Source organism: Marmota monax, unplaced genomic scaffold (assembly GCF_021218885.2).
Source record: "Marmota monax isolate L192 unplaced genomic scaffold, Marmota_monax_Labrador192_F-V1.1 WCK01_AAM20220418_F8-fsc00045, whole genome shotgun sequence".
Taxonomy (NCBI): domain Eukaryota; kingdom Metazoa; phylum Chordata; class Mammalia; order Rodentia; family Sciuridae; genus Marmota; species Marmota monax.
The window spans coordinates 281838-342785 of record NW_026692132.1 but is presented as its reverse complement, the minus strand read 5'-3'; the positions used below and the strand labels follow the sequence as shown (position 1 = coordinate 342785).

Sequence of the window (60948 nt, the reverse complement as noted above, 5' to 3'; positions counted from 1 at the left end):
AAAGTTCAGAGGAGGAAGGATTATCAGGAAAAAAGTTGCAGCAAAAGGCTATTACTGAATACTTTTCGTTACCGGAGGGAGGGTGTGTGAATCCACGCGGCGGCTGCCACGTGCGCAAACCCGTCATGGCGCAGCAAGGACTTTCCAAGCGGCAGCAGCCGGCTCTTCCCCGCCCCTGGCCCGGGGAGCGCGGGACGCACTGCAAGAGCCAAAATCCAAACCTGACCTGGAGGCACAGTCTCGCAGGCTCTTGCTCCCTGTGCCCGGTGGCAGTTTAAGTCTGGGACACTCCCCAGGGCCATCTGGGGCTGCCCGGACTCTGCAGGCCACAGAAGACGCTACCGGGGTCCCTGATGTTTGGTCATTTTCAATGCCAATAACTAAGCTACAATGGTTCTCCCACACCTGGAAGCTAATGAGTAATGAGCACTATTAAGGCTTATTTCAAATGTAAAAAAACCTTGAGATAATGTACTAAATTGTTCAAAAGGTTGTTTTCTTAGTGGAATGCTACAGGATTTTCTTTAGCATCATTGTCGGAGTTCCTGCCTTCATCCCAGTGCCGGTAAAGATGAGGATGGAAGAATTTCCAGTGTTACTGAAAACCAGACGAAACTTCGGCTGAGAAACGGACGAGACTTCGGATCAAGCTAGCTGCCTGCAGAACTTACCTGGACTGTGATTTAAGCTAGCTGCCTGTGAACTTACCTGGACTGTGATTTACCTGGACTGTGAGTTAATCTATTGAGACACCGCTTTACCTGGACTGAGACAACAAACTCTAATCTACAACAAATTGTAACTCGGTATCTTTGCAAACGGTGTCATTGCTGGTATAATTTTTCCAAGGGCTTCTTGCATGGAGCCATCAATTGGCTTGGTATTGTGGCATTTTGTATCCTCCCCTTCTGCTTGTAGCAGATTATTTATGGTGTTTGTGTAAAAACCACTATGGCCGTTATTTAAATTAAACAAAAGGGGGAAATGTTAGAGTCTGTAAACAAGTCAGGATGGCGCCTGGCATTTTGCCAGAGGGAGTGGTTTGTGAGGTGGCGCCAGTGAGCCATTAAGTGTGGAGATTCCTTATTGGTTGACTGCTGTATCTAGTTTATGTTAATTAATATAAGCTGTGTGGAATGTATATATATATATACGCCTCCTGTCCTACAATAAACGGCTCCCACTTCTGCTGAATCAATCTACACAAGTTGTTCGTCACCCCCCGGTTATTTTGCTGCAGCCGGACTGCGGCATCCAACTACAGCCAAGACAAGCAAGTCTACGTGGTTAGAGGGAGCGAGGTCTTTTAGGGAGTGTGAGCCTCAGAGCCCTGCTTTGGTCCTGGTGGTTTAAAACATTTCTGTTTTTAAAGCAATGGGACTGAAAGCTCTGTTGCTGGTCAACACCAATTCTGGGCCAACCATCCTTCATTGGTCAGCTTCTCTACCTATAAGGCTATCCTGGCAAGATCTGCTGGGAATGCAGCTGAAGAAGATTCTGGGGCATTTGGTCTCCAGTGAAGAAGTGTATGAGAATTTGAAGGGAACAAAGAAGAGCTATGGGTTGCATCTCCAGTATACTGAAGTCTCACCTAGCTCTCTTGAGCCAAGGAGTTTCCATTGGGCTCATATAGAAATGTCCAGGAAAATGGAGACTAAGACACAAGGTGGGGGAGAAAATGGAACAAGAAGAAGAAAGAGGAATGAGTGAGCTGGAAATCCTGTACAGACCAAAGGAGGGACAGAAATAGAAGGTTCAAAACACACCTAGAGTCAAAAAACTGTCCCCAGTGTCACGGTCAAGGCCCAAGCAGATGTGGAGCAGGCAGGTTGACAGCCAGTTGTTGTTTCTGGCACTCATGACCATTCTGAGGGGTCGGTGTCCCTGTTGTTCCAATGGCAATCTTCACGCTTTTCACTTCAAAACACGTGGAATCTCTGTGGGTCTCATGAGTGATGTTTCACTCCTGGGAGCTGCAAAACACACAGCAGGCCATTGCTGGGTTGGAGTTGTGGGATGGAATTACATTAGGTCAGTAAACCCTACTCCACCATCTTACACTCAGGTGCAATAGGATTTACTGACCTCATGTAATTTCAGAGCACCAGGAAAATCCACCATGGTGCCTCTGCTCCCCATACATCACCCTCCTAGTTAGATAAGATTGTTAGAATTTTACATGAGATCCTAACTCTTTTTGCTAAGACTTTGACTTTTTAAACATACAGAAGTGGAAAGAGTAATCTCTTTAAGTGCTGGTTTTAATTTATTCTCAGTGTGAATTAGCCTCAAATCCTGAGAACAGGTAGAGGGAAGACAGAACGTGCATGACAACATGGCGGCTGACTAGAGTGTGTGGTCAGGGGACACTGGGAGGGAAAGGTATGGAGAGATTGGAGGACCTCAGGGAAGTCAATGGAGCTCTTTTGTAGTTTTGCTCCACTGATTCCAGCCAGACTTTCTATTTCTCTTTACATTTGCCTGAGTTATTTTTAAGCCATGGGCCAGGCAGGAGTCTTGGAGTCTCTATATTGTTAGGTCCCTAGACATTAGTGACTTCCAATAAAAAGAAACTTAAGGCTGGGGTTGTGGCTCAGTGGTAGAATGCTCATCTGGCATGTGCAAGGCCCTGTGTTCGATCCTCAGCACTATATAAAAACAAATAAATAAAGGGGACTGGGGTTGTGGCTCAGTGGTAGAGCACTTGCCTAGCATGTGTGAGGCACTGGGTTCGATTCTCAGCACCACATATAAATAAGTGAATACAATAAAAGTCCATCAATGTCTAAAAATAAATAAATAAATAAATAAATGAAGGTATTGTGTCCAACTACAACTAAAAAATAAATATTAAAAAAGAAAGAAATTTAAGATACTCTGTTCCCATAACTCCCCCTCCAATTTTCCTAAATACAAAAATCTGTTGTTACCCAACCACCTGCACCCAAGGTCATTTCCAGCTTGCTCTTGTTCCTTGTTAAAAAGACATAAAAACCTAGATTCGATGACTCTGGCTGCTGCACCTTGCAGGAGGGCAGCCTGGCAGATATTCTCTGTCAATAAACCTTTGCTTAATCTCAGGAATGTGTCTCTCATGGGCATTTGCACTAGCTACCCTAATGAATATGAGAGGCAGAATATGGACAGGAGTGACATGTTGCATGAGGTGAACATGTACCAGCCCATCACCCTCTGTTTTCCTCCATTCCAGAATTAAGTGAGCTGAAAAGGAAGAATGATGGCCAGGTGCTCAAATGTAACATTCAGAAAGAAGGGACTCCAGAACCTGCAGTCCTGCTTCCAATGACTGCCTCATTTCTTCTCTGTCCTTGAGGCTTCCCTTGGGGGCCTCCAAAATACCCAGTGTCACCTCAGGACTTCAGGGGCTGTATGGTGCCAGGACGGGGCTTTGAGGCCAGTTTCTACATGGTGGAATACAAGAGGTTCTCCACATTGTCCCTGGAAGAGAAACCCATATGGAGGCCCTGCAGGAGACACCTTTCAAAACCGAGAAGCTGGAGAATCTCAGCAGATAGCTGAGCTCCACTTCAGACTGTGCAGGACCCTTCTTTCTCATGACTGTGGCTGAGGCTGGGCGAAGGATCAGAGGCAGCAGACTAGGAGCTGGGGGCCCACCAGGACAGGATTTCCCACCGCCACTCTACCACCTCATTTGCTTTCCTCTCCATTTAGCCAGTTTTATTTAGAACCCTCACAGCAAATGCTTTCAGAGTCTTATTATACATGATTGCCAGGTAAATAGGGATGTTTATCTCAAACAGGGAGGTTTATAATATACTCCACTAATGGCCCAGGATGGGGGAGGGGAGAATCAGACCAGAGAAATAAAGCTGTGCCTTCTCTAGTTTCCAGGGCTCTGCAGGATTGCATGGAGTGAAGAGGGTAGAGCCCCCACCCACCCAACAATCTCCTATTTTAGGCAATTTGGCACCACACAACTTCTGAGCTCATCCACCCCCTCCACCCTCACCCCTGCTGATGATATATTCTCACTCCCCGAAAGGACAGGCTTCAACTCACAACACATGGATTTTGATTTGACCTCTGACTTGCTTGCTTTGTGTGTTTCGATAGGTCATTCAGATCTCAGAGTCTGTTTCCTCACCTCTAAAATGGAAGTAATAATCCTCCTCCCTAGAGTTATTGTGAAATCCCAAAGGCATGATATCAATGCACCTGGTAAAAATTATGTGTGCAATGTTGCATTAAAGACCTTGGTTTATCTAAGTATATGTGTGAGTCAAGCAGTTCTAAGGAGAACTAGGGAAGCTGTCTTCCTTCTTGGTCTAATGTGCCCCACTTAACCCAATTTGGAAACTTAGGAAGGACTTTTAAAGGAAGTAACAGCATATCAGTGGGGCATAAGAGATAGGTAAGAGTAAGCTAGGTAGGGACATGGGGGACAAAGAGTAGTAAGTGCTGAGACCAGAGGGAAAATAGCATTCTGTGATGGGTGAAGTTCAGAAAATGTTGAAGACAGCTAGGGGCAAAGATGGGGCACCAATAGTTTGGCTGTTGAATGACCCCCCAAAGGCCCTACTGTAAAAGGCTTAATCCCCAAGCTGGTACTACTGGGAGGTGGTACTATTGGAACCTTTAAGACATGGGACCTGGTAAGATGTCTTTGAGTCATTGGAAGCATGCCCTTGGAGGGGACTATGGGGCCCCAGCCCTTTCTTTTTCTTTGCTTCCTGGCTGATGATATGAGAAGTTTTTCTCCTCCACACCTGCCCCATCATTGCTGTCTGACACCTCCAACTGAGGTCCAAAGCAAAGGCTCATCCAATCTTTTACTGGAATCTCCAAAACTGTGAACTAAAGAACACCTTTCTCTTTATAAGCTAATTAGCTCTGGTAATTTTTTATAATAATAATATATATATATATATAGGACTGATACAGGGACAGTAGAAGTCACTAGCTAACACACTAGGCATCTAGTGTGGTTGAACAGGTTGAATAGTGTAGAGGTGACTATTGTCAGGGGTCGTAAGTGGGAAAGCAAAGAATTGAGTCATTCAGCAAATATTTGTTGAGTGCCTACGTAAAGGTACCAGACCTTTGTCCAGGGATGGTCCTCATGCAAAACACAGTTGCAAAATGGAAGCCCTTGACCATTTCTACCCCATGTGCCTACACAGCCTTTCCTGATCTATTAGTGCAGCTATCAGTGGCTATTATCACTGTTATTATCAATCTTTTCCCATCACTGCAAGGAAAAATGTTGCCACATCAAGAGCTCTCTCTCTGCCTAACCCTCGTGTGTACGTGTGTGCCTATAAGTATGATGCCTCTATAAACATTCAAGTGCATGTGTATGTGTGCTGATTCAGGTGTGGAGGGGGTAGATCCGTCAGTGGTGCCTCCACGTGGGTGATGGGAGAGGGTGAGTTCAGGGCCTGGGTCAGATCAGGAGTTAGCTGCCAGGAGATGCTTGCAGCGGTTGGAGGCAGAAGCTGACTGCTAACACCCCATCCAAAGACTGTCCCAAATGTACACTGATGTGAGTGATCAGAAATCTGTGATGAAATAAATTATTTTTTAAAAAAAGAAAGAAATCTGTGATGGATGGAAAAGCATAAGGTAAAAACCGAGGCAGATAGGGAGGGTTTCTAGGACAGGATTGGAGGCCCACTGCCCCACCTCAGTTCATGAAGTGTGGATGGGCCAGGAGGGCCATCCAGAATTATAGGATGTGTCCTATGGTAGGTCCTCCTAAGGCCCTGGTGTTAGTTGTGTGGGTGTGCACTTGGGAGGCTGTTGGCTCCTTTGAAGTCCAAGTCGCCCTGTACAACTCGTGGGCCCACTGTGAGTAGGCGTTGGGATTGGCCTCGGGGGACAGAGTGTAATTCTGACTTATATAAGACATGACAAGTTCACAATTCACTGAAACAATGCTTTAATGAAGCATCCTTTGAGTTTGCACAGATCTACTACAGGGCAAGGCAATGAAAAACAGGAAAGGGAGGGATTGGTTCTGGTTGGGGAGCCAGGAAAGCTTTCTGGGGGAAGTGGCAGTCAAGATGAATCTTAAAGGATGTGAGAGTTGGAAAGGCATTTCTACTGGAGGAAAGGGTGCCTTGGGAAGGTCCTCGGTGAATGAGGTGCAGTTTCATTTGGCTAGGGAATGGGGTCCCTGTTTGAGATCAGATGAAGAAAGTTAGAAAGGCATCTTGGGGCACTGGGCTCTGAGAACCCTTTCCAAGGATAATCAGAGTTCATGAATAAACATTTCTTCACCTTCTGCCATCTACCAGGCACCAAGAATATGAGAAAAAAAGAGGACATAATCCATGTCCTCACTGGGCTTGCAGGTAATAATGGCAGGAAGTGAGGGTGCACAGAAAGAAAAGCCAAGCTTTTGGGAGACAAGAGAGACGTCAGAGAGAGAGAGAGAGGCTGTGCATCTAAATTGAATCTTGAACTCACATGGTTTCCAGGTAGACAGGGAGGTGGAGATGGAGGTGGGCTGGGGTGTGGACGGCATCGCAGGTGGAAATGTGGCTAAGACAGGGGCGATGGATGGGAGCAGGCATGTTCTGGGAACCAGAAGAGGAATTTGTACTGTGTGCTTGCTATGTGCTGGCCCCTGCTTTGTGTTCTGAGCATACAGTGGAAAGGTCAGACGAGGCCCCCACCCTCATTCTGATTGGGAAGGAAAGGGATGGCTTACAGTAAAAGAATAGACAAAGACAGGGAGGCTTTTCAACTGTGAGAGGCCCTAAGAGGAGAATAAACAGTGTGATGTCATGGACAGTAAGGAGGCAGAGGGCTGGGGAAGGGCTAGGCTTGGACTTGCTCAGCCAGACAGGGCGTGAAGGCAGGCAGCACCTGGAGGAGGGTGCCAAGCCCACTAGTCCCCCTCACTCTCCAAAAGTGAATCAGGGAGCGCCTCTGGAAGCAGAATCTATAGGCAGATGGAAGCTGCTCCCTGGCCTGGTCCACACCTGTTCTGAGGGCCTCCCATGAAATAGTCTTCAAACTTTTCAAGCTCTTCCCTTTACCTTTTTACAGGCACTCAGACCTCCAGGGAAAATAACAGGCAGTGAATAAGATAGGTGACCCACTCTGGGTGACAAGGCAAGTGTCTGTTGAATATGAGCCTTTAACGTGGGAGGAGGCCCAAAGACCGCTGAAGGACTCCTGGGCAGTCAGATGGGGTTTGGGTTGAGTTTCCCCTTGTTCTTCCCTCTCTGGGCACAGGAGGGCAGCAGAGCCTTGGACTTGGCAGGCTGCAGGGCCAGTTGGGACTGAGGCCTCTTCCCTCCTTCCTCACTCATCCACTGCTTGCTTATTTGCCTGTGGCCTCTTCTCTTTTGTCCGGGATCCTCACCTCTGAACCAGGAATTAGGAAGAAGAGGACTGCAGCCTGCACAGAGCACCCTGGCCTTCGTTCAACCATGTATCAAATGCTCTGTCTCCACAGCAGAAACTAAGGCCTGGGAAAGCTGACCCGGCTCTGTCAGCTCCAGCTCCACTAGGAATGTAGCCTGAATGACTTTAAGTAGCCTGGACAGCAGACCAAGGAGAGGCACACCAGCTGATATTTGTAGGGGAAATCTTCTGGGCCCTCTCTGCTGCAAAAAAGAGAAACAAAACAAAACAAAACAAAAACTGCCCTACGGCCCATGCAACCGGGCCAGGAGGGCCAAGTGCAGTGGATGGACAGAGCTGCTCATTAGATCCATTCAACAGCCATTGAGGCATGAGTTAGATCCCATGCAAGAGGTAGGAATACAAAGATGGGTCAGGTACAAGTTATTCCAGAAAGTTCACCATCTGGTAGGTAGATGTCCATGGCTATATAGTGTGGTAAGTTCAATGAGAAAGGAAGATGTTCAGGGCATCAGGGAAGCCCAGAAGAGGCCTGTTAACGTAGCCCTGGGTAGGGCAGAGGAAGGTCAGAGAAGGCATCCTGGAAATAAGGCTAACTGTGAAGGATGCAGGATTGGCCACGCCAAAAGAGAGAGGTCTTTACAGGTAAGGAAGCTGACAGTGTAAGCAAGAGATCAAAGTCAAGAACAACATGGGCGGGATTAGGTGTTCTAGTGTGTTGAGAAAGTTCCAGCTCCAATGTTGCAACCACTTCATGGACGTGTGTTCTGTGAGCTGCCTCTGGCTCCTCTTCAGGGCTAGAAAGGGCTTCCTCCACACTCTGACCTTTTCCAGAGGAGCTTTGAAGAGTTGAGTTTTTAGGCTAGGGGCTCCAGAATCAGGGGAAGTCAGATGCTGGAAAGAATTGGAGGCTGGGAAATTCACTTTGGGGTGGTCCTTTCCCTCTGGGAACCTTCTATTACCCCGTGCCTAAAGAAGTGACTCATCTGCAAATTGACAAAGGAGGTCAAAATGACTGTGTCACATACAAGAGGAATCCAGAGGTTAAGACTATGAACAAATGGCAAACACAATGTCAAAAGCAAAAAAAAAAAAAAAAAAAAGATTAAAAATAGATTAAGTTACACAAGAATCAAGAACATCATCCTCCTCCTCCTCCTCCTCCTCCTCCTCCTCCTCTTCCTCCTCCTCCTCTTCCTCTTTCTCTTCCTCTTCCTCTTCCTCCTGGCACACAGCTAAACTATGTCTCAGCTCTCTTGCCGTACATAGACCATGTAACATTCTGATCCAAGGAATGCGGATGGACCAATGGACTGTTGTACTTAGTTCAGACTCTCCTGATCTATTCCCCACTGAGGGTACTCTTCCCTCCTTTGCTGGCTAGATGCAGAGAATTGAGTGGAGGACTCTGGGACCCTAGCTAATGGCAGAGCCACACAACAGAAGAAGTCCTACTGCCCAAATGACCACCCTCCATATCCTTCTGTGTTATGAAGAAAAATAAGCATTTATTTTGTGAAGCCACCACAATGTGTGGGTTGTTGCATCATTTTGCTTACCTCACTGACACACAAGTTGGGATGGGCTCAAACTTATCAGAGAAAGGCAAAATTAAGAAGCGTACAATGTCACTTACTCTCATTAAACTGAGCAAAAATGAATAAAGTAGATAATTCCAAAAACTGGTGGTGGCAGTGGTGCCGTGGTGGCAGGGTGGTGATGGTGCTTTAGGAACTGCCTGCATTGATGGTGGGGCTGTAGATTGCTGTAGCCTTGCTGGGGGCAATCTGGTGGTTCTTACTCAATTAAATATGTGGCTATTTTATGACTCAGTAGTTTTATTCCTGGGAATATACCTCAGAGAAATTCTTACACAGGTGTTTATACAGGAGACGTGGACGTCTGTGGAATCATTGGGTTGGGTGGTTGGAAGCAATTTGGGAATATATCATTGGGAGAGGGGATAAGTAAACAAGAGGTCACATGCTACCATACTCCGGAATAAGGAGTAATGGGCCATGTCCACACATAGCAGTGTGAATGGGTCTTGAAAGCATAGTGAAAATGACAAAAATAAAATAATACAGGTATACACAACATCAGTACACATTTCACACACATGCACACACACACACAAACACATTTTAAGAAGATTATACACTGATCATCTTAGAATGGCTGCCTGTGGGAAAATGAAAGTAGAAATTAGGAGGGAAAAAAGAAAACAGAATTGAATAGATGAATTCACTTTTGCTACACAGCTTCTTACTTCATTTCAAAAGCTTTCTGACAAGACTGAAGTCTGATCATCACAGGTTTTTACCTCTGAGGCTTGGTTTCCTTTACAGAATCTGATTTTCATGAGGTTATTACATCTATGCTCAATTTTTGAAAAAGACTATGTGCAGCCTTTACTGCTCTTTGTTCAGCTTAATAAGCAGCTTATTTTAATCACCTGACCCTAGGCTTTTTCAAAAATGAAACCCAATCAAACAATGAAGGAGGAAGCACAGGACAAGATACAATCTTAGTTGGAACATCTTATACTCGGAACATAAGGACATTTGCTTTTCTCACAGATGGTAAACAGAGGGAGAAGACACTGAAGTACGTTGTCCTTACATTTGTATAGATTTAGTTGTAACAGGACCAATGACGTAAGTAGGTATTCTATCATTACAGTAATTATCAGGAAGCAAGAAAAAAAAAATCAATGGAACAGAGAAGAGAGTCCTAAATCAGATCCAGTAAGTTTTATAAGTAAACATGTGACAAAGGAGCATCACACTGAGGAGGAAAGAGTCAAAGTGAAATAATCCAAATGGTACAGGAGCCACGCAAGTTCCCGGATGTTGCCAGCGGGGTGCTGTGGCAGCTCCACCCTGATTCTCAGCTGCACTCGGCTTTAGCATTGAGTCTGCCAGGCACATGTGATCTCCAGCCAGCTGGCCACCTGCCACAGCACAGCTGCTGGCACCTGGCTCTGCCAGAGGTTCCCTGCAGGGCATAAACCATGCAATAAGGGTGGGTTGGGGCCGGACACCCCGTGGATGGAATTGTGGAAACTGGTCCTGGCTGAGGCTCAGGAATCTCTTTCTTCCAAGGAGCCCTCGCAGCCCCCACCCTGGTATTTCTGAACCCAAGCAATAGATTCAGGAGCCAGTTTAACATTTTGAGATGCGTGAGTATTGATTACCAGATAAGTATATAACTAAGTTCCCGGCTGAATCAATATCTTTGTGGCTGTGGCTTTTTAACCCTGAGCTCTGTGAGTGCACGTACTGTCAGAACCACATGGAATTCTTTAACAGAGGCAGCCCTCTGTGTGCACTCAATGCCTTCCTCGTGGTCTTGGGGGAGATCTTTATGTGGACTCCAAGAGGGATTCCCCATCATCTCCTTGAAATTAAGGGTCAGATAGGTCATCGCTGTACTCACCAAATGTATTCATTAAAATCCAAGTTAGGCCCTGTGGAACCACATCAAATGTGATGAGTCATCATTCTGGTCATAATTTTGTTTATTTATTATTAATTACCAAGTGCATGAAAAGATCCCAAATTGCTGGCACTTCTGATTCCACGAGGTGCCTAATTTGGCTCTGGTGTGGAACTCTGTGTCTGAGGGCTCATGGCTTGAGGTATGAACTGAACAGAGAGCCAGGAAGAGGCTCAGTAGACACTTCCTTGCAACATAAGTGAAGCCTCATCACTGTGGAGAAGGTTCATAATTGCTGTCAAATACCTGGAGGTGCCTTTTGTTCTTGGAGATGAGAAGGAGCCTTAAAATGTGAAAGAGAGATCATTCATCCTGGGGCTGTATCTTCTATGTAGCATCTGGGGCCTCTGATCTGAAGCAGGCCTTGATGCTTCTTCCAGAATTGGGAAGAAAAGCATGGAGGAGAAACTTGAGCTGCAGTTTCTTTACTCTGTCCTTGCCACATTTTTGTTGAGATGGTAGTTTATTGTTTAGTGCTGTGGAGTGGTTAGGCCCCTTTGGGTGCTGCCCACTAAGAGGGAACTGGGAAGACCTATATTATTATTAAGTATCTTTGTCTCCAAGCCTGGTCTTGCTTCAGGTGACTCTGCATTTGGACATGTAGGATGTTTTTAAAAATGCGAGATATGTCATTTTTATAAAATATCTACATAATTAATTATAAATCATGTAATCATCTATGCTAATCATATAATGATTATAAAATGAACACCGGTTGACACTGGAGGATCTTACAAATGCCTTTGTCCCCTGGGTTCTCTGGCTGGAGCATAAGCTCTCCTTCTTCCTTCAGACCCCCACCTGAGTCCACCACTACCCTGACATTCGAAGTGATTATTTCATTGTTTTTCTTTATACTTTCTCCATCCATTTAAGCATTATTAAATAATAGTTTATTTTCATCTGTTTTGAACTTTATATGAAGGGAATCAAAACAAAGTTCTTTGTGTCTTGCTTCTTTCACCTGTATCATTTGGAGAATCATCCACATTGATGCCGATAGCTGTAATTTGTTTTCACTGTTGTACTCTTCAGCTTATTTATTTGTCCTACCGTTGCTGGGTTCTTCGGTTGTTTGCGGTTGGGGGCTATTCTGCACAATGCTGCTAAGAACATTTATACACGTGTGCCAGATTTTCTCTGGGTGCATCCTCATGAGTGCAGATTGCTGGGCAACGCTCAATGCTTCTGGTTAATGCCTGGCTGTTTTCCAGAACAGTTTGCCCATTTACATGCCTTCTAGAAACACAAGAGAAAGTGGGTCAAAGCACTTGGTGCCAGGCAGATGTCTCTTTCACCAGCCTGATGGCTGTGTTACAATATCTCAGGGTGCTTTCATTTACACTTCCCTGATGAGATTAAGTATCTAATCAGAGGATGGTTGGCCATTTGGATTTCCTTTTTTCTGAAGGGCTGTTCAAGTTTTCTCTTTTCTTCTTTATTTTTATTTTCATTCACAGAAGTTCTTTATAAATTCTGAGTCTCAGGCCTTTGTCAGTTTTATGTGTTGTAATATCTTTTCTCATCCTGTTAGATTGTCTCTTCAGTCTCTTAAACTGTCTTTGGACAGGACATGTTAAATCTTCATGTACTCCAATATATTAATCTTTCATTTGTGATGAGTAGGTTTTGTGTCTGGTTGAAGAAATCCTTCCCTACATCCAAGGTTATGAAGATACTCTTCTGTATTACCTTCTAAAGCTTTAGAGCTTTGCCCTTCATGTAGTTTGTTAATAAGCCTTAATTGACTTTTGTGTGTAGTGTGAAGTGGGGTTCTAATTCCATGTTCCTCCCTATGGATATTCAATTTTCTCTGCACTGTTTATTGAGTCTTTTTTCCCACTGATCTGAGCTGTCCCCTCTGTCATGTATCCAATGTGCATATAGGCATGGGTCTGTTCCTGGCCCCTCTACTCTGCTCCACGGGCCTATTTGTCAATCCTAGTGTCAATCCCTCACTGTCTTCATTACTATAGCCTTATAATAAGTATTTATATCTGGCAGAGCAAGTCCTCCTCACTTATTTTTCTTCTTCAACAATAGCTACTCTTGGCCCTTGGCACTGTCATATAAATTTCAGAGCCAGCTTGTCAAGTTCTACAAAAAACCTATTGGGATTTTAATTGGGATTTTACTGAGTCTATAAATCAATTTGGAGAGAAATGACATCTTTACAATGTTGGGTCCTGCAATCCATGGAGTGGTATATTTCTCCACTTATTTAGGTCTTCTTTAATGCCTTTCAATAAAATTTTATAATTTTCTCCATTAATGTCTTGTACATATTTTGTTGGATTTATTCCTAAGCACTTCATATTTTTTAATGTCTTTGTGGACAAAGTCTGTTTTAAACCTCATTTTAAAACCGTTGCTAATTATAAGTGAATTTTATTTTTTCTATTGATTTTATATCCAGAAAATTTGCTAAATTGTTGTATTAATTCTGGTAATTTGTGATTATTTTCCATTTCTCACGTTATTATATGTTAATAACAATAAATTTGTCTTTTTTCTTTCCAATCCTTATATTTTTATTTATTTTCCACATTGTAGAATTGGTGGCCATTAGCATTTTTGTCTCTTTCCTCAAGTGAAAGAGAAAGGCTTTCAATGTGCTATTATTAAGTATGGTATGAATGAGGGTTTTGTAGATAATCTATCAGGTTAAGGAAGTTTTCTTATATTCCCAGTTTGGCAAGAGTTGTTTTTATTGCAATGGGTATTGAATTTGAGCTTTCTCTGCCTTCTTTGTTCTCATTTAATATATAAACGTGATTGTCAGCATTGATTGATTTCTAATGTTAGATCATCTTATGTTCCTGGGATAAAACACCTTTATTGTAGTGTAGCTGCTAAAAGAATAGGCTCTGAATAGGTCTAAAACAGGACTAAACTGTGCAGCTGTCTAGGAGGTGCCCTGTGCAAGTTATTTAACTATCTCTGTTTCCTCATAGACTGAAATGGAGATCATAATCCCTAACCAGTAGAACTATTGTAAAGTTGAGTCCCAAATGCTTAAGCCAGTGCCTGGAATACAGTAAGCACCCTAAAAATTTTCAGTTTTATTGACTAGAGAATAATTTGCTTGGAATTTTTATATGAGTGATTTTGGAGTGAAATTTTGTTGTTCTTGTTGTTGTTGTCAATGAGCCTTTATTTTTTTATTTATATGTGGTACTGAGAATTGAATGCGCTGGTTAAAGAATATGTCATTTCATTCCTTTGAAATTTGTTGAGGCTTGTTTCATGGGCAAGCATGAATTGATTAATTAATGACCTACGAACTCTTGGGATAGATGCGTAGGTGTCTTTTTTAGTCTGTTATGGGCCTCAATAATAATAACAAAGTACCATAAACTGGGTAGCTTATAAACAAGAGAAATTTCCCAAAGTTCTGAGGCTGGTGAGTTCAAGATCAAGGAAGGCACTGGTGTGTTCAGTGTCTGGTGAGGGCTTGTTCTCTGGTTCACAGATATTTCTGTATCCTCACATTGTGGAGGGCTCAAATAAGCTCCATTGGGTCTATTTGATAAGGATGTTGATTCCATCATGGGGCCTCTGCCCTTGTGATCTAATCACTCTACAAAGAGTCCTCACCTCCTAATACTATCACATTGGAGGTTAGGACTTCAACATATGGATTTTAAGGGGATTTAAACCCTCAGACCACAGCCATAGTTGTAAAGGTCAAGTTGATTAATCCTGTTTTTAGGTGCTACATACTGTTACTAATCTTTTTGTCTATTTTTAAAAAACTCTCCTTCATTACCTTCCTATTTTATGTTTTGTGGTTATCCTGACAGATCTGTTTCTTTTTCCTTCCCTCTTGCTGTCTTCTGAATTGGTATTATTGTGTGATTGCATTTCTCTTTTACTCATTTGGAAGTGAATACTGTTCAGCTAGATTACTTTTGTGCTGTATAAAACTGGAGCATAAATATGTTACTTTGGATCTCACAAATCACCAACAAGAGAATGGGGAAGCAGGACAGATGGAAGGTTTGTGATGCAAGAAGGAATAATATGTTCTTTTAACAGTTCTTACAACAGTTCTACAAAGAGCTACATTTACAAGTCCAGAGAATCTTAAGCTAGATAGGCAAAAATGCAATCCCCCTTCTAGACATTTTCCTGGTAAAACACAATACCAAAGATCATGAAAAGATGTCTAAAATATCCAGAGAAAAAAGACAGATCACCTTCCGCAGTGGCAGTTGCACTGAGAGTCCAATATGTCGGTGATTCTAACAGACATAAAACATAATGTCATATGTGGTTAAAAATAAGCAAGACAGAGTTAAATTACATAATAACAATAGCTTATAAGTTTGGGGGAGGTGTCTTTGACATAGAGTTAAAGTGTTTAGATCCCTGTATTGTACAGGGAGTGCCAAGGTATTATCTTTAGACTTGGGTAAGTTAAGTATATATGCTGTACTTCTAAGCCAACGATGTTGTATAACCCATGTTCCTTGGCACTCCTGCTTGTGCACATCAATGTTTTTCTACCGTAAGCACCTGAGATACATTGCGTCCGTCTGAAAGATGTCATTTAGAATTTTCCTTTAGAGAACCTATAAGAGTTTAGCTTTTGATTTTTATCATAATACCTTTATTTTGCCCCAACTATTGAAAGACGTTCTGGTTATAGAATTCTGAGCTGTTACTTTGTTTTAGCCCCGTGGTCATATTCTTCTCTTATCTTGTCCAGTAAAGTCTGCTCTCAGTGCAACTGCTACTGCTGAAAGTAATCTGTCTTTTTTCTCTGGATATTTTAGACTTCTTCTCATGATCTTTGGTATTGTGGTTTTACCAGTAAAATGTTTAGAAAGGGGATTGAATTTTTGCCTATCTAGCTTAAGATTCACTGGACTTCTAAATGTAGCCCTTTGTAGAACTGTTATAAGAACTGAATAGTTTCATGCATAAAGTACATAGAATGGTGCCTACACAAAATGAGTTCAGAATATTGCTTCTTATTGATTTTATGTATTTCTAGCTCCACCAGTTATTAATTCATTGCTTCATGGCTCTAGTGCACCCTTCTGTATTTTTTTTTTTTTGTGATGGGAGGCCTGGGATCTGAAAATACAATTCACTTGTGCCTGTTACCTCTGTGTTAGGACCACCAATGGCAGCTTCTGAAGGGACACATAGGCTAAGAAGAGGAAGAAACTTGCTATTTCCTGGTCCCCCTTCCCCAAGTCTGGTTTTGGGCTTCCGATTTAGAGGATAGTCTCTAGTAATGGTTGTCTGTACCAAGCTAATGTTTGGTCCCTGCAGTGGCATTTCCTGAGTTCTTCAGGTGACCAGGGTTCCTGCAGCACCCATATTTTCTCCCCAGAGCTCTGACTTTCAGGTTTGTGAAGCCATCTTCTCAGTTGTCTTCTGGTTCTCTAGTTTTGCTGGCCCCAGTGACTTTCTACATTTGTCCTGTCACACTTAGAGTTCTCCTTTGCTCTCTTAGAAGTTAACCACTTCTTAATTAATAATTCTTTGTGTTAAATTTTAAACTAATACTTTCCAGCTCAAATTAGTGATATGGTTTCTCTCTTCTGACCAGGCTGTACCTAACACAATATTGTTTATCAGATCTGGAAAATTCTTTGTCTTTATCTTTTCAAATATTACTCTGATCTGTTCTCTCTCTCGTTTCCTTCAGGAAACGAGAGGTATGTTGGGCAGGATCAGTGATTGATGTTAAGTTCAGGTGCAGATGCCTCCATGTAGACTGGCCAGAATGGAGTCAAGTGCAGTGGATGAGCAAAAGAAGGAGCCAGTTTGCAGATAATTGAGGCTCCTAATCCTCCAAAGAGAGGGAAAAAAATAGAAAGATAAACTGCGTAAGGATGTTTTGATTTACAAGGCCAAATTAGGTACCCTACAATTAGTTTCCATTATATTCTACTATTAATAATTCTCTTTTTAAAATATTCTTTTAAATATTTATTTTATTTGTTCTTTTTAGATATACTTGATAGTAGAGTATATTTTGACATATTATACATAATTCTCTTTTTACTTGAGATTCTTTGAGTGTCTGTGCCTTGTAACCAAAGGGCTCTTGCTAAATCATCACCCAGGGAATCCCGGACACTCTCTGCAATTGTATTGGGTGCAATGTGACAACCACCAGTGTTTTGAACATCTACTAGGTGGCCCATGATTTAGAGTAGTGGGTATAAAGAGAACTGAGCCAGAGTCCTTGATCTAAGGGAGCTGGTGATTGAGTTTATCATATAAGTAAAACTTAATTTGGGAGGAAAAATTGACAGATAAAATCTGGAGCAAATGTGATAGCATAAAACCAAGTGCTTGACTGAAAGGAATGAATTCTAAGGGCAGCATGAGTTCAGAAATGGGTATGTGAGAAATTCTTAAAGGAAGTAGAGGCTTAAAGTTCACTTTGAAAGAACTGTCAGGATTTGGATTACCTGAAAGGAATAGAGAGGCTGAGCCATGACTGGGGAAGGGGTAGGGGGTGAAATTGCAGATGGCGCAGGGCAGGGGTGGAGGACCGGGAGCCACAGGATGGCCTGGACTTTACAGAAAGCTTTGTCCAGGATTTTTTTTTTATTTTTCTTTCTTTCTTTTCTTTTCTTTTTTTTTTTTTGTGTGTGTGTGTGTGTGTGTGTGTTCTGGGGATTGAACCCAGCGCCTTGTGCATGTGAGGCAAGCACTCTACCAATTGAGCTATATCCCCAGCCCCTTGTTCGAGTTTTTCAGATTTCATCTGAGATTCCTCCTTAGCCAACATTCTTTAGCCCTGAACACATTTTCTATTCTCATTTCCCTCTTTTCCTTCTTTCACATGCTTAAATTTAAACCATCCTTTGTGTCTCTCTTTCCTGGGGGATCACCACAAGAATGAAGATGATGGAGTTGCACGTCTCTCTGAATGTTGGGGTTCTTCCGTGAGTTAAATGACTTCCCCGGTGAGCCGGTGAGCCGGGTCATTCCGGGTCTGCAGTCTTTGGTGACTGACCTTCACCCCTGGCAGAGCATTGCATACAGCTCAGGCCCTCCCTCTGCCACTCCCTCTTTCTCCTAGACTCCCTTCTCCAGGAATTTCATCACTTCCCAGAACAGCCAGAACATTTGTGGTCTATTTCTCTGTTAGTGTTTAACCAAACATCTGTCTTTATGGGGTGGGCTGAACTGGTGGAAGGAAGACCAAGAGCCCAGCCTCAGAAAGACAACTCCTGCAGGGTGACTCCCTGGCTTCTGCAGGACAGGGAGGGGGCACTGGGCTGGTGGCACAGAGTGAGACACAATGGAATCTGGCTTCACCTCCAAGGATGAGTATCTAAGGCATTTTAACCCTCGGGATTATTTAGAAAAATACTACAATTTTGGGTCCAGGCCTTCTGCAGAAAATCAGATTCTTAAGCATCTTCTGAAAAATCTTTTCAAGATATTCTGCCTAGGTAAGTTTCTCTGTTGTCTCTGTATCTTCTGTCTAAACATGAGTGATATGGTCAGGGCATGACTGGATTTGTGTCTAGCTGTTATTATTTTGACAACCTTTTTGGCATCACACATTTATTTAACTAGGATAAAAGCTAATGTTGACTTAGACATTTTGCAGTTTACAAAGTGCTTTTATATCCATTATCTCATTCGGTCATGCAAAAGGGAAATGCAAAAGGGGCCTGAGTGCTGTCCTTGAGTCCACACTGATTTGCTAGGTGACTAGAGGGAGCCATTTAAACTCAATGGGCCACTTAAGAAATTGAGACTATATAAGTTCAAGGCCACTCTGGGCAACACGTTAAGATCCTGTCTAAAAAAAGAAAGAAAGAAGGAGTCCAATACTTATTTGGTTCTTCACTGAAAGGAATGTTCCAATATGCATGAAGTAAAGACCTTTCAACATATTAACATAACATGTTAATACGTTAACAAGTTTTCAACATATTCAGAACTAGGTAGTTTTCAGGGGCAGGGGACATTATATACACTTAATTTTTAAACAAAAAATAAACTTTCTTCAAAAGCATTCCTTAATAGCTTCTACGTTCTCTACGTCTTTCAGGATCAGGGATCTGTACACCAGATGTATATCTTTTTTTCTTTCTTATAGACCTTAAAATAGTCCAATAAAACATGTCTCTACCCTGAATTGAGGAATGGAAAATGAAAAGATGCTTTACAAAAGAACTTTGAGGGAAGTATGAATAGTCTGGTGGTCTGTCTTTGAGGATAGGCGGCATAATCCCACTAAAGATACTACAAATACGGCTGACTGCTATAGTATGATTCCTGACCCCCCTTCCTCATTCAAACCAGGTGGTGTGAAGGGAGACCTCCTGATAGACATTGGCTCTGGGCCCACCATCTACCAGCTCCTCTCTGCCTGTGAGTCCTTCAAGGAGATCATTGCCACTGACTACACAGACCAGAACCTGCAGGAGCTGGAGAAGTGGCTAAGGAGGGAGCCAGGGGCCTTCGACTGGTCTCCTGTGGTGACCTACGTGTGTGACCTCGAAGGCAACAGGTAGAGCAACTGGTGTCTGCTTCTCAACTTTCTGAGGGTATCTTAGTGACACTTGGATGTGAACTAAGGATTGTCCTTAGAATTCAAGAATTCAAGTCAAAAAAGCCAGGGAAACAGAGAGATGAGAGAGAGAGAGAGATGGGGGGAGGGGTGTATCTGAATGGAGAATGATAGCTAATGAGAGAAAAAGTTGAAATGTAGTTATGTGTGAGTGTGTGTGTATGTATTTGTGGGTTTGTGTGTGTGTGTGTGTACCAGAAAAGCAGAAGACACAGGGAAAGAGCTGAACAGATGAATACTGAGCCAAGAAGAAGTGACACACAAGCTTTCCAGACCTGTGGGGGCCAGGGGCAGTGTGTAGTTCAGTTACCATGGACCCAAGTTTTAGGACAGTATCAAGTAAGGGCAAACCAGCTCCTCACCAGCAGCCTTCAGGGGCCAGGGCTTGCCCCGCCCCCTCAAAAGTGCCATTTTGTTGCTAGGCATCCAAACAAAGGTCTTGGTTGTGAGTGTGCCTAAAGCTGGCACCACCGAAACAGCCAAAAGCTGACTAGGTCTTCTTTTTTAAAAAAAAAAAAAAACTCATATAAGCAACATAACAGGAATTATGGGAAGAGAATTCATTATTCATCATTCATAAAGTTAGGGTTTATATACTCACAGATAATGAGTTAAAATCTTCACTACCACATCTACAAGTAAATTTATGCAAATGAATCTTGTTTAATTCACTAATTTCTCCCCACAAGGAAAAATAGAACCACTGGAAAATGTTACCTGGTCTGCATTTCACTTATTTTTTTTCTTGCCTTGATGTGCCTCCATCTCTTCCTAGTTGTACTACAGAGTCTGTTCTTCTGCCCAGCTGACCATTAGCTCCTGGGCCATCCTGTCATTGCTGTAGGTTTATGGCCAAGACTCCTCAGGCTCCTGTAAAAACTGTAAATAAAGAAGAGGCAAAGTTGCCAGGTAAAAAAGAAAAGGGAGAAAAAAAAAGAAAAAAGGGAGATTAAAAAAAAAGGGAGATAAAAAAGAAAAGGGAGAAAAGGAAAGTATTTCCCCTCCTTGGATCCAGCTAACCCTATCTGCTACTTCTATGTGCTCAATTATATTTTCCTTCTTCTTTTCTTTTAATGCTCCTGTAGTTTTTTTAATTTTGTTTTTTCATATCTTCTCCTCCCTGATGTCTATAATTTAATTTTAACATGACTTTCCCCGTCTCTTCCACAGACCCAAAGTTCACTTTTTCCTGTATTTTTCCTCTTCTTTACATGCTACACATATTGTGTAGTCTTTCCTCTTCTTTTTCACTTACAATGAGAAAATGTATATATTTTATTATTAAATTTATTTTTAACTAATACATAAAAACTCTATGTATTAATGGGGTAGCTTATAATGTTTTGATCGTTGTGTAATGTTCCAATCAGATTAAGCATATCTATCTCCTAAGATATTCACTACTTCTTTATGATGAAAGCATAAAAATCCTTTCTTTTGGCTTCTGAAAGATATAAAACAGTTGTTATCTCTAGTCATGCTACCCAGGAATGAGATTATAAACCCAGCCGTGGAATTGCTGGAATATATGGTAGTTCTATGTTTAATTTTCTGAGGAACCTTCACATCACTTCCCATGCTGACTGTCCTAATTTACAGTCCCACAAACAGTGTGCCAGTGTCCCCTTTTTCTTTGCCAGCACTGTTGTCTTCTGTGTTTCTGGTAAGAGCATTCTTACTGGAGTGAGCATTCTTACTCATTGATTTATAGTTCCCTGATGACTATTGATATTGAGCATTTTTCACACATCTGCAGGCCATTCCTACATGTTCTTTTCACAAAAATCTGTTGCCCATTTTTTTTAATTGGTTTATTTGTGTCTTTTGTTGTCATTGTTTTTCTTTTGAGTTTTTGAGCTCCTTGTATATTCTGGATGTTAACCTCTTATCAGTTATATAGTTTGTAACTATTTCCTCTTCTTCTGTGGGTTGTCTCTTTACTCTGATGATTGTTTTCTTTGATGTATAGATAGGTTTTAGTTTGAGGTCATCCCATGTGTATATTTTTGCTTTTGCTTCCTGTGTTTGGGGGATCTTGTCCAAGAAATCCTTTCCCATTCCAATGTCCTAAAGCATTTCCCTTATGTTTTCTTCTAGTAGTTTCGTAGTTTTTGTGTTAAATGTAACCGGAGAGAGATAGGGGTCTAGTTTCACACTTCTGCCTGTGACTACCCAACTTTCACAGCACCATTTATTAAAAAGATGGTCCTGGGGCCACCATTTGACCCAGCTATTCCCCTTCTCGGTCTATTCCCTAAAGACCTAAAAAGAGCATGCTACAGGGACACTGCTACATCGATGTTCATAGCAGCACAATTCACAATAGCAAGACTGTGGAACCAACCTAGATGCCCTTCAATAGATGAATGGATAAAAAAAAAATGTAGCGTTTATACACAATGGAGTATTACTCTGCATTAAAAAATGACAAAATCATAGAATTTGCAGGGAAATGGATGGCATTAGAGCAGATTATGCTAAGTGAAGCTAGCCAATCCCTAAAAAACAAATGCCAAATGTCTTCTTTGATATAAGGAGAGTAACTAAGAACAGAGTAGGGTCGAAGAGCATGAGAAGAAGATTAACATTTAACAGGTATGAGAGGTGGGAGGGAAAGGGAGAGAGAAGGGAAATTGCATGGAAATGGAAGGAGACCCTCAGAGTTATACAAAAGTACATACAAGAGGAAGTGAGGGGAAAGGGAAAAATAATACAAGGGGGACAAATGAATGTCAGTAGAGGGAGCAGAGAGAGAAGAGGGGAGGGGAGGGGAGGGGAGGGGGGATAGTAGAGGATAGGAAAGGCAGCAGAACACAACAGACACTAGTATGGCAATATGTAAATCAATGGATGTGTAACTGATGTGATTCTGCAATCTGTATATGGGGTAAAAATGGGAGCTCATAACCCACTTGAATCAAAGTGTGAAATATGATATATCAAGAACTATGTAATGTTTTGAACAGCCAACAATAAAAAAAAAAAAAAAGATGGTCCTGGGGCTGGGATTGTGGCTCAGCGGTAGAGCACTCACCTAGCATGGGCGGGACCCAGGTTCGATCCTCAGCACCACATAAAAATAAAGGCATTGTGTTGTGTCCATCTACACCTAAAAAATAAATATTAAAAAAGATGGTCCTTTCTCTAGTGTATATTATTAGTAGTAGCTTTGTTGAAAGTCAATTAACTATAGATACAAGGGTTTTGTTTGGGGCTCGACATTCTATTCCATTGGTCTATGTGTCCATTTTTGAGGCAACACTATGATTTTTTGATGACCCAAACTTTATAGTATATTTTGAAGTGAGATATAATGCTTCTGGTTTTGGTCTTTTTTGCTTACAATTACTTTGAGTTGGGGATGTAGCTTCATAGTAGAGAGCGTGTCTAACATGAATGAGGTCCTGGGTTCAGTCCCCAGTAACACCAAAACAAACAAACAAACAAGATTACTTTTGGCTATTAGGGTAGAGAGTGCTTTTTTGTTGGTTTGTAGTTTCATATAAATTTGAGGATTGCTTTTTCTAGTTCTTTGAAGAATGTCATTTATATTTTGATAGGAACCTCATTGAAACTATAGATTGATTTGGGCACTATGGGCATTTTAACAATTTGATTCTTCCTGTCTATGAATAATAATCTCTTTCCAATTTTTTTTGTCCTCTTTAATTCCTTTCATCAGTGTTTTATAGTTTCCATTATGAGATCTTTCACCTCTTTGGTTCAGTTTATTCCTAAGCATTTTATTTATTTATCTTTTTTTTAGTTTTTAGTTTTGGCTATTGTAAACGGGATTGCTTTCTTGATTTGTATTTCAGGTGATTCACTATTGAGGTATAGTGAATCATAAAGCAGTTTTGACTTTAAGGCAAAACAATCTCCCTCAAGAAACAGGTGTTGATACTTTTTGGATCCTAGCTAAGGGAATTAGGATTAACTAGTTAATTCATTCAACAAACCTGTGTTGAACAACTATGACATGCCACATAGTACCAGCTCCTAGGTTAGAACACTGAACCAAACAGAGGAAGGCCCATCCCTCCTAGAACTCACATCAGGAAAGTCAGGCAAAGGCCAGATCATTTAGAACCTTCTGGTCCACGTTAAAAGATTATGGGCTTCAAGTGCAATGAGAGGTGTTTGGGATGTATAACCAGAGAACAATGACATTTACAAGATCTCTCTGGTTGCTGTGTGGAGAATGGATTGAAAGGATTTAGAAGGAAACAAGACATGTAGAAAAGAAATAATTTAAATCCAGGTGAGAAATGATAGTAGCTTGTTCTTCGGTGATGAAGAGAGGTAGATTATTTTAAGATCAATTTTTGAGCTAGAATTAAAAATGATTGTTAAAGATTGGGAATGAAGGCAAGGAAATGTCAAAGGTGGCTCTGCCCTTGAACTTTAACACCATGGAGAATTAAGGTAATATTACTGAATCCTAGGGATCAATATAAACTCTTGCAGATTTAAAACACTCATAAAGAATATGCCTGCTCAGACTCTTTTCTGGAGTGAAGGTCAATTCAGTTCTCTAGAACTGCACTTATATTTGATTCCCATCTATTAGTCTACTTTGGTTTATTCCTAAAAGCCAGCTTCCCTTTTAAAACCAAAGTGTGCTTCTATTTCTTCAGTTTTTCATTTGTTTTAATGGGCTGCAGACTTCCTACAGGTTTCTTCTCAATGTTATTAGTATTCTAAACTAAATAGTACTATACTTACATATTGTTCATACATTGTCTTATTGGTAGTTAATGTGGATTGTCAAATGTCAGTTATTGAGGTAACTCATTGGTGGCACAATGCTTTTTAAAATGAATAAAATCAATGTTTTATTTTATTATTCCAATTAACATTTTTACTACCACCCAGAGTTGTTTAAATTCTACTGGGCTTATGTTGGTTTATGCACTTTACTAGGCATAGTTAATTAAGTCTTGAAGTCAGGTGGTATAAATCCTCCAGCTTTGTTCTTTTTCAATATTATTTTAGCAATTCCATTGCCATTGTATTTTGACATAAATTTTAGAGCAAATTTGTAAATCTTCAGAAAAAGCCTGCTGAAACTTGAAATTCCCCTGAATTTACAGATTAATTTAGGAGAATGGACATAATGAATCTTTAGTCTATGAACATGGTTTGTCTTTTCATTTGCTTATGAATTACTCTTAGAAATGTTTTATAAGTTCACATTTTGCATGTTTAAATTTTTATTTTTCAATGCTATTAATGTATTTTAAATTTTTCATTTTGTTAATTTAATATAGAAATACATTTGTATATTGGCTTCTGTCCCATGACCTTGCTGACATCACTAATTAATTGTAGTAGTTTTTTTGGTAGATTCCATATGATTTTCTATGTATACTACTAAACTATCTGAAAATAAAAATAGATTTTCTTCTTCTATTCCAACTTTTTATCTTTTTTTTTCAGGACTTATTGCACTGGCTAGCACTTCTAATGAGATTTTAAATAAAATAATGAGAGCAGATATTTGTGCCTTATTGCCTATCTTAGAGGAAAAATGTTCAATAATTCATCACAAATACCTAAAAGCTATAGGTTCTCCATAGATATTCTTTATCAGACCAAGCTTCTTTGTATTAGCTTCTTGAAAGTTTCCTTGCAAGTTTTTAAAGTTTTTAATCAAATGTTGAATTTTTTCAGGTATTTTTTTCTTTTATTGAGATGGTCATGTGTTTTTTTCTTCTGTATTTTGAAAATGTGAATTACATTCGATGATTTTAAATGTTAAACCAAACTAGCATAAACCCTTTGGTCATGAGTACCCTTTTATATGTTGGTGAACATTACTTGCTAATACTAATCATTTTTATTCTGTATTTGTGGGGGATATTGAACTATCTTTTTTTGTAATATGCTTGACAGATATTGATATTATGATTCTGGAGTCATAAAAGAAGTTGGGTGAGTTTTCTCAAAGACTTTGTATAATATTAGTCTTCCTTTTTTCCTTCTTAAATGATTGATAAAATTCACCATGAAAGTATTTGAACCTGAAGGATTTGTGAGTGTGTGTGAATGTGTGCATGCACACTTGTACACACATGCCATGTGTGTAGATCTTTTATTCAGAATAGCATTTCTTTGTTGGTTGTTTGCATTTTCTATTTTTTATATCTGCTTTGATAGATGTTCTATGTATAATACTATACTAGGAATTTGTAGCTTTCCATCTTGGCTGTCAGCTTTATGAGCATAAATTTTTTTTACATTATTCTTTTAATACCCTTTTATGTCTATAGATCTGTAATATTCTCTCCTCTTTGATTCTTGATGCTGATAGTATGTCTTTTTAAGAAATATTGATTAATCTTACTAGAAATTAATCAATTTTGTTAATCTTTTTAAATAACCAACTTTTGGCTTTGTTGATTTTTCTCTATTTTTTGTTCATTTCCTATTTTATTGGTTTATAGTCTTATTTTTCTTATTTTCTACTTCAATTGTTCTTTTGTTGTTAAAAATTATTTTTCTAGGATTCCAAAATTCTTCCCTTTAATTTTTCTCACTTCTTAAAATGGAAGGTTAAATCACTGATTTCCTGTATTTATTTCTTCAAATGGAGGCATTTAAAACTACAAATTTCCCTCAGTGCTGTTTTAGTTGCATCCCATGATTTTTGACATATTGTATTTTTATGGCTATCTGATTTGTCATATTTTCTAATATTTATTTATTTATTATCTTTTAACCATGAATTATATATAATTGTGTTGTTTAGTTTACAAAAATTCAGGGGTTTTCTTGATATCTTATTGTCATTGATTTCTAATTTAATTTTGTTGTAGTCAGGGACTTATATGTCAGCATATAGTCTATTTTGGTGAATATTATATCTGCTATCTACATTGAAAAGAATATATATTTTTCAGTTGTATGTATAGTTTCAATAAATATCAATTAAGTCAGGCAGAATTATAGTATTTTTCAAAATTACTACATCCTGATTTTTTGTTTACTTGTTCTATCAATTGCAAATAGAGAATTTAACATCTCAAACTATGATTGCAAATTTATCCCTTGCTCCCTATAGTTTTGTTAACATTTGCTGTGTGCATTTTGAAACTCTGGTATCATATGCATGCATTTTTAGGATTATTATGTCTTATTGATGAAATGATCATTTTATTATCATGGAACATCTTTTATCTCCAGTAGCACACTTTGTCTAAAAGTCTACTTTGTCTGACATTAATATGGCCATATCAACCTTCCTATGATTGTCTGGCTCTACCACAGTGGTGTTGTAGGCAACCTCTAAGATAGTCCCTAATAATTCTGGGCTCAAGTGTTCATACCCTTGTTTAATCTTCTCCCCTAGAATATTCTTTGGAATCTGTGACTCAGTTTTTAATGATCTGGTAGAATGCATTACCAACAACAACAATAACAAAACCCACCACTACACACATATTACAATGGCCAAAATCCAGAGCACTGACAACACCAAATGCTAGTAAGGACGTGTAGCAACAGGATCTCTTAATCATTGCTCATGGAAATGTAAAATGGTATAGCCATTGTGGAAGACAATTTGGTTATTCCTAAAAAAACTCAACATATCCTCTCTATATTATTTAGGAATTGCACTTTTTGGTATTTGCCCAGAGGAGTTGAAAACTTGTATCTACCCACAGACATGACTATGTATATTTATAACAACTTTCTTCATAATTGTAAAAAAATTAAAGGTGACCAAGATTCAGCAGGTAAAGGAATAAACAAATTGTGGTATATCCAGACAATGAACTATTATTTAGCATTAAAAGGGAATGAGCTATCAAGAATATTTGTGTCCCTCCAAAAATCCCACATTGAAGTCTTCACCCCATAATGTGATGGTTTTAGGAGTTAGGGCCTTTGGAAGGTGCTCAAGTCATGAGAGCTAAGCCTTCATGAGAGCTCTCTAGTTCTCCTTCTGCCCTGTGAAAATTCAAGGAGAAATCAGCCATGTGTAATCCAGAAGAGTATCTTCATCAGAACCTACTGTATCAGTACCTTGATCTTGGACTTCCAGCTTCCTTTGTAAGTCACCCATTCTAGGGTATTTTGTTATAAATTGATTAAGACTATGTATATTTGTATTTACCCATCTATCAGTGCTGTCTGGTGTTTATTCCTTTCTGAAGATATAGGTTTCTGTCTGGCATTCTTTCCCTTCATCTAAAAACAAAAACAAAAACTCCTTTTAGTCTTTCTTACTATACAGCTTGGCTATAAGTAAATTCTCTCAGCTTGTCAATGTAAGGTAAGAATCAGTAATTTTTTCTTCTTCTTAATATGAGGAATTTAGCAATTTTTAATACTTAATGTGCCTCTGGCATCTCTCTTCCCAGTATTTATTCTTGAAATCTGAGATATTTAAAATCAAATATTGAAATTTGAAGTATTATATTTTATTTCAAGATCCATGGGGACATTTTCTTTGATTTGTAATCATATTTACAGTTACTTGGACATATTTCATGCTCATTTTATATGATTTTTTTGTAGTCACTGAGTTTTAATTATGATTCATTTATTAGTTAACTCAGTAGATATCCAAATAATTTTTTCAAGAAGACCACATAAGTGACATATTTTCCAAACTTGTGGGAAGGTATTTTTGTCAAATTTATACATGAACAACATCATAAAATTGTTCAATATTGCTTAAGTATTGTCTTATTTCTCCTGGCATTTAGTAAGAGGTTGAGAAGGGTTATTTTTATATGTCATTTTAACCTCAGAATTATAACCCCTTAGAATTCTATACATTTAGCCTTTAAAGTGAGGATGTAGTCTTTTAAATGAAAGTAATTTCATCCTTCTCTTTACTATTGAATGTGTGATTCCACAGAATGAAATTAACATTAACTAGAAAAAACTATAGCTATGAGGATGTTTGGACAATATCAAAAATTGTTAAATAAATAAGGAATTTACCAGGATTTGTGGATTTTCAGAGAAAGTTTGGATATATATAAATAAAGTTCCCAAACATCGTTAGATAATGCAGCTCTCCAAACTCTAAATCATGTGTCAAGAAGGCTTTTAGAACTTTGTTCTCAATTTCCCTAGCCATCACATGCTTTTCCATCTCATTCAAAAACGAACCCTTAAAATTTTACAGGATACTAAAAGCATTACTTATCTCATGCTGGAATCATCAGCTTGGAACAATTTGCTCTTGAGACAACCTCTTTTCCAGTCTGTTAGAATGAGGAACTGTATTTTTGGCAGTGAGTTTCTGCATTCCTGTCTTTATCCTAATGCCAGATCCTGTGGCTCCAACTATTTAGAGAATGATAGTGATCCCGTTCAACTATATCTTTCTCACATCCTCAAGTACTTCTATCAACCTACAACCTATTTCCCCTAGGATTATTTCTTCTTTATCAGAAGCTATTTCTTGTGCTGACGGCTGCCAAGGACAATGAGCTGTTTCCTCCTCCTGTGTCTCTGGAATATGATGCATACATTTAGAAATCACTCATTTTTACAACTATCTGAAAGCTGTAAGACATTGGTACCAAACTCCTGCCTCACACTTTCAATTTATTAAATTAGAAAGTCCAACACTAATATACAACTACTCCAGCTTATGCCATGATCAGAAGAAAGTGAACTTTTCCCTTAAGAAATCCCAGAAATAGCATTCATTAGTCTCTGGCCCCTGGAACTTGGAACACACTACTTAAATCTGTGGTCCTCAGACTGGCAACTTCAAAGTCACATTGGGAGCTTGCTAGAAACGCAGACTCTCGGGACTCACTGGCCACTACAGCATTGGAGTCTGTGTTTTCACAAGAGCTGCTGGGGACTAGATGCACATTACAGTCAAAAAAGTGTTGGTGTCTAGAGAGGAGCTTCCTACTGGTGTGCCAAGACACACAGGTGGGTGAGAGTGAGTTACAGGTGTGAACTATGAACAGCTCTCAGCCCTCAGGGTGGCCAGGTGAAACCCAGAGAGGTTAGAGACCTCTGTAAAGAGCAGGTTTCACTTAACCTCAGTGTACCCGACAGAGCAAAAGCCCGAGCACCTGCAGAGGTGACAGCTTGAGCACCCACAGAGGTGACAGTTCTCTAACATAAATACTCTCTATGCAAAAATCTCCATACCTGCTTTAAAAAGATGTTGGCATATTGTCCCCACTCACATCCAATTGTGCCTGTTTTGTTCTACAAACTAGTGGACTACCTCTATCACACAGCATCTCTGGATTTTCATGGCTTGCAAAAGGATATTGATACTCTTTCTGAAAATCAGGATCTTGAGGGTCAGGGTGATTATTTTGGTGATGCCTGGGAGAAGTTGCTGCCTTTTATAAGGATGCTTCTCTCTTACATAGGTGTTCTGCCTGCATTACCTCTCTGGGAGAATGCACAGGGCAGGCTGAGAAACCTTCAGCTAGTCATTTCCTTCAGGTTGTAGGCCCTTCTACTCGTGTGTCTCCAAGTCCCTCAATGCATTCAAAATAGAACTAAGCTCTATTCCAGATCTGCTCTATTTCTGGTATTCTTAGTTCCTTGAATGGCATCATCATACAATTAATTGGACAAGCCAGAAGCCTGAAGACAACCTCTGTCATGTTCCATGTCTAATCTAGTACTAAGTTCTGTCCATTACACTTCCCACATTTCTCTTGAACCAGTTTCTTTCTTCCAATATTTATCATCATCCTGGTTCTAGCTACCACCCTCTCCCTCTGAACTGGCCTCCCACTTCCACTGTTGTCCTTTCATTTGGTTTTCTCTGCTCTGCATGCCCAGTGGTTATGTCAAGGTAGAAATCTGATCAGGTCACTCCCTTTCTTAGCACCTCTTAATGACTCCCCATGGCTTTTAAGAGAAAAAGCAAAATTCCCAGCATAGTCCATGTTATGGTTTGGATCCAAAATGTCCCCCAAAAGTTCATGTGTTAAAGGGTTGGTCCCAAAGGTAGCAGTATTCAGAGTTAAGGTCTTTGAATGGTGACTGGGTCACGAGGACCTCATCAATGGATTCACCCATTGATGGATTCATAATTTAATAGGCTATTGGAAGGTGATGGAAATTTTAGGAGGGAGGGCCTTGTTAGAAAAAGTGAGTCACTGGGGGCCTGCTCTTGAAGGCTATATCTTGTCCCCAGCCCCTCTCTTTCCCTGTCTGTGTCCCTCTTCCCCTCCCTCTTCTCAGGCCACCATGAGGTGAGCAGCTTTCTCTGCCACAATGTCCTGCCTCACCACAGGCCTGGCCACCTGCCAACTCACTTGCCTCAAAGTCCAGTCACAGCAGCATGCCTTCTCCATACGACCTTTGCACTTGCTATTTCCTTCTACTGGAATGTCTTCCTCCCCAGTCGTCTCTGACATGCACATCCGCCATGTCTCTGCTTACCTGACCTTCTTTTTGGAGGAAATTTTCTTGATATGCTAGACCAAGCCAAGACCAAGCATTCCTCCACAAATTCTCTGTTCCTTTCCTTCTTTGCATTTGTCAGTTTTAATTTCCATTTTTTGTTTTTTTGTGGATGATCATTGATTAATTCTGCCTAGCCCATCTGTAATTCTCCATGAGGATAGGACCCGTTTCTCATTTGTTCACCTTAAGTTCCCTGTACCTAGCCTACTTCCTGTCATATAACAGAGGTTCAAACATATTTGTAAATAAAAAGGAATGTTTGCATTTTGCCTTCCAGACTTCCTCCTGGAATGTCCACCTGACTCAGGTGTGAACTCCACCACAGGCTTTCTAGTGATCCTTCCTTGTTCTTACAGTTCTTACACTGGCATCCAAGTTAATTTGGCCTTTGTGTCCTTGACAGTTTTGATGGTTCTCCCTCAGGAGGGCCTGCAGGAACCTCTAGGGATGGGGATTGAGTGTATTGGAAAGGCTTGTCCAGGGGATTCTACTCACTGCCTGCCTTGCTGAGACAGGGCAGAAAGAACCTCCTCCCAATCTTAGGATAATTACCTGGGATAGGGGAAGAGACTTGCACACTGTGGTCTTCTCAGGAGTCCTGCTCCTTATCATTTCATTTTTTTCTCTCCCTCCCCCTTCCCTTTTATAGATAGAATATTTACAGAGAAAATAGCTGCCTTTTTTGCATATTGGTTCATTTGAAAGAGTAGATCTTTAGAAGGAGGGAAATGGCCACACTGCTGTTAGCACTGTTAGCATTCTGTAAAACAGCATAACACTTCTCCGGTGTGTGTTTATTGCCTACCCCTTTGAGCTAAACGTGAGGCTGAGTGGTAATTGCCTGGGTCTCCAGGAGAGTCCATTTCCCTGCAGTGTACTTGCAGGCCCCAGGAGCCCTGAGGTGTAATCTGCACGCTGCTGCCTTGGCAACTGAGTTCACCAATGTTTGCTGTCCGTCCAAGGACAAGCAGGTATCTGCAACAGTGGGTGTTTCTAACAAATTCCCCTCTCAAATTGGCACATTCTCTGTGAGCTTTCAAGACTTCACAGTGTGTCTCACAGTTTGGGAACAATTTCCATCATCCTCTGACTGGCAAGTACTAGTTCTGTGGTAATTTGTGTCTTTAAAATCGTTTGATACACAATAGAGCACAGAGGTCCATTCTGCTTCTGACGTAATCACTTAAATACACATTCCCACATGTTCCCGACATAAAGGGTCATTTTAAACATGTCCCAAAGAACATTATGTTGTACGGCTTTAGCTTTTTCTATACATTTAAGTTATCCATGTGTGCAGACAGGTTATTTTTTTTTCTGTTCTAGATTATTTACCTATTCAAACCTGTGTTTCTCACAAACTTCTATAATGTCGAATAATAAGTTTTTATTTTAAAAGGTTCTATCAAGTCATTCATAGTCTGTCAAGGCTGAGTGGCAGCTTTATAAGTAGTTTCCATGGCTTTAATTTCCCTAAAGTAGGAAAAAAAAATGTCCTACGTTGCCCAGGACTACCACAGGAACCCAGGATAGGGAATTTTCAGTGCTAAAACCAGAAAATCCAAGACAAATCAGGACAAATGGTTACCCTACCACCATTTTTATGCTTGATTAGGGAACAGGCAGACCCCAATCGAAGGTTATTCCCTATGCAGATACCAGTTTACTGGTTGGTAGGAATTCCCTAAAACCAATACCTTGCTAAGCATCTTTCTCTTCTTTAATATAAGAAGCTATTGAGATACAACCCACATACCATGCAATCAATAGACCCATTTAAAATGTGCAACTCAATGGTTTTCAGTAGACTTAGAGTTGCACAAACCTCACCACAATCCATTTTAGAACATTTTCATAACTCCCTAAAGAAGCCCTCTACCCATTAGCAGGGACTCCTACCTGCCCCTCCGGCTCAAGTCCATCTTCTAGCAAACACTAAACTAATCTGCTTTTAGTCTCTGTTGATTTTCCTTTTCTGGACATTTTTATATGAATGAAATCTTACAATTTGTGGCTTTGGGGTTGTGGCTTCTTTTATTTAATACAATATCTTTGAGGTTCATTCATGTTGTAGTATGTATCAGAAAGAACTTCATTTCATTGACAAATAATATCCTCATTATAAGTATATGCCACATTTTATTTATCTGTTTATAAGTTGACAGACATTTAAGTTGTTTCCACCTTTTAGCTACTCATGGACATTCATATACAAGTTTTTGTATGGCTATGTTTTTATTTCTCTTGGGTATACACCTAGGAGTGAAATTCCAGGTCATGTGGTAACTTTGTTTAACTTTTTTTTGAGGAACTTCCAGACTGCTGTCCAAAGTAGCTGAACCATTTTACACTTTACCTCTGATATTTTTATTATTATTGCCATATTAGTGGATGTGAAGTATTCAATCACAGTTTTGATTTGCACTTCTCTGATGGCCAGTGATACTGAGTATCTCTTCCTATGCTTATGGCTAAGCTTTTAAATGGAAAATTTTAGCAAGCATAAAAGATATTTGCAAATACATGGGCTGAGATTGTGGCTCAGTGGTAGAGTACTTGCCTAGCATGCACGAGGCACTTGGTTTGATCCTCAGCACCACATAAATGTAGAATAAAGATATTGTGTCCACCTAAAACTAAAAAATAAACATTTAAAAAAATATTTGCAAATAACAGATTATGTGCACTCAACTTAAGACTTTTAACTAAATATGTAAATTGATGCCCACAAATAATTTCCACTATCTTAAATAATTCCACCTGAAGGTAAATCGGCATGTTTCATTTAAGCCATTGACTTTGCCTCATGACTAGAAATAGTCCCAGTGCAAGTCTCTCTTGCTTGTCTGATGTTGGGCCGTCTTCTGCTGTTTTCATCAAGCCTTGCTGCCCAAATGACCATCTTCTCCCAGAGCTTGTATCAGACCATGGACTGCGGGTTCCCCAAATGTAAGACTAGATGTGCTTCGGGGTGCTTTGTTGGCCATCTTCCTCAAAGGGCTCTATAATGATGATCCCTTCTACCACTGCAGTGGTAGAAGGGATCATCATTATAGAGCCCTTTGAGGAAGAGACCAGGGTCCCATGATTCTCTTTGAGGGCATGTCCCCCAGTGACCCAAAGTCCTCCCATTAGGTCCACTTCCTAAAGGCTCCACCACATCCCTACAGCACAAAGGGGCAAGCCTTAAACACGTGGGCTTTGGGGGGATATTCAGACCCACACCGTAGTACCACAGGACTCTATTCCAGCTCCTGCGCTTGTTTTCTCTTCTCCATTAATTGATTTTCTCTCAAGAAACTCCACTGATTTGACAGGAAATAACAGGATTACTGGCAGCTACCAAGAAAACGATGTCTGTCGGAAAATATACTCTGAGATCTGCAATATTTTGTGGAGACTGAGAATAGGGGGTAGTAGTTCTCTTCTCTCCAGAGGGGGCTTCCCTGGGAACAGCTATAGGATAGTGATGAACAGCATCTAAAAACATCTGTGCATGACCCCACCCCGTCATCCATCAGCAACTACTACCAAGATAACGTTTCAATATTCTAAACCCATGATTACTTCCTCAGTATGGGTCAATAGCTACTACCTTGCAGTTTGGCAGAAGGGACGAGAATAGTAATAATAATTAATAAGTCAATAACAAAACAGTGAGGAAGAATAATTTCAAGGGTGGGGCAGTTCATTGTAGACACCAGGGAATTTGTATGATTTCCACATTATTATTCATTTTATTAAGAGAGTAAGCCCAGCTCAGGGAATATGGTCACATTTAGATAACAAAATAGTCCCTCCTTTCTCAATTGGGATGGCTCTAAGGATGCTCATTCTCGTCACATGGCCATTTTCAGCCCCCGACCAGAGAAATGAGGGGTCCCCATGACTAGAGCAACAAGCGACGCTGATGCTAGCTGGTTTGTGCTTTTCAGAGTCAAGGGGCCCGAGAAGGAGGAGAAGTTGAGGCGGGCGGTCAGGCAGGTGCTGAAGTGCGACGTGACTCAGAGCCAGCCCCTGGGCGCGGTCCGCGTGGCTCCCGCCGACTGCCTGCTCAGCACCCTGTGCCTGGACGCAGCCTGCCCAGACCTCCCCACCTACTGCACGGCGCTCAGGAACCTGGGCAGCCTGCTCAAGCCCGGGGGCTTCCTGGTGGTCGTGGACGCGCTGAAGAGCAGCTACTACACGATTGGTCAGCAGAGGTTCTCCAGCCTCTCCCTGGGCCCGGAGGCAGTAGAGGCTGCGGTGAAAGAGGCTGGCTACACCATCGAGCAGTTCGAGGTGATCTCGCAAAGTTACTCCTCCACCACGGCCGACAACGAAGGACTTTTCTTCCTGGTGGGGCGGAAGGCAGACAGATCTGTATGACATCTCGAGATCTCAATTAAAGCAGTTCCTTTGACTTGCCCAGGTGACTCTGGGCCATGGTCCTAATTGCCACGGTCACTGTGGGGAGTAGAGGCTGATTAGCTGGAACCGATGGTATTTCTAAGGTAGGGCTGGAGTGGTCAGTCAGCCTAGGAGAAACTCGTTGTCCATCTACTCTGGGCTCCACCCATGTGCTGGTGCCAGGGAACTGGAAGATGCGTAACTAGGATGTGCACTCTTCCCTGCCTGTGCTTAGGAAAGGAAACCTCACTTTCCCAAACATCCAGCTAAAGCTTATGTAGACCTGCCTATGTAGAGGCTCTGCAGTCACTGTTAGTTTCCTAGGGGCCCCAGATGCCTCTTTCACTTGCCTTCTCCTAGAGAGAGTCACACCCCAGCCTTTGCTGCTGCTGGGCTGCCCTGGGCACAGGCATTCTCTGATGGACACCCCACTGACCAACATTTCTGTTCCTCCCAGTGATCCTTTTATTTTTTTAATCTCATTTTCAAATTACAACTCTGCCACTCAACTAGGTCTTTCTCTATAGTCAAGTTCCACAGTTTTCTCATCTTCAAAATGGTATTCACATAGAATTTCCTGTTGAGAGAATGAAAATGAATTGCTAAACATAAAGGACCCAGAGTAATGCTTCACATTTGACATGCATTTGGTAAGTGTAAACTATAATCATTATTATTATCATCATCATCATCTTTGATACTAGTTGCCCAAAGCAGCTAGAAAAGATGTCTCAGTCTCCAAGTAAAAGAAAAGCTTCTCTTCTGGGCTGAAGGCATCTGGGCTCTTTACTAGCATTGCCTTCAAGGGGGGCTGTGAAGAAATTCAGTTTCTCTACCACATGCCACCAGTTCCTTTCTGATTTAAGAAATAGCAAACATTTATTTAGCACCCTCTGTGCATCACTCCTGTTCCCCAGTACCATCTGGCTCAAGAGCTCCCAGTCACTCCTCAGGAGCTCCCAGGTGCTTCCAAATGCAGTGGCACACCTGTAGCGACCCAGACCTGTCCAACCTCTCCTACTCAGACTGCAGTGCTGCGGCCCACCTGCCCATCCTGGCAATGGTGGGGAGGGGTCGAATGGTCTATTATGAAAAGGGTACTACACCTGCCCGTGGTTCTTCCTTGAACACCTCAGAGAGATAGAGAACACTTTCCATCTATCCCAGGGGTTGCTAAACGTTTCCTGCCAAGGGCCAGATAGTAAATATTTGGGGCTTTTTGGTATTGCATCTTCATCCTAAGCTCAATGACTCAAGAATGCAGTTGCAGCAGAAGCAGCCATATAAAGGAATATATGCATGAGTTCCAATAATTATCACTTACCAAAACAGGTGGCCCAGGTGGATTTGGACAAAGGATTGTAGTTTGGGACCCCTGATGTAGACCCTGAAAGCAGATCTGTTTGCAACTAAAGTTTAATATAGTTTCTTGTGAACAATCTGGTTAGTTTCTGAAATTCAGTCCGACTCATAGGAGCCCAAACTCAGACCAAGGGGCTGACAAATAAAAATCAGAAAGGAAGCAAAGGGATGACAGATGGAGTGTCAATTACACCAATATTTTGCTATTTGGTCAATCCACAATAAACATTTGAAAAACTAACAGAAAAACAAACCAAAACATAAATCGTAGGTAGTAGCACTTCATGTTGTACTACTTTGTGAAGTTTTGTTTCAGTTTTACAAACGTTTCGATCTATCCTTCCATCCATCTATCCATCCTTCCTTCCACCTGCATACACATATTTGTTTTGGATCATGATATAGCATTTTTTTCTGTAGGGTGTGATCAAAAATATGTAAAACAACTAACCTATACTCTGGGCATCTGGGATGCCTCTGATAGCCATCAGTCTTCTTTAATACAGAGATAAAAGGCTTAGCCCCTATTCATAAAGAATTCCAAGTCACTGGGAGAAATTGACAAGCAAACAGTTAAAACTCATTGAGAGAAGGGCTCTGAGCAGAGTAAGCATGAGGCACTTGGAGAGAGGGTGCCAAGAAAAGTGGCATTTGCTCTGGGTCTTGCAGGCTGAATAAGGATGTGTTTGGCGACTGAGAAGGAAAGCAGGGGGACAACATGTACAAGGACATGAAATGATTCCTCCTGACAGCAGACTCCTCCCAGGTTTGTTCTGCAAGGGAAGCCGGGACCTAAGCAAACATTTGGCTTCTGGTTTTTCATTTGCTTTCTCTGAAATCAAACAGACCAACCAAGTCATGAGCAAACACTGACTAGGGGTCATTCTGGTCCTAGCTTGTAAATCTCTTTGACCGTTGACCCAGCTCAGCTTTTCTCAGATCCACTTTCTGGGGAAGCATTCGACAGTCTCAACCTGAGCAAAGTTTTACAGTGCAGAAAGCCGCAAGTCCGTGTGTAATATCCTGGGAAACGACTGGGGAAAAGAAAGCTATTAAAAAGGTTGTTAACCCATTTGGTGTCAGGCAGCCCCATCTCAGTAATTCCCATCATCTGGCTGTCAAGAGTAATAAAAGGAGATGTCCATGATATGACTTACTAGGTTGAGCTTTAAAAACTGTGACAGCCCCCTCTAATTTTAACCTCAGCCAACTGGAAGAATGTGAGGCGACCAATGAATCTTATGGAGGCTACAGGAGGTGGAAAAGCTTAGAATCAAGGGACAGAAAAATCTGATTGCTGTGAGAACATCAGTCCACCTTTCTCAGGGTTGGGACCGCTCTGGAAAACAGGGGCAGGAATCATCCCTTGGGACTGGATTGAGATCAAATAAGACAGCTGTGGAGGCATTTGGTAATCAGTTATTTGAGAGATATGAGAAAACTTAAATATTATTAACCCCATGTGGATACATTGGTTAGATTTTCTTAATGGCTGAGCAAGTATGACCTTCAAAACCTGTCTTGCAGATGCTTTCTAAGTTGGGACCACAGGCTCCTGGAATCCAGAGCCCTCTTCATAGCTAGATTCTCATTCAAAAGATATTTATTAAAGCGGTTCCTTTGACTTGCCCAGGTACTGGGCATGGATTCTGGGGATGGTGTGTTGAAAATGACATGGCCTCTGGCCTCAAGGGCCTAACCTCCCTGTGGGGAAGGCCAGAAAGTCATGTACTCTTACAGAGCCAGGAAAACACTGATCTTATGGTTCTCAGTACAGCCACTCCAGAAGTTTTTGCCTTTTCTGACAAAGACGTCAAAACAAAAAAAATCTAGACCTCTCTTACAGTTCAGCATTGCTCAAAAAACACCATTGTGAGCAGGATCACCGAAATTTTTGACTTCATATTTTCCACTGCAAGTAATGATTGAAACTTTGTCGTCCTCCCTTCCTGTCTTGGTCAAGATCCAGCTTTGCACATTGAATGGGAATGCTTTCTGATGGCCAGCAGAGGGCGCACGTGGCTCTTGTTGAAGCCCTTCTTTTATTTGCCCATTTACACAAGAAGGAATTTAAATTGAGATAAACCTTCCCAAACAAGAAGCCTCTCCATGCTATTTCCTTTTTGTACACTCTACTTATGAGATGGCTAGGGAAAGAGGAAGAAGAACTCAGCACATTTTTCTCTAACAAAAATGTGTATAATTATTTTTATAGATACATATATTAAAATTTTTATTCTTGTGGGTCTATACACAAAATGCAAATTTTAATAAACCCACGGAGGCTCTTGGCCAGATTAGCATGAGAAATGTTAAATACTAGATTATGCAGTTAACTCACCATCGCCTTCTATTTTCTGTTTATTCAACGAGGGGAAAAGAAGCCTTAATGCTTTTTTTAAAAAACCTTTTATATATATATATTTTTTTAAAAAATGAAGTTTTTCCATGGTTGTGATTACTGACCGAACCACTAGGCTCAAAACTTCAATTTTTATTGTAATAGTGTCTGATGATTTGTTCTGACTTGTGTTGAAACCCAGAAAATAACTTCCTCCAGGTAGTTTATTGTCCCTCTCTTTTCAAAGAAAAGAGGAATCAAAGAGCTGTAAACAGTAGTTAAGTTGTTTATACCCAAGTGACAGTATTCTCCCCAAGAGTAGGGAGGAAGGTAATCACTGGGGTGCAACAGGAGGGGAGAACATTTCTAGAGGAGGGAGAGCTGTCACCTTACCTCTCAAGGTCGATTGTTGTCCCCTTTAACATTTGCTGAATGCTGTGGACATCTCAGTTGTTTAAAGTAAACTTTGCCCTTGCAGAATTTATAATCTTCCTGATATGAGTTAAAATTTACAGGATTACAAGTCAAAACCTCCTATTTAATCAAGTGAAGAAATTAAGACGAGATCAGGGGCAAGGAAACTCACCTCTGTGCACCTGCTGTAAAATGAGAGGTTGAATTACATATCCATGAGGCCCAATTCTCTATGATTGATGAATTGGAGAGCCATACTCATTGAAATAGAATTCTAACACAAGGACCACCTGAGTTAATCCCATCCTTTAAGATTCAAGTGAATTTGGCTCAAACCTCCATCATTCACACAACCCATAATTCCTCCCATCTTTCAGGGAAGTTGGGGAGACAGTGACTTTTACTTTTCCTACTGATCCCTGGAATGGAAGTTTCTGCTTTCTCTGTGTTGCAGTTTGAGAATCATCTCAACTCAAGCACGTGGTAGTCCTTTTCTGCACCACATGACCCCTGATCAGATGCCTCCTGATCTCCTCATTAACTGAAATTCCACTGGCTGTAACATATATGAGATGCAGACTTTACTGCAGCTTCAAAATAATGGGAGTCATTCACGCAGTAGGACCAGAGCAACTTAAATGTGGCATCTGTATTAGTCAGGGTTCTGGAGAGGAACAGAACAGGTGGAGTGAAAATATATATATGGATTCATTAGAGTGGCTTACCTGATCAGAGGCTGAATGGTTCCACAATGGCCATCTACAGACTGGAGTGCTGGGGAAACAAGTAGCTGCTCAATTGGAGAAGCTGGAAACCTCAGAGCAGAGGGACCAATGAGGCAGCCCCAGTCTGAGGCTGAAGACCAGGAAGCCCTGGAGAGTCACTGGTGCTAGCTGGCCCTCAGTGACTAATGAATCTGATGTCTACAGGTGACTGCAGCAGCAAGAAAACACACCTGCTCTAGAAGGACTGAGTGTGTGAGTGCAAGCCTCCCTCCCTTCCACTGTCTGTTCCATCTAGCCCCAACCTACTGGATGGTGCTGCCCATATTCAGAGGTAGGGTTCTTCCCCACTCAGTCTGCTGACTCCCATGGCAGTTGTCTCCAATAACACTCTCACAGACACACCCAATGTATGCCTCACCAATTTTCCAGAAAACCAAAATTAGACATCACAAAGTCACCCCTCGTCAATTTGGCACTCAAACACATCTCCTTAAACCACAGTTAAATCTCCAAATAAAGACAAGATTTGATTCCGCCTAACATGATATAGTGATCCTATATACAACTATAAACTCACTAATTCCTTTCCCAGAAGAGGAGGTTAAGCTTTTTGAGGGAAGTTTACTCCTCTTCTCACAGTTTCTCCAGCTGTCCTCTTGCTACTTTGCCTCCACCCTCCCTTCTCTGGGTCCCCAGCTGTGTGGTCCCCTCCTGAACACACACCCATCTAATCCTTTCACTTGCTTCTTCAAACATGGACCATGCCCCCTGGGCTCACCTTTCCTCAAGTCTTCAAGGCATCTTCCTTGAAAGGAACTTTGGTGTCTGTATTTAAAATTAGAAAAGTCACCTTCTTTACCTAATCAGGGGCTCAGTCTTGGAGTTTCCTCACACCCAAAACAGAGCAGAAAACTCAGTTACAAGGCTCACTGTGCTCAAAAATTCAAAGGAACCAGCTCTTAATATTGGCACAACTTTTTTTTTTCCTGAAAATTCCCAAGTTCTCCTTCATGGATGCTGTGATGAAGCTTCATGAAGGTCATGAAGGTCTAACATCAAGTTGGACTTCCCAGTATACCTGGGCACACCTGGCTTAGTTCAACAGGAAACAGGATAAATGAACCATTACAGAAAAATACTGTGCAACCATTAAAATGAAATGAGTTTGTGTCCGAGTATACAGTCCACTCCAAGCTGCGTTAAGAGCCCTAGTAAAGTGACTGTCCTTTTGCAGATACTCATGCAGGTGTACGTGCACACCTGGTGGACATTAAGGAATGGGTCTCCCTGCCCCCGGGGAGAACAATAGTGATTGTTTTTTGACTTTTTCAAATTTAAAGACTTTAGAAGAGCATCATGAATTCCTGTAGATAAAAGGTATTTATTGAGTGTTAAAAATGGCTGGGGTAAGGGCCTGGTAGAGAAGGACGGGAGACAGATTGCTCCCTCACCTTCCAAAGCTGCAGTCAAAGTGGAAACAGGTGAACTGGTGATTGGTGTTAATGTAATGTGGTGTCACTGGGAAAACTAGTCTTGAAGGGTTGACAAAAGCTTCCTTGGAGGAAATGAGGTCTAAGATGGAGTAAGATTTCTCTGAAAAATAAAAAATGGAGGGAAACAAGTTCCGGACAGAGAGAAGAGCATGCGCCAAAATGCCTAGAGATGAGAGGGATGGTACACATGAGGGATGACCGCAGGCATGCCCACGCGGTGGTGCCCCAACCTGACTCCCTCCTCCAGGGCGGCTCGCCCAGGCCCTGCTTACTCTGAACATTGGCTGCTCGCAGCTCACAGCTGCCCCTTCTAGGGAGAATCATTATTCAAGACACATCATCTGGAAAGCTACAGGCCACAGCCCCCTCCCCACCACCAAAGATAGCCCATAGCTCCTGACTGACTGATAGGGGATTCAAAAGACTTGCCATTTAAGGGCACTTGTGAAAACAGTTTATCCTCCCATTCCTTTCCCTTCATGTATGGGGCCAATGCTAGATCTTACCTGAGACCGCCTCCTTGATCCAATGCTCCTCCCTCTAACCGTCTTCCCTGAAGAGCGCCCCCTCAATAGGTCACCAGTGCCTGTGTTACTCTTGTCTTGCTCTGCTTCTGGGCAACCCAAAGAAAAGACAGCGCCAAAGGGAAAATGGTTGTGATTGAAGTCTCCCTGTGGAATTGGTTCAGAATATGAGCCCATCAATAAGAAGAGTAAAGTTTTGCTAACTGAAGTCACTGCCATTTTCACAAAAAACAAACAAACAAACAACAACAACAACAACAAAACAGCCTCTAAGATTTCTGCTTTTGGGATCACAGTTAAACCTCACGTTGACTCAGTGCGACCTCCAGAATTGATACCAAGACCTAGAAAATCATAACCTTCCGTTAAAGCCTTTCTGAGCCTCAGTCTCTTAGAAAAGTGGAAATAATAATCATTCTCTCTCTGCCTTATCAAAGTACCCTATGCAAGAGTATCTACTGCCTCTTGGCCTTCTGGGGTATGACAACAGAAATACCTTGAAACACAATATTCCAAATCAGGGAAGTGCATGCTCCCCACACCAAGTGAGAGTCTGCTCTCTGGTTATGATTCAGTCTCTTACGAGTCTGATTAGTGTTAATCAGTGACTACATCAGCAAGGAGGCAATAACAAATTAAGTTTCTGAACCTATAAGATCAGACACTGAAACAAGACATGGACACTCTCTGAAACTTAACCTGAAATAGTCTGATATCCTCCATCTTTTTACCCCCTACAGAGCAGGGAGAATAACCTCCCATAATAGAGCGGGATGGGAGCTGGACCTTGAAAGATGAATAGAAAGAGCTCCAACAAGACCCACTGTGAGGCAAGGAAGCAGAACACCTCCCCACCAATGCAGTGTGCTTTTTAGTTTCTCGCTCCCAGGCAGAAAGTACAATCCATGAATTAAAGATAATTAGTGTCCTTCTAGAAAATGCAAATGTAATTATAGACATTTAAGTGCACTTAGTGCATTTGAGAAGAATCAATTGTTTCACAGTTCACAGAGGGGCCTGCTGGCTGGAGGGCAAACTCAGCACCCTTAGTAACTTGATAATCATCAGAAGAGTATGGGGCAAAGGAAATCTGCATCCCAGGGGACAGTGTAGTACCCATAGTGGAGAGTGGAACATTCAACCTTTAGCATAATGGAAACGCACCTGTTCATAGGCTGTTCATAGGCTGGGTGAGCTGAATGCCCAGGTCCCCTGGGGTGAGCTTGTTCTTTCCCCTTCCTTTGAACTCACAAAGTATCTACTAAGTGCCAGGCACTGGGTACTGAGATATGAATGTTAAAACAGACAGACGTGGTCTCTGCTCTCTCAGAGCTGATGGTCTATTGATAAGGGCTATGGATCAAATGTTTGTGTCCTCTGATATTCATATGTTGAAACTTAACACCCAACGTGATGGTACTAGGAGGTGGGATTTGGGGGAAGTAGGTTATGAAAGTGAAGCCCACATGAATGAGACTAGTGCCTTTGTAAGAAGGTGTTCAAGGGCTCACTTTGTGCTCTGCTCTCTGCTATGTGAGTATGAAGACAGCCATCTGCACACCAGGAAGAGGGTCCTCACCAGACACCAGACCTGCTGGCAACTTGATGTTGGACTTCCCAGCCTCCAGAAATGTGAAAAAGCATTTTTAAAGATATCCAATCAATGGTATTCTGGCAGAAACTTTCAAGTTCACTGAGGCAGCAAGAATGGGCAGCAAAACAACTTAGTGTGGAAAGTGTCATGTGGATCGTGTCATGGTTTCCTAGAGAAAATGACTTCTAAGCCAAGGCCTACAGCATGAACTAGCTAGCAAATAGAGGATTGCCAGGAGGCAGAACTATATTCCAGGAAAAATAGTGACAAGAGAAAGCAGGTCCCATCTGAAGAACTGAAAGAAGTTCTCTGTGGCAGGTCTGCAAGGTTTGAACTATGAGCCAAAATAAACCTTTCCTCCTGATAAGCTGATTATCTCAGGTATTTTGTTACAGTGATGGGAAGTTGACTAACACAAAGTTCTTTCAGAGAAACATCCTAAAAGGAAATACATGATCTTCAGCATCATCACCCAATCAATCTATGAGTGGCAATCAGCCCAATTAGAGAAGCAGAAAGAGAAGTGGCTTCCAGGAAGAAGCACAGTCAATGACAGTGAGCTCTTATATGTGGTCCCTTTTAGGACTGAAGTTCTTGGTTTGAGAATGTCAAAGCTATTGTGCAGAGGGAACAGTTTTCTGCTTATGAGTTTTTAAAAAAGGAAGATTCTTACTCAGCTGTGGCAAGTAAACTGGACCTATCTGCCTGAAGGTAGAGGTATAGGCAGAGCAGGAGCTTTAGTGGATACTCAATAATAGCAGAGTGACAAGACTGGTACCAACCCAGCAGTTTGGAACCCAGAGGAGACATGACCTTGGGGACCTGGTCTTGGGTTACAAGGATCTTTCAGCAGCCTGGAACCCAGTTATGTCAGGAAGAATGAGGCTATGTACCAGGCACCCAGGATCTGGGAGGTCATGTGTTACATGGAGGAGCCCTGTAGCAAAGACAATTCAGGGACCATTTCCCACACTCAGGGATCAGAGTGAGGTATGTGGACTAGGCCAAAGCTCTCACCATCAAGTTATCTAGTATAATCTGGCAGGTCATGTGCCCAGGCTGCCGAAGCTTGAGGAAATGACTGTGTGTGCAGGCAGTGGCTGAGCATAAAAAGACATACTACCTTGGGTACAGGGAAATCCAAAACTTCTCTGGCCAGAGAGGAGCCCCTGCTCTCCAAGGGAAATGAGAATCAAAGCCTGATTTGTGGTCTAGATGTTCTGATTCTGAATAAAACTGCACTCAATTCTTTAAAAAATACTGTCACCATTCACATCCTGAGCTGCTTACAAACCCCATTTGAGTCCTCCCAATGGTATGGAGGATCGGGAGGACCAGCTTAGGATGTCTATGGCTCCGAGGAGACTCTGGAATATCTCTAGTGAGAGCAATTTCCATACTTCAGAGCAAATTGTCAGACCTTTCCAGGAACAGAAAGGCAGGATCTCTGGAGAAGGGGCCACCACAGCCTGTGTGCAAATTCTTTCTGCCAGCGGGAGTGCTTGGCATTTATCCCAATCCTCCCCTGTAAGCTGAATAAAGATCCTGCTCTGCACAGTTTCTCCCTCATGGCCCATCCGCTGGCACTGCTGTGATGATTTCATCTTGGGAAAGATCGGATCCCCTGTCCCACCCCCAGAATTGCTGAAGTAACTTAGCCTCTCCAAGGACCATTCCTCCACCCCTCTGACATTCTTAGGATGCATTGAAGGATAGTAGCCATCTTGGTACAGCCCAGCACTGTGGGCAACATTTTCACCCTTGACAAATTCTCCCTGGACCATTATTTATATTAGTCAGAACTCTCATTTCTCAGAGGCCTTGTGACCATTTGTATAATGAGAATGGATCTAGTCAAAATGATGAAGTGGATGAAATTTGTCTCCATTAACCCCACACCACCCACACTGCTCTTCCTTCTTTTTTAGATACTTCTCACCCCTTTGAGCTAGGGCTGATTGCCCTCCCACAGTAACACGTTCCTTTTACAGTTATGGGCTTGGTAGCCTTAGGAATTCCACTTTTAGAAAACACTGTATGTCTATGTAACTGGAATAAATCTGGGTTATACCCAGCATCCACCAGTATTACCTTAAAATGAAGCAAAAAACCTACTCCAAAAGCATGGAAAGGTAACACAGGGCTTTCTGTGGTGTCTTGAGGCAGCAGTGTGTGTCATGTTGTGCAATGTACAGAACAACTTCCTAAAAACTCTTTTTGAATCTATCCCATTCCTCACAGTGGTGGATATTTTCCTTTTTCAACTTTAGACTTTTCTGCCTCATGCACCTGAGGAGTGAGAGCATGACCCAGCCACCCTGTTGCCATCCATCATTTCTGTGTCTGCATATTCTTCTCTCTATTGCCCCATTCTCTGCTCCATTTTTCTTCTTTAGTTCTGCCTTTTATTCATTTTCCCACTCCTCACAATAAAAACCCAGTGGTAGAATAACATCAAGAAAATTTCCAAGGTGGTAAGGAAGGCAATATGTCATAAACAAGACACATGGATGGCAGCACTGGCGTGGCCTGGACTAACGTGTTTCTTTTTCTGTGTCTATTGGGAGAGATATGGAAATGTGTGGTCCTAGTCAAAATCCATGGCTCCTTAGAGCTATGCTGATATTTCAAACAGATGAGTGAAGCAGGGATTTGTGTTTAAGAAAATCTTTCCTTATTCTCATAATCAGACAGTGAGCACACTGCTTCTAAGCTTTGGTACAATTTGTTCATTTGTTTCTTTTTTTGTTGTTTTTATTTTATTTTGGTAGTCACAGTGAAATTTACTAATATAAGTAAGTCAGTACATTGAATAATCTTTTTCAATCTAATGATTGGTATCTTCCTTGAATTCTGGAAAATTCTCAGTCTATTACCTCTTGTTTTATTTTCTCTCCCTCACTTTAACTATTCTCCCCATTGGGAACATCAATTACACATATGTTGGAGTTTCTTGAATGATCCTCTCCAATTTCATTTTTATCTTCTATATATTTGTTTTATTTTATTGAATTCAGGTGATTATCTACATACTGCAGATAAGCTAAACTATATGGCACAACAAATACAACTCAGAAAGGAAAACAAAAGATTATTTCTTGCCTATGTCACACCTTGACAAGGGTTGGGAACATTTGGCAGATTTCTTCCAAACTATGACTCAGAGATAAAACTTCCTTTTACGGACACTGTATCATCAACATGTGCACATTACGATCTCCAAGGAAGGAGGCGATCACCTTGAATGCTTTGTGACCAGGCCTGAAAGTGTACACATCACTTTCATCCACATTTCAGTTACAGGGTCCCAGTCTCATTGCACACAAAGGCACCAAGGAAATACAGTTTTCTTAGGGGCCTAAGAAAGAACATGGAATTGGTGAGTATTTAGCCACCTCTACTGTATTTATTTAGTTCTATTTTCCAGCATACTGATTCTCTTTTACCTTATGTGACCTACTAATCATGTCTATTAATATTTTTATTCAATTTTTTATTTTCAGTAATTTTGGAGGCATATATATATATATATATATATATATATATATATATATCCAATTTAACAACCTACTGTCAATTTAAGAATGTTATTTCTTCATTTATCTCTGGGTTCTAAACAAAAATGTTTTAAATTTGTTAAGGGCTGGGGCTATGGCTCAGGTGGTAGTGAACTCGCGTGGCATGCGTGAGGCACTGGGTTCGATCCTCAGCACCACAAAAAAATTAAAAAAAAAAAAATAAAGATGTTGTGACCTAAATCTAAAAAAAACCATTAACAAGTTACTTCATTGTTTCTATTTCCTTCATTGCACTGTCTTATTTGGTAGATATACCAACAAACTCTCTTTACTATGAACATCATCATGTGCTTTGTAATTTTTGCATAAAATCCAACCATTCAAGGGAATTTTTTCCCATGCTTGCTCCTCCCTATCAAATGGTTTCAGTATTGCCTCCTCCTTGTACTCTGAGATGCATAGCTGTGAATCAGGTCTTCATATAAGGGTTTGAGCATTTTGTACCATTATATAACACCATTTTGGGATGTCATGCTTATATACAATATGGGTCTAGTTTCCACAGAAATTACTCTTTCCTATTACTGCAAGTGGGATGGTTCTAAAAAGTTACTTAGACCCTTCTTAGACTCAGTTCACTCTGTCAACCTTTGGCTTAGTTTCAGGCTTTAGGCAGGCAGCTAAGTTCTGGTTCCAATCCATTTCCAAGGACCTCATGGGCACTTTTCCCATAGAATGATTAAAGTCCTCCACACCCTGTACCTAGTCCCAACTTTTCTTGTACTGGTTAGCTTCAGGTCCTGCCTACCCCCTTGAAAGCCTGCCCTAATCTTTTCAATCAAAATTAAATACGCAATCATCTATGTTATCCAGCATACATCACATTGTAATTATTTGTGCATAGCTCTGTCTTTTTAACTAGATAGTAATCACTTTGAAGGTAGATGTTATTCCCTATTTATCTTGCTGCCCCAGTGCCCAGCACAATGGCCACAGACTAGAGGTACTCCATATTGGAGAAATTAAATTTGAGATGTTTTAGGGCCTCTTGAGAAATCCAATTTTTATTGTAGCCCAGAAATGAGTCTCCAGTGGTATAACATGATGTTTGCGGAAGATAATTTACAGACATAACCAAAAGGCATGTATTTGGACTCTGTAAATGATGTTCTGATCTGCCTGTTTGTATGCTAACTTGTGCAAGGCCCTTTATTTGCTCTCATTTTGCTCTTTTTGAAGATATAATTGCTTCTTGGTTCCATATTTCTATTGCTCATTACACTGTTCCATACCATTTCATTCTGAAAATAAAACAAAATAGGATATTTAAAATTAATGATGTGAGGCACAGTTTTTTTTTTCTTTTTCTCTACCTCTAGGCAGAATTAGCAAATGGCTTGAACACCAGCCATTCTTTTTATTGGAAGCATCTGGGTTTCATTAGGGTAAGAAAAATCACTGATTAAAAGGGGAGAGACCTCAGACCTTCTTTGTAAAGAATTGCAAAGATGTTTATCTACTCCTGCTTTCTCCTCTCCAAACCTGGTAAGCTTATGATGGCTACTTCTGTTTTAATGCAAACTGAAGAGTCATACCTATTGGTTTTACAATTTGGAGCATCTTGGCCTAAGGAGACTCTCTTTTCTGATCTTTTAAAAGATTCAAAAAATAAGCAGTTTCCCAGAAGACACAAAACACCATGTGGCAGAACTCTGTATCTTTTACAAACTGTCCTTGAAGCAACTATAGTACAATTGGGTGTAGTGGCCACATTTTCTAAGGTGTGAGTGTAGTTGCTCCTCCCCTCAAGCAATATAATGGAGCTAAAATGGAATTTGCAAAGACACACAGCCGAACCTTCATAGCAGGAGGTGGAACATTCAGGGAGAGGTGAAAATAAAGTAATAATAGCTTGTTTAGCCTCTAAGACTTTAAAGTCACCGCTCTATTTTAGCAACAAGTAAAAACCTTAAAAAACTGAAAAATACACAACTTTTCTTAGATTCATGAGAAGTGAGGTCACAGGGAGAACTTCTCCCTGAAATTAGTGAGACAGGTAAATACAGAGAATCCTAATTTATTAGAGCAGAACTGTATAAGCAAAAACCTCTAAAGTAGGAAACACTGAAGAGTAATGATTAATTGCTAGAGACTCAGTATAGATAACTCTGAGAGCTAAAACCCCAGAGATTCCCAGTCATGGAAGGAGGAGGCATTTTTATAAGTTTTATCTCCAGAAACTTGATGTGGTTCTCTCAGTGAACACTAGAGAAAAGTCCTCTCATGCTGGAGGCAGGTGGGAGGGAGGAGCTATTTGAAATATGCCACAGGTTTCTGTTTTTCCTAACAAATCTGCCCTCTGGAGAAACTACTTAATCAAAGTCTAATATCTTGAGGTTATCAGAGCCTAACTGATCTAAGGGATAGAATAGACCCAATTCCAATCCACTGTAGCCATCTTGTCCTACTTAAGGAGATGGGTGAGAAAATAAAAAACACTTGTGAAAATATACTTGTGAAGTTCATAGTGTGCAGAGAAAGAGGGTCACTGAAAGAATGAACACTAGTCATAGGGCAATAGTCAGAATGGTTCCTCTCCCCTGCACCTTGCCCCCACATCACTAAAGGGCCTATTTAGAGCAATTCTTTTTCCCTAGTACATCATGTCTGGATATCAAGAAAAAATTACAAGGCATACTAAAAGGCAAGATATGCAGTTTGAAGAGAGAGAAATAGCAAAGACTATCATAACGGATCAAGAAACAAGACCAAATATGTGTTGGCTGCAAGAAATACACCTTAACAATAAAGTCACATATAGATCAAGAGTAAGTGGATAGAGAAAGATATACCATACCAAAACTAATCAAAAGAAAGTGGAAGAAGCTGCATTAAGTTCAGACAGAGCTGATAGAGACCAAGGAAAGTTATCAGGGATGAGGAGGGAAATTATATAGTAAAGGGGTTAATTCTCCAAAAATATATAACAATACTTAATATTTGTGCACTTAACAACAAAGCATCAAAAATACATAGTAAAAAGTGATAGAACTGAAAGTAGAAATAGATGAATCTACTATTATATAGTTATAGATTTCAATACTCCTCTATCAGAAATGGAAAAACCCAGCAGGAAAAAAAATCAGTAAGAACTTAGTTGAATTAGAAAGCACTATCAATCAACTAGATATAATGTACAGCTATAGGGTATTTCATCCAACAATAGCAGAATGCTCTTTGTTCTCAAGCTCACAAGAAATATTCACCAAAATAGACCACATACTAGTCCAGAAAATACTATGTAACCAATTTAAAATATAAATCATACAATGTCTGCTCTCAGTCCTCAATTTAAACTGTAAATAAACATTAGAAAGATAACTGGAAAATTTCCAAATACTGGGAAATCAAACAACACACTTCTAAATAACACAGAATTCAAAAAAGGAATTTTTTAAAAAAATTTTTATTTATTTTTTTAGTCATACATGACAGTAGAATGCATTTTGGTATGTAATACATACATGGAATGTACATACATCAGTCATATTTTCTATTCTATTCTGCTGCCCTTCCTATTCTCCCTACTCCTCCCCTCCTCTCCCATCCTTTCTCTTTATCCAATCTAATGTGACACACATTTTTTTTCCTTTTTCTCATTACAACATCATATATGTATTCTGTATAACAATGAGGTTCTCCTTACATCTTCTATGCAACTCCCCTTCTCCCTCTTTTTCCCTCCCACCTCTCTTCCCTATTTAGTGGTAGTCTTCTTCTCATGCTCTTCCTCCCTATCCCATTTTGAGTCACCCCCCTTAAATCAGAGAAGACATTCGGCATTTGTTTTTTAGGGATTGGCTAACTTCACTTAGCATAATCTGCTCTAATGCCATCCATCAAAAAAGGAATTTTAAGAAATATTTTTAAATAAAAATGAAAATACAACTTACCAAAACTTGTGGGTTACAGCAAAAGCAATACTAAGAGGGAAACTGACACATTGGATGCATATATTAGAAAAAAAGAAAGAGCTAAAAGCAATTGCCTAAGATTTGACCTTAGGAAAGTAGAAAAAGAGCAAAATCAAGTATCAATAAATGGGACAGATTCAAACTAAAAAGCTTCTTCTCAGCAAAGAAAACAATCAATGAGGTGAAGAGAGAAAGCCTACATTTTAGGGGCAAATTTTTGCCACACACACGTCAGATAGAGCACTAATCTCCAGGATATATAAAGAACTCAAAAAACTTAACACCAAAAAGCCAAACAATCCAATCAATAAATGGGCAAAGGAGCTGAACAGACACTTCTCAGAAAACAATATGCAATTGATCAACAAATATATGAAAAATGTTCAACATTTCTAGTAATTAGAGAAATGCAAATCAAAATTACTCTAAGATTTCATCTCACACCAGTCAGAATTGAAGTTATCAAGAATACAAACAACAATAATTGTTAGCGAGGATGTAGGGGAAAGGCACACTCATACATTGCTGGTGGGACTGCAAATTGGTGCAACCACTCTGGAAAGCAGTATGGAGATAAGTTAGAAAACTTGGAATGGAATCACCATTTGACCTAGCTATACCACTCCTCAGTCTATACCCAAAGGACTTAAAATAAGCATACTATAGTAATGTAGCCACATCAATGCTTATAGCAGCTCAATTCACAGTAGCTAAACTGTGGATCGAACCTAGATATCCTTCAATAGATGAATGGATAAAGAAACTGTGGTATATATACACAATGGAAAATTACTTAGCTTTAAAAGAGAATAGAATTATGGCATTTGCAGGTAAATGGATGGATTTGGAGACTATCATGCTAAGCAAAATAAGCCAAGCTAATCTCCCAAAACCAAAAGCCGAACGTTCTCTCTGATAGTGGATGCTGTTCAATAATAGGGGAGGGCACAGGAAAAATGGAGAAACTTTGATTGGGCAAAGGGGAAGGAGGGGAGGAGAGGGCATATGGGGGCAGGAAAGATGGTGGAATGTGATGGACATTATTACCCTAGGTACATGTATGACTGCACATATGGTACAAGATGCTATATCCTATTCAATCAGAGAAATAAAAAGTTGTGCTGCAATTGTATACAATGAATCAAAATGCATTCTGCTGTTGTATGTACCTAATTAAAATAAATAAATTAAAATTTAAAAAGTAAGCAGATAAAAAATAAATAATACAAAATAGAATATAAATCAATAAACTTAAAATATCTGTAGAGAAAAATCAATTAAACCAAAAACTGACTATTTGACAAGATCAATAAAATTGAAAAGCCTCTATCCAAGTTAAGAAAAAGAGAGAGGACACATATTAGTAATATCAGAAATGAAAGAGTGGACACCTTTGCAGAACCCAAAGGAATACTATGAACACTCTATTATGGTTTAGATATGAGGTGTCCCCCAAAAGCTCATGTGTGAGACAATGCAAGAATTTTTAGATGTGAAATGACTAGATTATGAGAGATGTGATCTAATCAGTGGATTAGTCCACTGATATGAATTAACTGGGTGGTAACTGTAGGCAGGTAAGGCAGGTCTGGAGGAGCATGTCACTGGGGTGTGCCTTTGGAATTAATATTTTGTCCCTGGTGAGCACAGCGCTCTGTTTCCTCCTACCCCTCTGTACTCCCTTGTTGTCATGACTTGAGCTGCTTCCCTCTGCCACCCTTCTGCCATGATGCTCTCCCTACCTCAGCCTTTGAGCTTTGGAGTCAGCCAGCATGGACTGAACCTCTGAAACCATGATCCAAAAAAAAAAAAAAATGTTTCCCCCTCTGTGTTGTTCTTGGTGGTTCTTTTCATCATAATGGTGAAAAACTATGCTTGCAAAGTTTATAACCTAGAGGAAATGAATTAATTTCCTTGAAAAGACACAATCTGCCAAAACTCTCCCAAGAAGAAATAGAATCTCTGATAAGGTTATACTTATTAAAGAAATTTAATCTTTATTAACAATTTGTAAACAGAAAGCAACATTCCCAGATGGGCCCACTGGTGAATTCTACCAAATATTTAAGGAAGAAATGGTACCAATTCTCTATAATCTATTTCAGAAGATAGAAGCAGAGGGACTACTTCCTAACTCTTCTATGAAGACATCATTATCTTAATGCCAAAACCAGACAAAGCCATTATAAGAACAAAAAACCATACATAGACCAATATTTCTCATGCAATATAGATACAAAATCCTCAACAAAATTTTAATAAATTGTATCTAATAATTTCTATTAAATATACTATGTCTGAGTATGCAAGACTGGTTCAATGTTTGAAAATTAGTTAATGCAATCCATCATCTCAACAGGTTAAAGAAGAAAAATCACATGAATATATCAATAGATGTGGAAAAAGCATTTGACAAAATTTAATAACTATTCATGAGAAAAACTCTCATTAAATGAGGAATAGAAAGGAACTTCCTCAACTTGATAAAGAATATCTACAAAAAGTCTACAGGTAACAATATATTAGTGGTGAGAAATTAGAAACTTTTTCACTGTGGTAAGGATGTCCCCTGCTTTTTAACATCATTCTGGAAATTCTAGTTAATGTAATAAGAAAACGTAAACTGATTAGGAAAGAGAAATAAAACTGTCATGTTTGCAGGTGATATGATTGTCTATATAGAAAATCTGAAACAAAACAAAAAAAACCTCTTGAACTAATAAATCATTACAACCAAGTTGTAGGATACTAACATACAGAAGTCAGTTATTTTTCCACATGTTAAAGATGAACAAATAGAATTTGAAATACGGTTATGTCATACTAGACAAAGGTCCCCATTCACTGGAGAAAAGATAGCCTATTCAACAAATGGTGTTGGCAAAACTGGAAATCCATATGTAGCATAATGAAATTAAACTTTTATCTCTTACCCTGCACAAAAATCAACTCAAAGTAGATCAAAGACTTAGGCACTAGTACAGAAACCCTGCGTCTAATAGAAGAAAAAATAGGCCCAAATCTTTACCATGTCAGCCTAGGATCTGACTTCCTTAACAAGACTCTTAAAGCACAAGAAATAAAATCAAGAATCAATAAATGGGATGGATTCAAATTAAAAAGCTTCTTTTCAGCAAAGGAAACAATATCATGAGGAGAGAGCCTACAGATTGGAGAAAATCTTTACCACATGCACCTCTGATAAAGCATTAATCTCTAGAATATATAAAGAACTCAAAAAACTTAACACCAAAAAAACCCAAATAACCCAATCAATAAATGGGCTAAGGAACTGAATAGACACTTCACAGAAGAAGAAATACAACCGATCAACAAATATAAGAAAAATTGTTCAACAACTATAGCAATTAGAGAAATGCAAATCAAAACTGCACTAAGATTTCATCTCACTTCCATCAGAATGGCAATCATCAAGAATACAGGCAATAATAAATGTGGATGAGGATGTGGGAAAAAGGTACACTCATACATTGTTAGTGGGACTAAAAATTGGTGCAATCACTCTGTAAAGCAGTATGGAGATTCCTCAAAAAACTTGGAATGGAACCACCATTTGACCCAGCTCTCCCACTCCTCGGTTTATACCCAAAGGACTTAAAATCAGCATACTGAAGTAATGCAGCCACGTCAATGTTTATAGCAGCTCAATTCACAATAGGTAAACTATGGAACCAACCTACGTGTCCTTCAATAGATGAATGGATAAAGAAACTGTGGTATATATTCTCAATGGAATATTACTCAGCTTTAAAGAAGAGTGAAATTATGGCATTTGCCAGTAAATGGATAAAGTTGGAGAATATTATGCTAGGCGAAATAAACCAAACCCAAAATACCAACGGCCAAATGTTTTCTCTAATATGCAGATGCTAATTCACAATAAGGCAAGGGGCACTAGAAAAGAATGGTGTTACCTTAGATTAGGTAGAGGGAAGTGAAGGGAGGGGAGGGGAGGTGATGTGCAGATAGGAAAGATAGTAGAATGAAACAGACATTATCACTTTATGTATGTATGTGACTGCATGACTAATATGATTCTACAACATGTACACTCAGAAAAATGAGAAATTATATCCCCCCCAAAATATGGTTCAATAATCTATTTACTTAAAAAAAAAAAGAAATTGTGGGGCATGGTGGTACATGCCTATAATCCCAGTGACTCAGGAGACTGAGGCAGGAGGACCACAAATTCAAGTCCAGCTTCAGCAACTTAGTGAGACACTGTTTCAAAAATAAATAAATAAATAAAGGACTAGAGATGTAGCCGAGTGGTAAAACACCCCTGGGTTCAATCCCCAGAGTTCAATGGAGAGAAAAAGAAATTTAGGTTAGCCTCCCCCAAAATGAAATATTTATTTATAAACCTAAAAACAAGTACATAATCTATACAGGAAGACTATGAACCTCTAAAGAAAGAAATTAAAGAAGTCTAAAACCCAGAAAGATATTTCATGTTCATCATGGGGAAGACTCAATGTTGTCAAGGTGTCAGTTTTTCCCAATATGATCTATAGATTTAATGCAATCAAAATCAGAATTCCAATAAGGTGTTTTTTTTTTTCAGTGTGGATATCAACAACCTGATTCTAAAGTTTATGTACAGCAGCAAAAGACCCAGAACAGCTAATACAATGTTGCAAGAAAGAACAAGTTGGAGGAATGACATGACCTGGCTTCAAGACTTACTCTAAAGCTACAGTAATTAAAATAGTGTGGTATTAGTTAAACAAACAAACAAACAAAAATCAATGGAACAAGGCTGGGCTTGGGCTCAGGGGTAGAGCACTTGCCTAGCATGTGTGAGACACTGGGTTCGATTCTCAGCACTGCATATAAATAAATAAATAAGTAGATAAATAAAATAAAGGTCTATCAACAACTAAAATTTTTTTTAAAAAAATCAATTGAACATAATAGTCCAGAAATTCTGTCAACTGAGCTTTGACAAAGGGGCAAAGGCAACACAATAGTGAAAAGATAGTCATTTCAACAAATGGTGCTGGAACAACTAGGCATTCAAATGTGAAGAAATGAATCTACACACAGACCTTGCATACTTCACAAATATTAAAAGAGACTACAGACTAAAAGGTAAAACTATAAAACTCCTCCTGTAAGGTAACATCAGAGAAAATGAATGACCTTGAGTTTGACAATGACTTTTTGGACACAGCACAAAAAAACACAAATGTGAAGAATTGATAAGATGGACTTCATTAAAATGAGATTTCTACTCTGCCAAAGACACTGTCAAGAGGTTGAAAAAAACAAGCTACTAGGAGAAAATATTTGCCAAGGGCATATTTGATAAAGTACTGGTTTCCAAAATATAGAGAGACTTTAAAAGAAATTGTAAAACTGAACATTAAGAAAACAAACAACCTGATTTTATAATGACCCAAAGAACTTAACAGACACCTCCCCCAACGAATACATAGGGTGGAAAATAAGCACATAAAAAATGCTCTATGTCATATGTCACTAGGAAATGCAAATTAAAATAATTATATTCTATTACATACCCATTAGAATGTCCAAAATCTAGAACACAAATGACATCAAATGCTGGCAAGGATGCAGAGAAACAGGGATTTTCATCCATAGCTGGTGGGAATGAAAAGTGATACAGCCATCTTGGAAGACAGTTACAAAATTCAACAGACTTCTACCATATGATCCAGAAATCATCTTCCCCAATATTTACCCAAATGAAGAAAACTTAGGTTCACATAAAAACCTGCACATGGATGTTTATAGCAGCTTTATTCATAATTGCCAAAACTCGAAGGAAATCAAGATGTCCTTCGGTGGGCAAATGGATAAACTGTGACATACCAGATAATGGACTATTATTCAGCGCTAAAAAGAAATGAGCACTCAAGCCATAAGAAGACATGGAGAAAACATAAGGCATAAGAAGACATGGAGAAAACATATTACTGGGCTGGGGTATAGCTCAGTGGTAGAACACCTGCCATGCATGTGTGAGGCCCTGGGTTCCATCCCCAACACCACACACACACACCAATGACTACATCAAAGACCAATGTGAAAAGACCACACACTATACGATTCAAGCATTTTGGAAAAGACAAAACTATGACGCAGTAAAAGGATCAGTGATTGTCAGGGATTACTGGGGAAGGAGGATTGAATAGAGAAGTTTTAGGGCAGTGAAAATACCCTGAATGAATATTGAAACGATGGATCCATGCCGTTATGCATTGTCCAAACCATAAAATGTATACCACACCGAGAGGGAACCCACAGTAAACTAAAGACTTGAAGTGAAGATGGTGCATCAGGGTAGCCCCATCAATTGTATCAAATGACCCCTTTGGTTGGGCGATGTTGACAGTGAGGAGTAGTGCCTGTATGTGGGAAAGGGATACATGGGAAATCTCTGCACCTTCCACTCAAGTTTACCTGAACTTAAAACTTCCCCCCAAATAAAGTCTATTCTAAAAAGTGATAATAATAACAATAGTAGTAATTGTATTTTAATGTGATATTATACACTAGACCTTGACTTTTTTCATTTGGACACGTGTGGAGGCAGGGAATGACATCAGAGATTTTTTTGCTTTCTTAAGCTTGGTTCTCTCTTCCCTCCCATGTGACTGACACAGGGAAATCTGACCTCCTCCTCTGGTCATCATCTTATCTTTGGAAAACTCTTGCAGGATTAGGAGAAACAGGGGAATGGGCTCTCTAAAGTAATAAGTTTATGTGTTACAGTGTATGTTAATTAGAAATCTGAACTTACCTAAATGTCACCCAAATTAGATTAAACATTAAAGGAGATTTATTGGTTCACGTGCCTGAAAAGCTTAGAGAAACCAAGCGTCTGTCAGGGCTTGATCTAGCAACTGCAGCTAACAGCGATGTTGCTTTGCATTTCTCCAGCCTTCCACGACGTGCATTTCCCCCATGTGGCCACAAGATGGCTGCCAGGAGCTTTCAGTGCTAAGGACATCTGGTTCACATCCAGAAGAGAATCTTCCCTCAAGTATTTTCTAAGGAGGAAGGAAGTTATTTTCCCCCCAGATCCCCCAGAAAATGGTTAGACTTTGTCCCTCACTGAGTGATATTTCTATTCCTGAACCAGACCCAGGGAGGGTGGGATGTACTGATTGCCCATCTTTGAACTGTGTGAAGCAGAAGCTGTGAGGAAGGACAGACCCGCAAATGGACATCAGGGAAGAGTCGGAGGAACTAGTCGGAGGAACTAGGGCAGGTGCTCACAAGTGCCTTCTTCCTCAAGAGAGAAGTGTCTTCCATTTCCTTTCTCTGGTCTTGGAGGAGAGACTTGGAGGTTCAGGTGGGACAGGGCGAAGCCCAGGGAAAGACAAGAAGGCTCACTGTGAGATGTCCCCCAAAAGCTCACAAGTGAGACAATGCAAGAAGGTTCAGGGGGGAAATGATTGGGTTATGAGAGCCTTAACCCAATCAGTGAATCATGGGATTCGTTGAGTGGTAATTGAAGGTAGGTGGGGTGTGGCTGGAGGAGCTGGGAATTGGGGCGTGGCCTTGGGGATATATTTATCTGGTGAGCTCAGACCTCTCTGCGCCTTCATCCCCATGTGAGCCATTTCTCTCCGCCACACTCTTCCTCCAGGATGTCCTGCCTCACTTCAAGCCCTGAGGTATGAAGCCTGCTGTCTATGGATTGAGACCTCTGGAACCGTGAGCCCTTTTGAACTTTTCCTACTTTACGGTTGTTCTTGTCGGATCTTTGAGTCACAGCTGCAAAAAAGCCGAATAAAACACATACCCGCCCTCTGGTTCACTCATTTGGGAGATGAGCTTTGAGAAGGCCCAAGCAAGTAACAGCGCCCGCCAGTCAGAATTCCTGGTCTGCATGTGCTTTGGGAGCCCATGGAGTGGTAACAAGCCATGGTACAGGAACTGGAGACTCAGGGCACTGCCCAACTAATCATTAGCACTAGGAACCATAAAAGAAGCACCCCCCGACAAATATTAACCAGTTTTGTGATAATAACTGCACCTTTAAATTTTTTTCTTTTCTTCATCTATAAAATGGACATGAGATAATAACCTCCTTGTATATTTTGCATTGATAAAAGAGGTGATGTGCCCATCCTTAATCTGATGTTATAGTCTTTGCTCATACTAGTGGATACTTCTACCCCTAGGCCTCCAGCCTCCCTCTTTCCTCTTGCTAGCTCCTCCCCTAGGAGGGAGGGATTACAGACTTGAATGGTCAGCCATTTATTACCACGGTGTTCTCCTAGATGGCAGAGTTAAGTAGAAAGTGTTGAAGGCCAATACTCGGGCTTGGCTCAGTCCCTGTGTCTTCTCTTTGCCCATTGCTGTGGGTAAGCAGACCAGGAAGGGCCCACCATGGCACGCTCACACATCCTTCCTCGTCACTTCTGGTAGTGAAATGGCAAACAGAGCCAGAGCTCCTGTTGGAAACCACTCAACCCTCAACTCTGAGGTACCACAGAAAGTTCAAGTTGACATATGAGGTTGGATACAGGAGACCCCATTTTGACATTGGCTCACCATCTCCTATTTTACCTTTACTGACCTTTACATTAGCATATTGAGTTCTTTGCCTCAACAGATAGAATTAGATATCAAGGCCCCTCTAACACCCTGCTGAGTTGCAGAGAAGGAATGAAACACATACACACACACACACACACACACAACACAAATATAAAGCCTACTGATTGATAGAGTGATTGATGTGCTTTCCTGGGAGCTGCCTTATATAGAAGTCAGCTCTGTAAGGATCATTCCCACTCTGATACCAGAACCTTGGTGTTAGCCTGGGGATTTCTCCTCCCAGATGTGAATTGAATGGAAAGTTGTCATGACATAAGACACTGAGTGGGCAATGCTTAGAAGTTACCCTTTTTCCTCCTCTACTAGTAACATACCTCCTTGTTAAGGATACTTCCTTATGATGTGCTTTGAGGTTCAATGTCTCCTGAACAGCAGTCTTCTCACAAAGGGTTCTTCTAGCTTGAAAGGAATCTTGTCTCCACTCTGACTTTTTCCTCTGGCTATACTCACTCTTCTTCCTTTCACTTCTGATTGTGCACTTATTCCTCAGCCCCAGAAAGATTTGCATGCCCATTGCTGTATTAAGATGCTCTCAAATGGCACCAATGGTGTCATAATCATTGCATTTCAGTTTAGAGATCTCTTCCATGTCACTGCTATTGTTGTTCACTGTTTTTTCAAAAAATTATTTAATATATCAATAGCTCATTTTTAAAAGTATATCTCAACAATGAGATGAATGCACTTGCAATTTTAGCAAACTAAGGTGATTCTTATGTATAATAAAGTTTAAGAATTCTGTTTCCAAGAGCTGAAGTTATAGAAGACACAAGCAAATGTGCCATGTACCTACCAGGGCTGGACTGCTGCCGACTTTGCCCAGACAGGAGGCAGCATGAGCAGCCAGCAACTCATCCAACCAGAAAATGCCTTCAGGCCTGTCCTGTCACAGGGGAAAGCTATGTGCTTTTCACAAGTGTCTGATATGATTTCTGAGGGAAGGAAGAAATAGCTGAGAGGTTCGAGGAAACTGTTGACAGCAAGAAATACATTAACCTGGTTATATTAACAAACACTTTATTCCTCCTGATACAAACTCTCTGTCTGCATAGTAAGGCATAAAAGTCAAATGCCTGCTATAGTTACTGCCATCGATGGCTCCATTTTGGCTATGGCCTTTATTAGAGCTCTTTGTATAATGTGTATTTGTGTGGGTATGGAGGGTAGGGGGA

The 60948-nt window shown here is 40.5% G+C and overlaps 1 protein-coding gene across 2 annotated transcripts; it reads left to right on the top strand.

Moving 5' to 3' along the window:
- Positions 1 to 10384: 10384 nt before the first annotated feature.
- Positions 10385 to 35257, top strand: Nnmt (nicotinamide N-methyltransferase). 2 transcript variants are annotated; one of them, XM_046465314.2, is made up of 3 exons: positions 10385 to 10537; positions 19144 to 19351; positions 34759 to 35257. In XM_046465314.2, exons 1-3 carry the CDS (start codon positions 10534 to 10536, stop codon positions 35189 to 35191), a joined length of 645 nt encoding a protein of 214 aa, XP_046321270.1. In that variant the 5' UTR covers positions 10385 to 10533; the 3' UTR covers positions 35192 to 35257. The 2 variants fall into 2 exon arrangements, with proteins under 2 accessions (XP_046321270.1, XP_046321260.1); XM_046465304.2 differs by lacking the exon at positions 10385 to 10537 and adding an exon at positions 17936 to 18281.
- The last annotated feature ends 25691 nt before the right edge of the window (positions 35258 to 60948 follow it).

Bases quoted from the DNA above. Each gene is read 5' to 3' on its own strand.
- Nnmt (XM_046465304.2), top strand. From the start codon at position 18,128: ATGGAATCTGGCTTCACCTCCAAGGATGAGTATCTAAGGCATTTTAAC. The intron at 18,282-19,143 runs GTAAGTTTCTCT...CATTCAAACCAG, and splicing joins TTTCAAGATATTCTGCCTAG to GTGGTGTGAAGGGAGACCTC. The intron at 19,352-34,758 runs GTAGAGCAACTG...TGTGCTTTTCAG, and splicing joins TGTGACCTCGAAGGCAACAG to AGTCAAGGGGCCCGAGAAGG.